General features: G+C 36.3%; 2 protein-coding genes across 2 annotated transcripts; both read right to left on the reverse strand.

Moving 5' to 3' along the window:
• Positions 1 to 23,605: 23,605 nt before the first annotated feature.
• On the reverse strand, positions 23,606 to 27,378 carry LOC116138436. Its single transcript, XM_031424149.1, has 3 exons — positions 26,924 to 27,378; positions 23,790 to 24,313; positions 23,606 to 23,694 (listed from the first exon to the last, which is right to left on the reverse strand). The coding sequence occupies exons 1-2, from the start codon at positions 27,311 to 27,313 to the stop codon at positions 23,819 to 23,821; spliced, it is 885 nt and encodes a 294-aa protein (XP_031280009.1). The 5' UTR covers positions 27,314 to 27,378; the 3' UTR covers positions 23,606 to 23,694; positions 23,790 to 23,818.
• An 11,643-nt stretch (positions 27,379 to 39,021) lies between these two features.
• On the reverse strand, positions 39,022 to 42,833 carry LOC116138523 (protein ACTIVITY OF BC1 COMPLEX KINASE 8, chloroplastic-like). The gene is made up of 10 exons (XM_031424231.1): positions 42,798 to 42,833; positions 42,156 to 42,242; positions 41,982 to 42,071; positions 41,768 to 41,894; positions 41,466 to 41,566; positions 40,435 to 40,603; positions 40,175 to 40,296; positions 39,706 to 39,834; positions 39,532 to 39,630; positions 39,022 to 39,448 (listed from the first exon to the last, which is right to left on the reverse strand). Exons 1-10 carry the CDS (start codon positions 42,810 to 42,812, stop codon positions 39,353 to 39,355), a joined length of 1,035 nt encoding a protein of 344 aa, XP_031280091.1. The 5' UTR covers positions 42,813 to 42,833; the 3' UTR covers positions 39,022 to 39,352.
• Positions 42,834 to 72,089: the final 29,256 nt, after the last annotated feature.

The following is a 72,089-nucleotide window of genomic DNA, read 5'->3' on the forward strand; positions in this document are numbered from 1 at the left end:
GATTGTGTTTAAATTTGCGGATGATTATGTTTTTGTTGAAAATATGTTGAATTTACTCTTAAGTCCAAAAGTGGTAAAAGTTAACTTAAGTGGCCATTTTTTTTTAAATTTTTCATGAATTCATGCATATCACCATTTTAGAAGCATAGAGGTGCTAGTTGAAAGTTTTTGTGAGGTTTTTAAAAATGGTTGTTGAACATGGTTTGTTGAACATGGTTTTAAACATTGAACTATAGTTCTGTTTTGTGCTAGGTTTGTCAAATTGTGGTTAGACACGTTTTGATAAATGCCATGTGTTTTAGTGCTTATGCAAGTCTCCCACATACTTTACATGCCCATGGAGCAAATTTTCATTTATTATCTTGTGTGTGTTAAAAGTGCTTAAATGTTGCTTGATGATTTAGCTTTGATTTGTAGCCTAGTGTGCTCGAGTGGGTATGCTCGAGGGGTGTTCTACACCTAATTCCCTAAAGCTATCTAGCTTGGTAGCGGTTGGCCTAAAGCTCGTTACACAGGTCCTCTAGAAAGCTAATAAGTCATTACATAAATCGTGAGCTTTATAAAATAAAATAATATAGTTGACTTGTAGCCTAGTTGGTTCGAGTGAGGAAGTTCGAGGAGTGTTCTACACTTAGTGCCTATAGTCATCTGGTTTGGGAGTCATTGACCTAAAGCCCGCTACCCGGACCTTCTAGAAAGCTTAAGAAGTTGAGGCAAAAAAAAAAAATATCAACTGATGAATGAAAAAGAAATTATATGTCAAAATTGTGTAGAAAATGAGCATTATGTTGCATGTACATAAGTTGGAGAGTTTTGCATGACATTTTGACATTGTGATTGAATATGAAATGTGTGTTTGAGAAGCATGAATGGAGATAGACAATCTGATAGAAATTTTAGTTCTTTATTTAGGATTATGTTGTTTACTTGGTATGTTCAAATTCTTCACTTTATCTTTTGATGAAAGCCTTGGTTGTTGATGAATATGGTTGTGTATGGTTTGTGAGAATGTTGAAAAAGTTTCTTTTACTTTACTCAAAGAGAGCAAAGAGTAAGTGGGAGGTGTGTTAGAGTCATAAAAGTGACTCTATTTTGATGATAAAAAGACCCTATGTGTGATTAAATGAAATCATATTGAGGCAATTAAGAAATTTATGAATATACACGAAAAATCGCATTCTAATGTTTTCTTATGAATTAACATGTTTGGCATGATTTTGAAAATGGTATGAGTTGATATTAGGTTGTGGTTTATGGATGGGGTTTTTGTCTCATTTATGTTGTTTAGGGTGTAACCGTCATATTTGAGGGGGTTTATTTTGTCACTTTTCAATCATGTAGGGACCAAATAGAAATGTTTCTGCTTGTGTATAAAATGGAGGTGAAGGGTCACATTCCAATAGCAACCGCTCACCCCAATCTACAGTCCACCATCGGCGACTCTCTCTCCCATTTTGACGACGTTCAGCTTCCCCTTGCACCGATATCACTATCCTGCACTCATCGCTGCCATTCACGCGTTTGCGACGGCGTTTCGTTTTCTAGTCGTCATTAGGCCACTTTTTGGTGATCTTCGACAACTCTTTCATCCCTAGTGGCCAATCTACCTTCCCACACTCAGAACACCTTCTCTAAGCTCCGTCAACACCAAAATTGTCGGAATCCTCCATCACCTTTTAGGTTCCACGCCAGTTTTCACTCACTTTTTGGCGACCTTTCATCTTCCCAAGACTTGATTCAAACTCCCCATCACCTAAGCTTTCCATTGGTACCTTCGGATCCATTTCCGTCACCATTTGCCGGAAAACCATCGGAAAACTAACGTATTCCGGCAAGTTGCGAGCTGTCGTATTCCGAGTGTCCATGGGTCTTTCCTCTCCTTGTTCACATCATCTCGCTGTTGGTTACTCTCTTCGCCAGACCAGCTTCATTTCCATCAATCCAACCTCCGTCGACACCACCATGAGCGATTGAGCTCCCGATTGTCGATTACAGTGTAGGTGAGATCGAGATGTACTCCACTGATTCCTATCAGCTCTCGAATAATGGATGAGCCCGATTGCAGGACATTTGGTAGTATTGTGTTGAACTATATTGTTTTCGTCTATGTTTCATGTTTGATTTTGATACTTTAATGTAGTTTAAGCATAATTTGTGTGAATATAGTTGTCATTATGATTAAATGTTTCATAGAATTTACTGAATGATAGACGTTGGTTTGAGATAACTAAATGAGATATTGCTTTTCATTATTTTTGCATCGATGTAATTGAATTGTGTTCGGATTTAATGTCATTTCTATGTTGTTGCATTTATTGTGAGGTGGTAATTGGATAATAGGTGTAACAAAATTTTATTTGTAATGCGTACCAACTAGTGGTATTCTCTTGTAGTGTTTGTCGGCATGCAATGATAGTCTTTAACCACGAACTTGAGTGATCGAGTGAGACAAGATAGATTATACCTATAGTGCCGGAAATCAATTTCATTGGTCTACCTTGCCTTGTAGGTTTAGGGATCGTAGAGTGGGGATGAGATGTGTGAGTTGGTTCTCGTGTTGAACCAAAACCGTAGCGGCAATGTTTTTATTTAAAGTCTTCATTAGTTTTAATTTCAAGCTTTATTACTTGATTTAGTTTGTTTAGTTTAATTAATCAATTTGCCAATTTCATTATCGTTACTCAAATTTGCACTAGGTTGCTAGTAATTGCTCCCTATGGATTCGACCCTGTTCTACTAACTACGAATTTAGGATTAATTTTGTGACCATGACGACTAGCTCGACATAAAGGCAGTTTAGAACAGGAACCAACAAAGTGGGAGCTTAAATTGCCAGCAACAACTCCAATTCATTTTACAACTACCACATCAACAGCCAAAAACTGGTGGGGTGCAAAGTCACAAGGTTCAAGGTCAGAGTAATCAGGCAAACGGCCAGGAAAACATTTGATGGCTGAGAAAGAAGAGGTTCGAAGGTTGCTACCCAAGCAAGCAAACAACCAAGCCCGGTGTGCCAGTATGAACCTGCGCCCAAGGTTGCGCTACACGTCAATCAAATGCTCAAATCGATGTGTGATTTGCCCATATTCGGAAACCTAGGATAAAACCTCTTATTCAAGCAATTATAGCATGTCATCGTATGCTAGCACACTTGGAAAAGCGATCGAAAGGACAAGGAACTAAACTCTATATTTCTTGACCTTATGGAATACAATTGACCTCAGGAACCATCTTCACAAACAACACTCAAATCGAGGTGGCCAGAAACCCTCAAGTGAATAAGCAGCTAAGTCAAGTACAAAAAATACTTGACAACCTTACGGCTCACTAAGACAACACGACCACAAAAGCTGTCAGCTCCCCATTTTTTGAGGATGTGTATGGGCACCCTGTTGCCAGGCTTCAAAGCGTAGATAGAAGTTTGATTGTAAAGGCGATCCTCGAGATCTATCTAGATGCCTTCAACGACTTGTTGGAATTGCATCAGATCTTCAACCTCGCCAAGGTCGTACTTCACAGTCACCTTTATTGAAGACGTGAAGAGAGTGGTAGAAGAGGTTCCCAATGAACTCAGTCTTTTCTTGAGAACAGTTATCGTGCTATACCTCCAAACATTCCAAGGAGGAGGCATTCTGCAAGCCCTTGATTTACCTCAGTAACATCAGGCAAGAGAAAGACAAGACACTAACCTCATATTTAATGAGATTCCAAATCGAGCAAGGCAAAGTTACGAATGCACCAGAGAAATGACTGGACACTCTTTGTTCCCAGAATAAGACAATAACGAGCTATGAAAGATTCAAGGGGAAGACGTGTAAGTCTAGCCCGTTTCTACGAGATGGCCATGAAGTACCAACAGGTAGAAAGCCCGATCTCCGTGCTAAAGTCAAAACCTCGACAAGTGCTCTTACTGAAGATGATGATAGGGTAGGAGAGAATAGAAGGAATGACCAAGATCGGTAGCAGCGAATGGTAACTTCTAAAGAAACAACGAACATAACGAAGGATAGACCACAAGCCTCTTCATCGGTTTGGGTGTATACCCTTTTGGTCATTCTGCTCGAAGAAACCTTGCCGTTTCAAGCGAGGCTAAGTAGTTACCCAGGCTAGGAAAGTTAAAGGGGCAATGTAATAAGAGAGACTTCTAATAAGAGAGACTCCCAACAATACGGATATACCATAGGGATGTCAACCATAACACCAATGAGTGCCACGTCCTGAAAAATGTGATAGAGGACCTTATCAGAAGAGGTCACCTAAGAGTTCGTGGACAAGTCACGAACCCATGATGATTGAGAGGGTCATCATGACGAGTAGTGGCAGAAAAAGTCTGCTATGTCAAGGTAACATGGTCAGAATGATCCATTGGGGACCAAGCATGTAAGGGACATTAGGGTGCTCACCAGTATGCTCAGGGGGCAAGGACAAACCTAGCACCTCAAGTCCTTAGCCTCGAAAATGGCCATTGAAGCAGCCTAAGCAAAAAGCCAATCATAGGCTTCACAAAAGAAGAAGCCTACCTGGTGCACCATTCCCATCGCATAACTTTGGTGATCATGGTGTAGATTGAGAATAGTGAAGTGTACAGGATCATGATAGATAATGGAAGTGCAATCAACATTATCTACATCGAGGCATTCTACAAAATGGGGTTCAGTGAGCGGGATCTAAAATTGTTGTCAGCACGTTGTATATAGGGGTGAGCATGGGTAAAGGGTAGAACAAAACTAGGTGGTTCTAGAAAATTGGAATTGGGATTCATGGGTTGGTTTCGATTCCCGCAGTTCTGGAACCGAGAACCGAAACCGAATCAGATTTGGGTACCTTGTAGGAAACAATTTAGGAATCGAGGTTGGAATGAAATAGCATAAAAAACTAGGGGGTTTATGTAGATTTACTTTCAAAATCAAAATACCCAATTCGATTAATATTGGGGAAATCGATTAGGGAACAATATGGTTTTTTCTTCTCTTCTGTTAAACTTCGTCATTCATCGTCCAGTTTGCCGTCTCTTCTCTTGTCATTCGTCGTTGTGTTTGTTGTCAAGTTGGTCGTCTAGTCTACCATTCTCTCCAAGGAAGGTAATAGCGAGAATCAACATTTTTTTTTTTTATTTAGGGTTTTGTTTGTTGCTGAGAACTTGAGATTGGTTGTGAAATTTTTGTGATTGTTGTTCATCGTTTGTGCCATATTTTCAATCACTCTACGTGTGTGATAAACAATGTAGGATGGGATTGGTTCTTTTAAGTTTCAATATTCCATGAAAAGTATTAACCATCACAATTTTAAAGCTAAAAGTTGTTTGAATTTGAGTTTTGATTGATTTAATTATACACAATAGCTGTTTGATGAAAAAAGGTTTGGTTTTAAGTAATAATCACAAATAGAGATGAGAATATCATTGAGAAAGAGCTCCCAATTCACTTAAAATCCATCCGAGAGTTGAAAAGTGTAGGATTTGGGATTGGTTTCTTCATCATTTTTGTTGATTCGCTATGTATCCCCTATACAAATTGGGTTTCATGTGTTTAATCATTGAAAATCTGGATATGTTTTATAAAAAGATTGTATGTTTTCATAATGGGACTGTGAAAAAAGATCATCAATTATCATCACTTGGAAAAACAAACTCTCTTCACATTACAAAATGTGTAATTATGTAATTGTTTATTTGCGTATTTGTAATTGTTTATGTGAGTTGGAAAACATTGAAGTGTACAAGATCATGATAAAAAAAAAAAAAAAAAAACTCCTACTGAATGTAATTAGAGAAGAAGGCAAGTTTCTGTTCAAGCTTTGTTCTTGGTTGTTGATGTTGGATCAAAGTTCTACTGTTTATTTGGATATGAATATGATAGGAATCCACTCCCAAATTAATAAAAATTGAGCTAGGTAGGGGGCCTTTGATAAGAACTGGGTTGGACAGTGGTCCTTTTATGGATTTGGGTATAACTCTCGTTGGAAAATCGGTTTGCCAAAGGAAGGTACCCGCCTAAGCCCTTATAAACCACATGTCCACTCTTTTTCCCTCTCAATGTGGGATCCTAACAGAATAAATGGTGGGATTTAGATATGTGCTTTTTGTATGTGAAGTCCTTTGAAGATATGAATCAGCATATAAAGTGTTTGATAAAATGAGAGCAAATGCATAATTGATTAAGTAAAAGGATTTCACTAAATGGGGCTGTCTTGACTTGTGTATGAGAAGATAGAGTTCTTCAGTTTAGTGCAGCAAATCCATTTTTGAGTTATACAAAAAGAACTTACTTTGTGCAATTGTGTTAGTTGTGGTTTGTTAGAAATACATGGGAAGTGTACTAATATTTATGATACTTGAACAAAACTGTGAACTTGGACACTAAACAATTTGGTGTAACCGGAAGAGAGTTACAGTTGAGTTTGACCTTGATATTACGCTAGGATAGAAACAAATGTAATAAGAAAAAAAAAGTGTATTTAAGAGTAAGGTTGTGCATTGGATTAATTTTGAAGGGCAAAAATACGTTAATTAACTGTTTTTAATATAAAATTACAGTTTTCCATTTGCCCATTACTGCATGCAATTAATCTACCAATATATTGATGAAATCAAAGAGCATGTAATGTAATGTTTATCTGTTTTGTTGAAGTCAATTATAGCATGCAATAAAATATATGGAATTCGAAGAACATGGCTTAAATATATGCAATAAAATTAAATAAAGACAAGGAGACATTGAAGCACATGGCTCAATGTTCCTTTCATTATTGGTATTGATATGAACACTCAACAAAATATTTGATTATCATTTATAATCTTAATTCAATTAATATTGGCTCAAGCCTCAAGCTGCCTATATATATACATATATAGTTAATTTATATTCATATTTAGTTAATATCAATCTTAATACAATTATGACTCAGGTAGCTTCCTAATATCAATCTTTTATATTCATATTTAGTTAGTTTATTCTCAGATAATTATATTCAATATTTTGAACTTACCAATTGACTTTCTTGTATTTATTTTGAAGAAATTAATGCACGTGACGCAAGCAATTTAGAGCATGGAGCATGAGATATTTTCAATTATTCATATTTGAATGTTGTTAATTGTTATGTTACTTATTTTATATGTTATGTAATTTCATCATTTTAAGTTTGGAGTTTTTAATTTTGAATTTTCGATTTATCAACGGATTATTGTAATTTGTAATGTGAAATTCTTAGTTTCCATAAAGTTGAATTGGAGTTGGAGGGCTTGAAGGCTATATAATGTATTTGTAATTTTATTTTTTGTTAACAGGTCCCATGTGTGTGTGTGTGTGTGTGTGTGTGTGTGTGTGGAGGGACTAGGGGGAGGGGGGGTATTTTTAATTTTGAAGGGTTTTTTTGTCATTTTTAAACTTCTAGGGGGTAAAAATAATTTTTCTAGTTACTCAGAACTGGAATTGGTGTTATATTTTCTAGTTCTGGTTCTAAATCCCAAGAACCGATCGGTTTCGATTCCTTCCATTTCGGGTGGGTTAATGACCTAGTAATCATGGCCATTAATCATGTTAAGGAGAGTGAGCTTGGCCATTAGGAAGTTGACCAGAGGGCTAGACAGACTCGCCCACAGATTGCTCCGCTAGCGACTTAGCAAGCGACTAGAACATCATCCATCCCGGAGACTGCTTAGATGATGGACATGCTGAGGTCACTCGTCGACGCATTACAAGGGTTGCAGCAAGAGGTGGCAAGCATAAAAGAGGTTCGGAATGGGAACTAGCAAAGCTGGGAGCTTAAAACTGCCAATGACAAGCCACAACTCCAGTTGATGGTAGCCAAAAACTGGTGGGGTGCAATGATGCGAGGTTCAAGATCTAAATAACTCAGGCAAAGGGGGGTTTATTTATAAGTTTATAAGGGTTTTTTTTTTTTTTTTTTTTTTTTTTTTTTGTTATTTAAACTTCTAGGGGAAAATGAAATTTCTCAAGTACTCGAACCAAAAAATTGGTGTTATAGGTTATGACTCTAGTTCAAGCTCCTAGGAACCGACTGGTTTTGGTTCCTTCCATTTTGGGCGGGTACTCGGACCCACCCACCCCTAATGACACTTACTAGGTCCAAAAGTGTCATTAATCATGCTAAGGAGTGTGAGCTTGGCCACTAAGAAGTTGACCAAAGGACCAAGTAGACTCGCCCACTAATTGCTCCACTAGTGACTCAGCAAGGGGCTAAAACGTCATCCATCCTTGAGACTGACTAGATGATGGACATGCTGAGGTCACTTGCCAATGCATTACAAGGGTTGTAGCAAGAGGTGGCAGGCCTAAAGTGTTAGAGTCATGAAAGTGACTCTATTTTAATGATAAAAAGACCCTATGTGTGAATAAAATGAAATTATATTGAGGCAATTAAGAAATTTATGAATTTATTCACGAAAAATCGCATTCTAATGTTCTCTTATGAATTTAACATGTTTGGAATGATTTTGGAAATGGTATGAGTTGATATTAGGTTGTGGTTTATGGATTAGGGGTGATTTTGTCTTATCTATGTTGTTTAGGGGGTAAACCGTCATATTTTTAGTGGGTTTATTTTGTCACTTTTCAATCATGCAGGGACTAAATGAAAAGTTTTCACTTTGTGTATAAAAAGGAAGTGCAGTCACATTCCAACAGCGCCGCTCACCCCAATCTAAAGTCCACCATTGGCGACTCTTCCTCTCCCATTTCCAACGACGTTCCAGCTTCCCCTTGCACCGATCATCACCATCCCGCACTCACCGCCGCCATTCATGCGTTTGTTGGCAATGTTTTGTCTTCCAGTCGACTTTGGGCCACTTTTTGGCGATCTTCGATGACTTTTTCACTTCCTTGGTTGCCGATCTACCTTCCCCACACTCAGATACACCTTCCTCTAAGCTCCGTCAATGCCAAAATCGCCAGAATCCACCATCGCCTTTTCAGGTTCCATGCCAATTTTCACTCACTTTCGGTGACTTTTCATCTCCCTAGGACCTGATACGAACTCCCCATCACCTAAACTTTCCATTGGTACCTTCGGATCCAATTTCTGCCACCATTTGCTAGAAGATCCATTAGAAAACTAACGTATTCCGACGAGTTGCGACTGTTCGTATTACGGGCTGTCGATTGGTCGTTTCCACTCCTTCTTCGCATCATCTCGCAGTCGGTTACTTCCTCTTTGCCATGACCAGCTTCGTTTCCATCGCTCCAACCTCCATCGACACCACCATGAGCGGTTGAGCTCCTAGTTGCCTGTTACGGTGTAGGCGAGATCGAGATTGTCTCCACTGCTCTCCTCATCAGCTCTCGACTAGTTAGATGAGCCCGATTGTAGGACATTTGATAGTATTGTGTTTCAAACTATATTTGTTTTCGTTTAATGTTTGATTTTGATAGTTTAATGTAGTTTGAGCATAATTTATGATGAATATAGTTGTCCATTGTGATTAAATGTTTTCGTAGAACTTACTGAATGATAGACGTTGGTTTGAGATAATTAAATGATGAATATTGCTTTTCATTACTTCGCATCGATTGGAATTGAGTTATGTTCAGATTTAATATCTATTCTACTGTTATTGCATTTATTGTGAAGTTGGTTGATTGGATGATACGTGTTAACAAATTGTATTTGTTAATCGCATACAACTAGTGGTATTGTCTTGTAGTATTTGTCGGCATTCAATGATTGTCTTTAACCAATCAAACTTAAGTGACCGAGTGAGACAGGATAGATTATACCTAGAGTGCCGGAAAGCCATTTCATTGGTCTACCTTGCCTTGTAGGTTTAGGGGATCGTAGAGTGTGGATGAGAATTGTGTGAGTTGGTCTCGTGTCGAACCAAAGCCATAGCGGCAACGTTTTTATTAGAAGGTCTTCATTAGTTTTAATTTTAAGCTTTTGTTATTTGCATTTAGTTTGTTTAGTTTAATTAATCAATTTGCCAATTTCATTATCGTTACGCAAATTTACACTAGGTTGCTAGTTATTGCTCCCTGTGGATTCAACCCTACTTACCGCTAACTACGGTATTTATGATTAATTTTCCGACCGTGATGACCGGCTCGAAAACATTTTGGTGCCGTTGCTGGGGAGCAATTTGCTTTCGACTTTGTGCGTTTGGGTAGTCATTAGTTTTTACTCTAGGTTTATCTTAGTTGTTTTTGTTTGTGTTATTTTCTTTGTAGTGATTATTTGTTTGGGTGAATTGTTTTGTTTGGTTGAGTGTTTAATTTTTGTATTCCTTTTAGTTTGTCCCTTTGCATCTTTTGTTAATTATTTTCTTTTTAGGTTGTTTGCATAATTTCATTTTACTTTGTTTTATTTCATTTTCATTTTATTTTCATTGGAATAGTTTTATTTGTGTTTGTTTTTGTTTTGCAAGAAGATTGCAATTGGGAAAACATTGCAGCGTGTTGTTAGCATTAAAGATTTGGCGCGACCCGATTGTCAAATTCTTTTAACTTTATTTTATTTTTCTTATTTTTAGTCCAATTGGGAAAAGGTTAGATGACATTAGTTCTAAGCTAGAGGCGTTGGCCCACTGGTTTGACAAGTTTGTATCTATACAAAGGCAACCCTTCTACACAATTATCTTAGAATAGGGTGAACCAGGATGTTTTTGCCATGCATTCCACTCTTGACCATCCAATTGAGGAACCCGCTCCCGACCATTTTGAGGAGCAAGTGCAGGTTGTACAAGGTTTCTAGAGATGGAACGATCCGTACTCGAACACGTAAAATCCTGGGTGGCGTAACCACCCTAATTTTTCATGGAAGCCATGACCACCTCAGAATGTCCCCAATAATATGCCATACAGGAACAATCCTTCCAACCAACAAGGCAATTATAGGGAACAACCTTCAATCCAATCACCTATCCAACCTAGGATCCCACCTCCTGTTCAGCAGCCCACTCCAGTGCTCGATTCACTAGAATCAATGATGGCTCAAATGCTCCAAACCATGGTGGAGCAAAAAGCTGACATGAATGCTAGCTTCCAAGATTTAGAGAAGAATACCCAACTTCTACATTCTCATTCCCAATCCATTAGTAAGCTAGAAACCCAGATTGGTTAAATAGCCGAAGTAGTCAATATGAGAGAATAAGTCTTCGGCGTGACTGAGAGCTAATTAGGCCTGAGAGGGAAGTAAAAGTCTAGGGTGGAGAAAAGGAAAGTCTAGGTAGAGACAAAGCCAAAAAGAGTGAGAGTAAGCCACTTGTAGAGTCAAGCGTTTAGAGACCGGGTAAGGAGAAAGTTGAGGAGAATGAACCATCCCCTGCATCGTACATACCGAGAGTACCTTTTCCTCAGTGCTTAGAGCTCCCAAATGTTTCCACTACTAGGAAAAGCGCTAGGATGGAGGAAATGGTTGAGTTATTTAAGTAGGTACATATTAACATTCCACTCTTAGATGTCATTAAGCAAGTACTTGCTTATGCCAAATTCCTCAAAGACTTATGCACGCAAAAGAGGCGAATGAAATCTTACACAACCAAGACTGTACATTTACCAAAAAATGTAAGTACAGTTGTCTCAAACTGCCTTCCCCCGAAGTTAAAGGATCTTGGAGGATAGGTAATGTCACGATTGAGAGAGCACTCTTAGACTTAGGGGCGAGCGTGAACTTATTACCTATTTTCGTGTATGAACAGTTTAACTTAGGTGAGCTCAAGTCTACTGAAGTCATACTGTAGTTAGCTGATCGATCGGTCAAAATGCCTAGGGGCCTAATTGAGGACGTGTTAGTTAAGGTTGAGGAGCTATATTTTCTGGTGGATTTTCTTGTCGTAGACATGAAGTATACGAGCAGTGGAAGTATGCCACTGATTATTTTAGGGAGACCTTTTCTAGCAACGGCAAACGCTTGCATTAATTGTAGATCATGAGAGATGGAAGTGTCTTTTGGGAATAGGAAACTGAGACTTAATGTGTTTAATGCTGGTTTAGGGCCTATGCGTAAGGAAGATAACGAGTGTTTCATGGTTGATGCTATTGACAGTCTAGTGGAGGCTCACGCCCCATAGATGTTATGTGATGATGCGATTTACACTCTTATGAATCCGTCTATTGAGGATATATATAGCTTGAGTGTCGTGTCTGAGATTCAGGAGGTTAGTGTGTATATGGATAGGTCACCCACTCTACAGCGTCAACCTTGGAACATCAAGTATGAACCCTTACCACCTTTGTCTAAGACGACACAGACGATGTCAATTGAGTCTCCACCAGTCTTAGAGTTGAAGGCCTTGCCTGATACTCTCAAGTATGTTTTCCTGGGACCCAACAAGACCTTACCTGTGATCATTACTGCCAACTTAGATAGTGAGCAAAAGGAGAGATTAGTGGCGGTCTTGATAGCACATAAGGAAGCAATCTGTTGGTTGGTAGCCGATTTGTGAGGGATTAGCTTTTCTTTGTGCAGGCATCGTATATTTTATAAAAAGAATGCTAAACCGATGCATGAATCTTAAAGAAGGTAAAACCCGAACATGAAGGATGTGGTGAAGAAAGAGGTGATTAAATGGCTTAATACGGGTATCATCTACCCCATATCCAACAACCAATGGGTGAGTCCGACCCATGTTGTACCTAAAAAGAGTGGCCTCACCGTTGTTGAAAATGAAAGAGGTGAGCGAATTCCTACCAATACTCCTACAGGATGGAGAGTTTGCATTGATTATAGGAAGCTCAATCTAGCCACTAGGAAGGATCATTTCTCGCTCCTATTTATTGACCAAATCTTAGAAAAACTTGCAGGACAGGCTTTCTATTGTTTTCTGGATGGCTATTCTGGATATAACCAAGTACCAGTTGCCCCCAAAGACCAGGAAAAGACCATGTTCACATGTCCTTTTTGTACGTTTGCCTTTCGTCATATGCCCTTCGGGTTATGCAATGCACCGGCAACATTTCAAAGGTGCATGTTATCGATATTTTCTGACATGGTGGGTCAATTCCTTGAAGTCTTCATGGATGATTTTTCTGTGTTTGGTACATGTTTTGATGATTATCTCGAAAAACTTGAGTTGGTGTTGAAACGATGTAAAGAAACAAATCTTGTTCTTAGTTGGGAGAAGAGCCATTTCATGGTTCAAGAGGGAATTGTCTTAGGTCATGTAGTTTCAAGAATGGGATAACAGTGGATAAGGCAAAAGTGGAGTTGATTTCTCAACTGCCACCACCTTTGTCGGTCAAACAAATAAGATCTTTCCTAGGCTGTGCAAGATTTTATAGGTGTTTCATCCAGAATTTTAGCAAGATCTCTAAGCCTTTGTGTGATTTGCTTGCTAAAGATGTGCTATTTGTTTTTTATGATTCTTGTATGATTGCCTTTACCATTTTGAAAGAAGCATTGACCACAACACCCATCATACAACCTTCTGATTGGAATCTACCTTTTGAAATGATGTGTGACGCGTCGAACTATGCCATTGGTGCAGTCCTTGGCCAACAGGTGAATAAAAGGCTCGTTGTGATCTACTACGCAAGCAAGACCCTCTCCGATGCTCAATGCAATTACACCACTACCGAGAAGGAATTGCTTGTAGTAGTGCTCTCCCTTGATAAGTTTCGGACCTTACATTCTTGGGTCTAGGATAGTTGTCTTTACAGACTACGTTGCAGTTAGGTATTTGTTAGACAAGAAAGACACTAAACCTAGACTAGTTCGATGAATTCTGTTGTTGCAAGAGTTTGATCTAGAAATCAAAGATAAAAAAGGTAGTGATACTTGTCTTGACTTTTTACAGAGTATGTCCTTGGTCAATGTTTGAATGACTCTTTCCCGAATGAGCAACTATTCGCAATATCCCAATCCAAAGCACCTTGGTATGCCCATATAGTCAATTACCTGGTCGTAGGACAATTACCATTAGGGTGGACCAAAACTTAGAAAGATCATTTCTTTGCAACCATCAAACATTATTTTTGGGAAGACTCGACCTTTTCAGGGTGTGTGCTGATCAGATTGTTAAGGAGATGTGTTCCCAACCACGAGTTCAGTAGTGTATTTGCATTTTGTCATTCTTATGCTTGTGGTGGTCATTACAGCGGCAAGAGGACTGCTTTAAAGATCCTCCAGTGTGGTTTTTATTGGCCCACTCTTTCTTGTGATGCATTCTTTTATTATCGTGCTTGTACTTCATGTCAGAAAGTAAGGAATATTGGTAGACGAGATATGATGCCCTTTAATCCTATTTTGATTGTGGAAGCGTTTGATGTGTGGGGTATTGATTTCATGGGTCTATTTCCCTCATCTTTTGGCTTTGAATATATCTTGCTTGTAGTGGATTATGTGTCTAAGTGGGTAGAAGCCATTGCCACTAGGACCAATGATCACAGGGTGGTCGTCAACTTTGTTCAATCGCACATATTTAGTCGTTTCGGTCACCCGCGTGCCATCATCAGTGATGGTGGTTCGTATTTCACCAATAGGCACTTTGGCTCACTACTGAAAAAGTATTCAATCACCCATCGAGTTGCCACACCTTATCACCCTCGAACTAGTGGATAAGTGGAACATGCTAATAGGGAAATGAAGACTATCTTAGAGAAAATGGTATGGCTCGATCGTAAGGATTGGTCAGTGCATCTGAATGATGCACTTTGGGCCTATCGAGCCGCATATCGTACCCCTATTGGCATGTCCCCTTATCGGTTAATTTTTGGGAAAGCATGTCATTTACCTGTAAAACTTGAACATAGAGCACATTGGGCCACAAGGAAATTCAATTTTGACATGACCATGGCCGGTAACCATAGGAAACTCCAACTCTCGGAGTTAGATGAGCTAAGACACAAAGCTTATGAGAACTCTTGCATCTCTAAAGAGAAGACTAAGGCTTTTCACGATAAACACATTGTTAGGAAGTCATTCTCTCCTAATCAAAAAGTGTGGCTCTTTAACTCTAAGTTTCATCTCTTTTTGGGGAAGCTTCGGTCACAATGGGATGACCCTTTTATTGTTCTTAATGTTTTCCCTCACGAAACTGTTGAAATCCAAAATCCAAAACCCAAAAAGGGGACAAGTTTTTAAGGTGAATGGCCAAAGACTTAAACCTTATATCGATGGCATTAATGATGGAGAGGTGATTGAGGAGTGTTCTTTGTTAGAACCATATTAGCCATTTCAGTGCACTAAGTCTGGCTGAAGACTTTAAACTTAGCGCTTGTGGGAGGCAACCCACCTTTGTAAATATGTTTTTATTGCTTTTATGTTTTTGTTGTTTTTGTCTTTGCAGGAATTGCCATGTTTGGAAACACATTAACTAGTTGAAGGCTATGTTTACGCATGCTCCACAAACTCCGGTGGTGACAACCTACCATTGTTCCTCAGGTTGTATCTGTCCACCTTATATGCTGTTATTGTTAGATTTTTTTCTCAAATATGCTGGACGATTTTAATGTTATTGATCATATTTCCATTTAAGATCATTTGACGCTAAGTTGGGGAGAATGTTTGTAGTTGTGGGTCACTGAGGACAATGACATTTTAAGTTGGGTAGTGTTGATTGATTTTTATTTTTGTAGAGTATGTTGTTGATCATATTTTTGTGGAGTGTTGTTGATGATTCTTTTGTGGAGATTGTGTGTTGAATGGATTGTGTTTAAATTTTTGCGGCATGATTATGTTTTTTGTTGAAAATATGTTGAATTTTACTCTTGTAAGTCCAAAAGTGGTAAAAGTTAACTTAAGTGAGCCATTTTTTTTTAAATTTTTCATGAATTCATGCATAATCACCATTTTAGAAGCAATAGAGGTGCTAGTTGAAAGTTTTTGTGAGGTTTTTAAAAATGGTTTGTTGAACATGGTTTGTTGAACATGGTTTTAAACATTGAACTATTAGTTCTGTTTTGTGCTAGGTTTGTCCATAATTGTGGTTAGACACCGTTTTGTATAAATGCCATGTGTTTTAGTGCTTATGCAAGTCTCCCACATACTTTACATGCCCATGGAGCAAATTTTCATTTATTATCTTGTGTGTGTTAAAAGTGCTTAAATGTTGCTTGATGATTTAGCTTTGATTTGTAGCCTAGTTGGCTCGAGTGAGTATGCTCGAGGGGTGTTCTACACCTAATTCCCTAAAGCTATCTAGCTTGGTAGCGGTTGGCCTAAAGCTCGTTACACAGGTCCTCTAGAAAGCTTAATAAGTCATTACATAAATCGTGAGCTTTATAAAGAATAAAATAATATAAGTCTTGACTTGTAGCCTAGTTGGTTCGAGTGAGTAAGTTCGAGGAGTGTTCTACACTTAGTGCCTTATAGTCATCTGGTTTGGGAGTCATTGACCTAAAGCCCGCTACACGGACCTTCTAGAAAGCTTAAGAAGTTGAGGCAAAAAAAAAAAATATCAACTGATGAATGAAAAAGAAATTATATGTCAAAATCTTGTGTAGAAAATGAGCATTATGTTGCATGTACATAAGTTGGAGAGTTTTGCATGACATTTTGACATTGTGATATGAATATGAAATGTGTGTTTGAGAAGCATGAATGGAGATAGACAAATCTTGATAGAAATTTTAGTTCTTTATTTAGGATTATGTTGTTTACTTGGTATGTTCAAATTCTTCACTTTATCTTTTGATGAATGCCTTGGTTGTTGATGAATATGGTTGTGTATGGTTTGTGAGAATGTTGAAAAAGTTTCTTTTACTTTACTCAAAGACGAGCAAAGAGTAAGTTGGAGAGTGTGTTAGAGTCATAAAAGTGACTCTATTTTGATGATAAAAAGACCCTATGTGTGATTAAAATGAAATCATATTGAGGCAATTAAGAAATTTATGAATTTATACACGAAAAATCGCATTCTAATGTTTTCTTATGAATTTAACATGTTTGGCATGATTTTGAAAATGGTATGAGTTGATATTAGGTTGTGGTTTATGGATTATGGGTGATTTTGTCTCATTTATGTTGTTTAGGGTGTAAACCGTCATATTTTGAGGGGGTTTATTTTGTCACTTTTCAATCATGTAGGGACCAAATAGAAATGTTTCTGCTTTGTGTATAAAATGGAGGTGAAGGGTCACATTCCAATAGCACCGCTCACCCCAATCTACAGTCCACCATCGGCGACTCTTCCTCTCCCATTTCTGACGACGTTCCAGCTTCCCCTTGCACCGATCATCACTATCCTGCACTCATCGCTGCCATTCACGCGTTTGCTGACGGCGTTTCGTTTTCTAGTCGTCATTAGGCCACTTTTTGGTGATCTTCGACAACTCTTTCACTTCCCTAGTGGCCAATCTACCTTCCCCACACTCAGATACACCTTCCTCTAAGCTCCGTCAACACCAAAATTGTCGGAATCCTCCATCACCTTTTTAGGTTCCACGCCAGTTTTCACTCACTTTTTGGCGACCTTTCATCTTCCCAAGACTTGATTCAAACTCCCCATCACCTAAGCTTTCCATTGGTACCTTCGGATCCCATTTCCGTCACCATTTGCCGGAAAACCCATCGGAAAACTAACGTATTCCGGCAAGTTGCGACTGTTCGTATTCCGAGCTGTCCATTGGTCGTTTCCTCTCCTTGTTCACATCATCTCGCTGTTGGTTACTTCCTCTTCGCCATGACCAGCTTCATTTCCATCACTCCAACCTCCGTCGACACCACCATGAGCGATTGAGCTCCCGATTGTCGATTACAGTGTAGGTGAGATCGAGATTGTACTCCACTGATCTCCTCATCAGCTCTCGACTAATTGGATGAGCCCGATTGCAGGACATTTGGTAGTATTGTGTTTCGAACTATATTTGTTTTCGTCTCATGTTTCATGTTTGATTTTGATACTTTAATGTAGTTTAAGCATAATTTGTGATGAATATAGTTGTCCATTATGATTAAATGTTTTCATAGAATTTACTGAATGATAGACGTTGGTTTGAGATAACTAAATGATGAATATTGCTTTTCATTATTTTTGCATCGATTGTAATTGAATTGTGTTCGGATTTAATGTCATTTCTATTGTTGTTGCATTTATTGTGAAGTTGGTTAATTGGATAATAGGTGTTAACAAATTTTATTTGTTAATCGCGTACCAACTAGTGGTATTCTCTTGTAGTGTTTGTCGGCATGCAATGATAGTCTTTAACCAATCGAACTTGAGTGATCGAGTGAGACAAGATAGATTATACCTATAGTGCCGGAAATCAATTTCATTGGTCTACCTTGCCTTGTAGGTTTAGGGGATCGTAGAGTGTGGATGAGAATTGTGTGAGTTGGTCTCGTGTTGAACCAAAACCGTAGCGGCAATGTTTTTATTATAAAGTCTTCATTAGTTTTAATTTCAAGCTTTTATTACTTGCATTTAGTTTGTTTAGTTTAATTAATCAATTTGCCAATTTCATTATCGTTACTCAAATTTGCACTAGGTTGCTAGTAATTGCTCCCTATGGATTCGACCCTGCTTACTACTAACTACGATATTTAGGATTAATTTTGTGACCATGACGACTAGCTCGACATAAAGGCAGTTTAGAACAGGAACCAACAAAGCTGGGAGCTTAAAATTGCCAGCAACAACTCCAATTCATTTTACAACTACCACCATCAACAGCCAAAAACTGGTGGGGTGCAAAGACACAACGTTCAAGGTCAGAGTAACTCGGGCAAACGGCCAGGAAAACATTCGATGGCTGAGAAAGAAGAGTGTTCGAAGGTTGCTCACCCCAAGCAAGCAAACAACCAAGCCCGGTGTGCCAGTATGAACCTGCGCCCAAGGTGCGCTACACATCAATCAAATGCTCAAAACCGATGTCCCAATTTGCTCCCACATTCGGAAACCTAGGATAAAACCTATTATTCAAACAATTATAGCATGGCATCGTATGCTAGCACGCTTGGGAAAAGCGATCGAAAAGGACAAGTAACTGAACTCTATACTTTCCTGACCTCATGGAATACAATTGACCTCAGGAACCATCTTAACACACAACACTCAAATCGAGGCCTGGCCAGAAACCCTCAAGTGAATAAGCAGCTAAGTCAAGTACAAAAAATACTTGACAACCTTACGGCTCACTAAGACAACACGACCACAAAAGCTGTCAGCTCCCCATTTTTTGAGGATGTGTATCGGGCACCCCTGTTGCCAGGCTTCAAATCGCTAGATAGCAAGTTTGATTGTAAAGGCGATCCTCGAGATCATCTAGATGCCTTCAACGACTTGTTGGAATTGCATCAGATCTTCAACCTCGCCAAGTGTCGTTACTTCACAGTCACCTTTATTGAAGACGTGAAGAGATGGTAGAAGAGGTTCCCAATGAACTCAGTCTTTTCTTGAGAACAGTTCATCGTGCTATACCTCCAACAATTCCAAGGGAGGAGGCATTCTGCAATGCCCTTGATTTACCTCAGTAACATCAGGCAAGAGAAAGACAAGACACTAACCTCATATTTAATGAGATTCCAAATCAAGCAAGGCAAAGTTACGAACGCACTAGAGGAATTAATCTAGACACTCTTTGTTGCCAGAATAAGACACATACTGAGCTATGGAAAGATTTACAAGGGGAAGACCGTGTAAGTCTAGCCCGTTTCTACGAGATGGCCATGAAGTACCAACAGGTAGAAAGCTCAATATCCGTGCTAAATGTCGAAACCTTGACAAGTGCTCTTGCTGAAGATGATGATAGGGCAAGAAAGAAGAGAAGGAATGACTAGGATCGAGGTAGCAGGGATATGTGTAACTTCCTAAAGAAATAGCGAACAGAACCAAGGATCGACCACGAGCCTTTTCATCAGTTTGGTGTGTATGCCCATTTGGTCATTCTGCTCGAAGAAACCCTTGCAGTTTCAGGCGAGGCTAAGCAATTGCCCAGGCTAGGAAAGTTAAAGGGGCAATGTAATAAGAGAGAATCCTAATAAGAGAGACTCCCAACAATACTGGATATACCATAGGGATGTCAACCATAACACCAATGAGTGCCAAGTCCTGAAAAACACGATAGAGGACCTTATCAGAAGAGGTCACCTTAAGAAGTTCGTGAACAAGTCACAAACCCACGATGATTGAGAGGGTCATCATGAAGAGTAGTGGCAGAAAAAGTCTGCTCATGTCAAGGTTAACATGGTTAGAATGATCCATGGGGGACTAAGCATCATAAGGGATATTAGGCGTGCTTGCACAAAGTATGCTCATGGGGCAAGGATAGACCCAGCACCTCGGGTCCTTAGCCTCGAAAATATGCCATTGAAGCAGCCTAAGGCAGAAAGCCCAATCATAGGCTTCACGAAAAAAGAAGCCTACTTGGTGCACCATCCCTATCACATAACTTTGGTGATCATGGTGTAGATTGATAATAGTGAAGTGTACAGGATCATGATAGATAATGGAAGTGCAATCAACATTATCTACATCAAGGCATTCTGCAAAATGGGGTTCAGCGAGCAGGATCTAAAATTGTTGTCAGCACCATTGTATATAGGGGTGAGCATGGGTAAAGGGTAGAACCAAAACTAGGTGGTTCTAGAAAATTGGAATTGGGAATTCATGGGTCTGGTTTCGATTCCCGCAGTTCTGGAACCGAGAACCGAAACCGAAATCAAGATTTGGGTACCTTGTTAGGAAACAATTTAGGAATCGAGGTTGGAATGAAATAGCATAAAAAACTAGGGGGTCTTATGTAGATTTACATTTCAAAATCAAAATACCCAATTCGATTAATATTTGGGGAAAATCGATTTAGGGAAAACAATATGTCGTTTTCTTCTTCTCTTCTGTTAAACTTCGTCATTCATCGTCCAGTTTGCCGTTCTCTTCTCTTGTCATTCGTCGTTTGTCGTTTGTTGTCAAGTTGGTCGTCTAGTCTACCATTCTCTCCAAGGAAGGTAATAGCGAGAATTCAACATTTTTTTTTTTTTTTATTTAGGGTTTTGTTGTGTTGCTGAGAACTTGAGATTGGTTGTGAAATTTTTGTGATTGTTGTTCATCGTTTGTGCCATATTTTCAATCACTCTACGTGTGTGATAAACAATGTAGGATCTGGGATTGGTTTCTTTTAAGTTTCAATATTCCATGAAAAAGTATTAACCATCACAATTTTAAAGACTAAAAGTTGTTTGAATTTGACGTTTTGATTGATTTAATTAATACACAATAGCTGTTTGATGAAAAAAGGTTGTTGGTTTAAAGTAATAATCACAAATAGAGATGAAAATATCATTGAGAAAGAGCTCCCAATTCACTTAAAATCCATCCGAGAGTTGAAAAGTGTAGGATTTGGGATTGGTTTCTTCATCATTGTTTGTTGATTCGCTATGTATCCCCTATACAAATTGGGTTTCATGTGTTTAATCATTGAAAATCTGGATATGTTTTTTATAAAAAGATTGTATGTTTTCATAATGGGACTGTGAAAAAAGATCATCAATTATCATCACTTGGAAAAACAAACTCTCTTCACATTACAAAATGTGTAATTATGTAATTGTTTATTTGCGTATTTGTAATTGTTTATGTGAGTTGGAAACATTGAAGTGTACAAGATCATGATAGATAATGGAATTGTGAAAGATCAGCAATGATCATCACTTGGAAAAACAAACTCTCTTCACATTACAAAATGTGTAATTATGTAATTGTGTATGTGAATTGGGAACATTGTACCAGTTTGTAGTTTTGCAAGCTACCCATTTGAAGTAAACTGCAAATTGCCCAGCAACTTGGAAGTCACTAGAGATAGAGCCAAAGGTTTGCTATGAAGAATTTGGGAGCTACAAAACAAATCCTTGGTATGAGGATTACTAGAGATAGAGACAAAGGTTTATTGAAGCTGTCACAAGAAGAATATGTAAAGAAAGTACTCAACAGGTTCAACATGGGTGGAGCAAAGCTAGTAAGTACCCCTTTGGCAAGTCACTTTAAACTATCCAAAGATCAGTCACCTATAATGGAGGATGAGTGAGACTACATGGCCAAGGTACCCTATGCATTAGTGATTAGTAGTCTTATGTATGTCATGGTGTGTACAAGGTCAGACATAGCACATGCAGTGGGAGTTGTGAGTAGGTACACGAGCAATCTAGGAAAACAACATTGGGAAGCAGTGAAGTGGATTCTTGGATATTTGAGAGGTACTACATATTCAACATTATGTTTTAGAAAGTTAGAATTAGAGCTACAAGGTTATGTGGATGCTGATATAGCTGGATACATTGATAACAACAAGAGTACCTACATTAGGTGGTAAAATAGTCAGTTGGGTTTCAAAATTACATTGTTGCCCACTCTACTATAGAGGCATAGTTTGTTGTTGTAACAGAAGCTAGTAAAGAGCTCATATGATTGCAACGATTCCTATAAAAAATAGGTTATGTTGAGCCCTCACGTGTTTTGATGTGCCAAAACTAATAAAAAAGAGTGATTAATAGATTAACAATGTGCAATGATATGAAATAAGTCATAACCAAAACAAGCAGATTTTCCAGGAGGAAGGACCATTCAGGCATATGGGACGCCCATCTCATCTAGATTTTTTGGAAAATAATCTCCCTTCAAGTCGTTCCATTTAGGAACGACGCCATTCCTCATGCCTGTTCACGGTTCTATTCAAAATGAAGCAAAAATCTTTTTCAAGCAAAATCACTAGAATTGGAATGACCAATCTGCACGACTGTCCCAGCTAGCCGTTCCAAATATATCAAGTCTGATTCAAAAAGGCTAGCACACATCTGCAATTTGAACATCATTTGTGATGTAGGAAGGAACAACCTTCCATATAAAGTCTTATAATTTAATTTAGGAAGCATTGCTTCAATGCTGTGGCTATTGCAAATCACAACTCTTTACATTATCAAAATGAAAAGGATAGCTTTGAAGGGTAACAAACAATGATTGAGATTTCTTTCTGCCAATTCCTTTAAATAGAGGCATTACTTTTGCGCAATTCGCAATTAAGATCAATTTTTAGAAAAGCTTTTATTTCATTAACCAGAAAATATTCTAGTTAATATATTTACACAAATTTCTTTTTAATTTTTTCTTCACCTTATCAACCAAAATAAGTACAGGGCTAGAAAAAGATGAAAAAAAATAACATAAGGATCAGATATGTTACCCAAACAATTGACATTTCTTGTATGTGCATATTCGTCTCAGAGCAGCAAAAGAATTTTACCTCCAACAAAACCTGCAGTGTTTTTTTTTTTTATTAACATGTGCTTCTGTCTCATTGGTAATAGAATAACAACTAAAACAATCGATATTAATTTGAAAGTGAAGAATTGAAGAATACGGTTGATTGATTAACAAAGCATGAAAGGAAAAAGGATTAATGTTAACGTTTATCACTTATCAGATCAAAGCATTCAAGAAATTCAGTTTTAGCAATTTATTCCATAAATGAAGCAATAAGTGCCTTAAAATGCAAAAATGTCAGAGAGAATAAAATAGATCTCTGAAATAGACTATTACCAGTATAGTTTTTGGTTTTTTGGTGCATCCCTGCATAATGGCAAAAATTTATCATTCTTTGGAAACTCTGAAGGGAAAACAATGAAGTTATAGAAAAGAGAGGACTAGAAATTTACTTGATTAATTTCCCGAAAGACTAAAATTAATTGAAATAAAAAATATAGTGGGCATAGCTATGAATTACTTGTCTTAATGAACATGTTTGGGTTCCTGAAAGCCTCCAAGCAGTTTTGGGAAATTCAGAAAATAAGAAGAAGGTAAAAGTTCATGCTCTGAATTAGAGATGTAAGAAATTAGTAACTAACTATAAAGAAAAGTCAAACACAATAAGAAAGACTGATAGATAAATTTGAAGAGAAGCATCAACCTGTTGAAGAAGAAGAATATCTTCTGAACTCATCTATAAGCAGGAATGTTACCAAGAACCGTCCTCCGGAGATTTTTCCATTTCATGTCATCACTAAGCAAGTAAAGTTCTTCATCGGATCTAAGAGTCAGATTTTGGAGAGAGGGAAGAAATTTTACAGCTTGCTCCACTTCATTAAGTCTTGGACATGGCAAAATTTTAAAATCCACTAGAGAAGTGAGGTTTTGCATCATTTCCACTGGTAGCGATTCTAGATCGAGAATTCTTAAAATAAGCATGGACTTTAAATTGGAGAGAGGGGCAGAAAAGCTTGAGGAAGTTGATGCTCCCACTCTGTTCATCAACATCATCGTCTGTTCCAACGGTTTCGAGCTAGTCTGACGCAATTTTAGTTCTTCCAGGGATGGATACAGCGGCATGAACGTCAACATGGGGCAAGTCTGGGCATCTAATTTGGAAAGAGACGAAAACGAAGGAAATTCTGCTCCATTATCCATATCTCTCCTCCACCATCCCTTTAATTTCTGACAAGAATAGAGTTTGAGTTCCTGTTAGAGTTTATGTGCTGGAGATAACTAAGAAAAGAATGAGAGCATAATGCAAATGAAGAAAAGTGCCTGAATTTTCTTAAGTTCAAAATGAGTTTACACTTCAACTAATAAAGCAGATTTTACACTATTACACCAACCATGCAGACATAAAGTAACTTGATTTAATCTGAATCTATTGACTTAATACCAACTAAACAACAACTATGGAACACATCCCATATAATCTGGGACACATATCAAGCATTACAAAAAAGTATAACTTTGCAGTGTTACAAATGGACCCCTGGCAGATTGCCTTTCAGTTTTACCGCCAAAAACATATTTGAAACATCAGTTGAACTGCTGCATTTCCAGCCAAGTATCAACCTTCAACAGTTCCTTAAGTGATGGGAAGAACGTTGAACAATTGTTACTTGTTTTCTCTAAAATGTACTCAAGACAATCTAGATATGCAAGGGACAAACTCTTCAAATGAGGTAATTGATCCAACGGTGGGATATTTTGGCATCTCCTACAATGTTTTATACTAATTGAAGTTAGATTTCTAAGGGAGGAAAGCCAATTAGACAATTTCACACCCATAAATGAACTTATATTAATTTTTTTCAGATTTGGGTGTGGCTTTAGACCTTCTAACACCACTTCATCAATCCCTTGAACCTCTTCACCATCACTTCTCCCCCAATCCAATATTAGAGACCGAAGAAACTGCTTCCCTTCTAAGTTGGCCAACTTTCCATTTTCTTCGTATTTTAAATTTTTAATTCTTAGTTTTCCTCTCATGTTGTTCAACCCTTTCAATTCCTCAATCTCACCATGTTTATTTTTTCATTGACTCACTACAAATAGTGATAGAGTCTGAAGATTAGTCAAACACCCTAATCCATACGGCAGTCCAGTTAAAGAATCACATTTTTTATTTATAAGATGCCTAAGGTTCAGCATCTTTCTAATATCTCTGGATAGTTCCTTAAGCTTGTAACAATAAGAGAGATCTAATGTTTCCAAATTCCAAAGCCTTGGCAAAGAATTAGAAAGTATTTCAACGCGCATACAAGAAAGATTGAGATACCGTAAATGCTTCAATTCACTGATTAAACTCTTCAGTTCACCATTTGAACAGAACAACTTCTGAAACCTTAACTCTCCAAAGTCCAATGTTCGCAAATATCTATAACTTGATAAAATTTCATAGCCATCATCCAAGTCAAATCGCCAATTTGATTGATAAAATAAAAGTAAACTTCTTATATTTCTAGCCCTATACAATGCAACCGGAGACTTCCATAATCGTTTTACTTCACCACAATCAAGTGATACATGACGACAACTTACATCCACACTTTCAATCGAGTCAATAGTTTCCACAATGCATTCAGTTCCTACAACCGATTTTGCAAGATCACGCATAAGACCATGCATCTTACATGTGATTACATTTCCCCATTCATCATACTCTGGATCTTGGAAAAATGACCTCAAAAGTAAAGCCTTAAAATACTTATTACCAACATCTTCTGGACATTCCTTGTTTGATCCTTGAAGAAACCCTTGTGCCATCCAAAGACAAATTAGTTTTTGCTTATTTATCTTATAATCTATAGGAAACAATGCACAATAAGCAAAACATTGTTTTAAGTGTGAGGGAGATGATCATAACTAAGCTTGAGTGAAGGTAAAATACACTTTCTTTTTCAATCACATTTGACATTTCATTATTCTCAAAACGCAACCAATCATCTTTTTTATTACTACCATAAAGTAAGCGTCCTATAGTCATTATAACTAGAGGAACCCCTCCACACTTTGCTACAATCTTCTTTCCAATATCTACTAGTTCTGAATCTTTTGGCTCGTCTATCCCATGTTCAAAGGCTACTTTTGTAAACAAAGACCAAGACTTGTTTTCGTCTAGTACTTTCAAGGGATAGACATAAGATTTAAGTTTGTTAGCAACCTGCTCATTACGTGTAGTCACTAGAATCTTACTTCCTCTTTCACCATCCATTAACAAATTTTTTAATTCATTCCATGTATTAGGATTTTCATTCCATATATCATCTAGAACTAGTAAATATTTTTTTCCCATTAATTTCATTGCGTAGGTATTCTTGCAATTGATCCATTTCAAATCCTTCAATTTTCTTACCAGCTACAGATTTTAGGATCTTTTCCACAATTATTTTCACATTAAAGGTATTAGATACGTACACCCACATCCTTAATTGAAAATAGTTTATGATATGCTCATCATTGTATAAAAGTTGAGTAAGTGCAGTCTTTCCTAATCCTCCAAACCCACATATGGAAATGATTGAAATATTCTCATCCGTGTTTGAGTCCAATAGAAGTTGTATAACTTTTTTTTTTTTTATCGTCATTTCTTCCTGTAACCTGTTTTGCACGTATGAATGAGTGTGTTTCCCTTTCTATGTTCATGACTCTTTTTTCCTCAAGACTCTCCTTAAGGTCGAAGTTCCTATCAATATTAATCGCATCTAGTTTCTCCTTAATAGCCTTAATCTTATGAGCCATTTTAATACTATATGCAATCTGATTAGATTTGGAGAAGAAGATGCATACCTCTTTTATCAATTTATTTCCAGTCATTACCTCTCGCCGTTGAAGTTCAATAGAGAAATCGTCTAGCAAATCACCTGCCTCATAAAATGCACCTTTGAGCCTCTGAATCCAATCTATCACCACGTGGTTCATTTTGCTGTGTTGCTCCTCAGCATCGAGAAGAACAAGTTTGATAGTGTTGATAGTGTTGTTGAGTTTTCGAATCTCATCATTAACACCCCATGCCAATTTGCCTTCTTGGACAGCCAAGGACCCTAACTCTTTCAAGATTTTCCCGGCAATGCTAAATACTATTCCTTCTGCCATTTGTTCTTGGTTGTTGTAACACAAATTGATTGTAAAAATGTGAAGAAGGTAGCTGTAAAATTGATCGTGCGACATCTTACTCATATTTATAGACAAAAGTAAAAACAATCTTGAAATATGGAAAAGATACTTGAGTTAATGATGGAAAACCCAAGCTCAAAGAAAAGTAATTGCTTTTCTTGAACAATAGTTCGAAATACATACTTGCCGTAATGAAAGAAAAAATTGATTTTACATGGTTTCCTTCTTTTTCTTGCGTAACGATTTTGCTTTAATTTGATACTACTGGTAATTAGTTCCTGATATTGTCGTATTATATATCTGTTTTCCTGAAACTTTTGTTATTTTTGATAATAAAAACGCCCAGAAATTTAATTTATTAATTAATAATCGAACATAAATATATATTGAAGTTTAACATATCAGTACCTTATTTGCGTAATCCAAAAGCTTTAACAGTTAAGTCATACGCATTTATTTTTATCTCGTATACGTCCAGAAAGTTGGTGATAAGTAAGGTGGACAGTGCTTTTTTCTGTCTATCTTTTTATTTATTTTTTATTTTTTATTTTTATATATATACAACGGAAGAATCAAATAAAGCAAAAGTGAAAGTGAAAGATGAACTTTGAAATAGAAAATAAAAAGAAAAAGCATGAGATCTCTCTATTCACATGCCTTCCAAATAATTTCAGATTTTCTCATCATGCTGTGGAGTACGAACACCTTCAATTTCTAAATGAATATATTTTAAAATAAGGTCAGAGAGCACTTTTAATTATTTCAATCCCGTTGTAATTGATTTTTAATTATAATTTCATGACTAAATTATTCAAAAACAAGAAAACCATTTTCACTATAAATAGGAGACTGCCTTCTTTATTAGTTCCATTTTGAAAATATAAAATTCAAAATTTCAAGAAAAATTTGCAAACTCACATCAAAAATAATTTAATTTGCTTAAATTGACATTTAAGAAAGGTTAATACTATAGGAAGGAACAAACTAATTTCTTGACAAATTGCATTCTTAATTAGTATTTCCATATGTTTAGGAATAACATTTTATTAGATCAAATTTAATTTTTTTTTTTAAATTCATTTATCTAATTTTGGAAAGCGTTTAGATGATTTTCATAATCTTAAAGACCTGTCATATAAATTTCAGAACTGATGAGACTTGTTGGTATTTAATTTAAGTAATAATACACATCTCATATTTATATCTCATCTTTTGCATAACAAATGATCTTGCATTTCATTTGTTATCTTATCATTATTCAAATTAGACTAAATAATTGATGTTATATATATTATTTGTGATCTTAAAATTAGAATACATAGTATTATTATTACTTTATTCAACATTAAAAGAGATCTAAAAACCTTTTCCCTTAGTGCATATTCCAAAATAAATGTTATTTTATTTTTCAAGTTACAAAATTTAGTTAAAGTGTAAGCTAATAATCTTTGCACTAGCAAGACACACTTTCATAATTCAATTAAACTATGAAAAAATATCTTCACATAAGGCAAGTTAATTGGAATTGAAATCCGAAATCACAATTATCATATATCCAATAGCTTGATAAAAGTATTTTCATAAATGTTTTGCAATATGTTTATATATGTATAAGTAAATTGGATCTTGAAATCCTGATTCACAATAATCATATATTCAATACTTTTATAAAAGGTATTTTCGTAAATATTTTGCAATGTGTTTGATACGTGTAAGTAATTGGATGTTTTGAATTTGGAATAATATTAAGCATACACCGGGTGAGATTTTGAAAAAAAAAAAAAAAAGAATTAAAATTATATTATATTTTATATATTTATTAATCTAAATTAATAGTTTATTATATGATATTCAACCTAACTTTGTAAGAAAAATCTTTTAATTCTAGTGAATATTTTTAATTTTAAGTTAATATTTTTGGGAGATTATCATTTAAGTACAATATTTTGCAAAAATATAAAAAAGGACACAAGTTTCAAATTTATCAATTTAAAGATATTTAACTATGAGAGCCGGTTAAATGTAAAAGGGTGAAAAGTCAAAATATATGGTTTCTAAGAACATGACATTGTAAAACCTATACAAAACCGAAAACAACCCTTATAATGAAATAAAACTTGGAAATTCACTAGCTTCTTGTTGTTAACCAATGGGTTCGACGAGGTCAAAATTTTGATCTATTTTAAAGTGCTTCTTCTTCCTTTTTATCCTATAACTAGTAGAGCAAAACCCATTACCAGCAGTAAGAGAGAGGTGGGTTTAATACAAATACCTAGCAAAACATAATATAAAATAGCACACAACACCAACAAAGTTACGGACACCGAATATTTTCCACCGAAAATGTGAACCGGCCTACGTGTACCCAGGCGCCTGATTTTTCTATCAATTTTTTTCTAGTGAACGGTCGTCCATCAAATATGGACGACCGTTTACTCACATGGACTCCTGTCCATATTATATGGACGGGGGTCCATGTAAGACGGACGGGCGTCTCCATTTAAAGGACGTCCGTCCATAAATAAAATACAATAATTTTTTTTTATAAACATTAGGGACGGCCGTTCATCCGTTATGAACGAGCGCTCGCAAATAAGTGACATCTGTCCTTAACCAAAATATGAAAATAAAAAAAAATAAAAAACTTTGGGGACGGCCGTCCATAAATTTTGGACGGTTGTCCCTTACGTTTGGACGGGCGTCCATTCCTAATGGACTCCCGTCCCTTATGTTTGGACGGGCGTCCATTAGGAATGGACGCCTGTCCATACTTTTAAAAAAAAATAAAAAATCTAAACAAAACTCTTCTTCTTCGTCTTCATTTCCCATGTCCTCTCTTTTTCTTCGTCTTCGTTCCCCATCTCCAAAGTCCAAAAGCTTTTTCACAGATCCTCAAGACAGATATTGAAAGTCGAATAAATATAAGTTTTAGAGGTAGAGTTAATAAAAATAGAATGAAAAGGTTACTACAATATTTGAATTTCTGCCTCCTCTTATCTCTTTTCAAAGCAAGAAAATGCAGAACTTGAAGCGACCATAAATCTATCATTGCTGCAGGAACTAGGAAAAACCATTTGCGAGGAAGCCAGTTGACTGATGCCACAGGCATATAATGATACAAGTGCTTTCCTCCGTCCAGCTTCTAGGAGTAACTATATGACAATTATCATAAACCACCAGAGAATGGTTTTCTAATGATTGTGGCCAGTACTAACTTAAGATCCACCATTAGTATGGCCTGTACCTCATCGGCCGCCTGAATCTGGGAACCCTCCTGCGAATGTGGAGAAATAAGTGAATTCAGAACATGAACAGCCACAGAAACTAATAAATTTGATTTATATTTTTTGCAGCATGAAACAAGAAATATAAAGGCAAAGCTAGCAGTTTCCAAGCCATCAATCAAAAACTAAATTAAAAAAAAAAAAAAAAAAAAATTTAATCTATTGCACTTCCAGCGGGTATTCAAAATGTTGCTCGAATGAAGCAAATATACAATTCATGACACGTACATGCACTAGTTTCTAAATGTGAAGCAGGAAGAAAACGTAAAAGTATAAAGGATCCCTCCAAAGCCCAAAAGCTTTTTCACAGATCCTCAAGATAGATATTGAAAGTGGTTCAGTCTCTGCCCAGAAAGCTTGACTCTTCTGTTGAATGGGAACCCGTCAGAGAAGCGAACCAAGTGAAGCCCAAGACGCATTACGGTCATTTTTTGAGAGCCAATGGGGGCTTGCCGCCTTGGAGAAACTCTTGTCACTCATGATATTACTCATGGAACAGCAACTTACTTGGAGTTTCTGATAAAGCTGTCCGTGCTCTCCCTGTTTTGCTTTTGTAGTTTTCTGGGCTTTGGAGCCTTTGGATTTGGCACGCCGACCTCATAAAACAAAGACGAAGAAGAAGAGAGGAGATGGGGAATGAAGACGAAGAAGAAAGTTTTATTTAGAATTTTTTTTTTAAAAAAAAAAAGTATGGACGTCCTTCCAAATGTAAGGGACAGCCGTCCAAAATTTATGGACGGCCCTCCCCAAAGTTTTTATTTTTTTATTTTCATATTTTGGTTAAGGAGGAGCGTCCCTTTTTTTAGGGCGCCCATCCAAAATGATGGACGGCCGTCCCTAATGTTTATAAAAAAATTTTATTGTATTTTATTTATGGACGGACCTCATTTAAATGGGGACGCCCGTCCATCGTATATGGACCCCCGTCCATATAATATGGACGGGAGTCTATGTGAGTGAACGGTCGTCCATATTTGATGGACGACCATTCACTAGAAAAAAATTGATAGAAAAATCAGGCGCCTGGGTACACATAGGCCGGTACACATTTTCGGTGCAAAATATTCGGTGTCCGTAGCTTTGTTGCACACAACACATCCACCCATCATGCCGCAAGGACTTTAACCTGTCAAATCAAATTAACAACAACCACCTTCGATTAAAAACTTATAGGTTAGGTCGATCAATAACAATTTTACTCACCATTCAATTTCAAAGTTACAAATAGGCAAAACTTATTATCCATGAATGAAGTATTAATTTAGAAATCAAGACTCCTGGGGGTGTGTTTGGTAGAACATTTTGAGTAATATTTTTATAAAAGTTGAGTTGGGTTATTATTATGAGGATATGATTTGAATTTGAAAATGTGTTTAGTAAATTTTTGGAAAACATTTTCTGAAAATATTTAGATTATTTTTTAATCCTCTATATTTGTTAATTTAGCTAAACACCCCCTACAATAAAACATTGAAAATGAACAAAAACAGCCTCACCCACTTATTAAATGCCAGCAGTCGGCCACCATCGCCGGAGGGTGGCCATAAGTCATTGGAATGGGGTATGACTGGTTGGATCTGGCCGATCGTGTGCTAATCTGGCCTTTTTCGGCCAGATCCATGGTGAATCTAGTCGGAAAAGACCAAATCTATGGCTGTCAATCCTAGATCTACGGCCAAAGATCCGGTCGTTGACAGCCAGATTTAGTCGTCAACAATGGCCATATCTTGGCTATCGTTGACGACCAGATGTGGCCAGATCTGGCTGTCAACGGCCCAATCTTTGGCCGTAGATCTGGCATTTTCCGGCTATATCCACCATGGATTTGGCCAGAAAAGGTCAGATCAACCCACAACCGCCACATCCAGCTGATCATGTGCCATCTGACAGATTCCGACCACCTTTCGACGGTGGTAGTTGACTGCCGGGAATATATGGGTGTGTGGATGAGGGTGTTTTTGTCAATTTATAAACTTTTATTGTTAGGGGTGTTTAGTTAAATTAACAAACCTAGGAGATTAAAAAATCTAAATATTTTGAGTTGAATATAATAGGATTGGATTTTGTAAAATACTAAAACAAATATGTATTTTGGGTAGGATAGAAAATATTGAAACAAACACAGGCCTAGTTTTTCTCATATTGTATCTTTAGTAGTTGTATAAGGTAGACTAGGATTCCTCTAATTATTTGTTTTTTATTTTGTATCTAGATAATTACAGCTATTATTTTGGATCCTAAACTTTAGGATCTAAGGCTTGTATATTGGTTATTTATGCCTACCGATTGTGAAAAAAGATATTGAAGCCTTCTCCTTAACATCTCTTGTTTCTTGCTATGAATAATACTACACCAACAACCATCTCTCACAAACTTTCTCTCACAACCCTGACATGGTAGCTCGCAATTGGTCAGTTCACAACAGGTCCCACTAATTAATTACAAGCTGTCACGTCAAGGTTGTGAGAGAAAGTTTGTGAGAAATAGTTGTTGGTGTAGTATTACTCTTCTTGCCATTCTTTTGTTTTCTACTTTGTATCAGAGCACGACCCATATCGCCCGTATCATATCATCATAACTACAACACTTGAACACATAAACCATTCACCCTAAATCAAAAATATTGCAGCAACACAAAACTACAACACCTGAAATCGCAGCACAAATCTGTAGCACTCGAAGTCGCAACCCATTGCATCCACCCAAATCGCAAAGATAACCATCCTTTGATTTCATTGACAAATCCCTTATCATTTCCAGCTATAAGTATATCATCAACATATAATGATAATGGCTCCGTTTGGTTCACAATTGGGTGTTTTTGGGAAAAGTTTTCTGAAAAAAGTAAAAAAAAAAAGTTGAATTAGGCGGGTATTACGATGTAGGATTTATAAATTAATAAAATACCCCCTATATTTGTTTATTTACAAAACACCTCCTATAATAAAATCTTAAAAGTTAACAAAAACACCCCCAACTCAATGTCAAATACGGACCGCCGGCCCCCACCGCCGGAGGGTGGCCGGGTTCACCGTATTAGCGCATGACCGCTGGATCTTGCCGGTCGTCGCCGACTGGCCTTTGCCGGCCAGATCACGGTGGATCTGGCCGGCAAAGGCCAGATCTACGGCCAGATCTGGCCGTATTTTCTCGTCAACGACGACCAACAAACGATCGTCGTGATGGCCGTCGTATATAACCTTGCAGCCAAAGATCTGGCCGTCACAGCCGATTTTGGCCTTAATCTGGCCTTTTCCGGCCAGATCCCCCGTGGATCTGACCGGAAAGGCTAGATCGGCGCACTACAGCCAGATTCAGCCGGTAGTGCCCATCCTAACAGATTCCGGCCATTTTCCGGCAGTGTTGGCCGGAATCTGGTAAATATGAATTACTGAGGTTTTTGTAATTTTTAAATAAATATTTAGGGTATTTAATTAAATTATCAAATTTAAGGGGTTTAAAAAGTTGAATAATATTGGGAGTGTATTCCCAAAATCAAAGTTTTTGGGTATTTTACTGTTTAACTTTTTTGGGAATACTAAAAGTAGTATTCCCAATTGGCAACCAACGGAGCCAATATAACAAATTTGTTATTGGATCTCTTTGTATATACAATGATCTTCATTTATCACTTTGAAATCATACGACATTATCGCATTATGAAATCGAATATACCACTGTCTTGAGACTGCTTGAGGCCATAAATTGACTTTAAAAGTCTACACACTTGTGTTCTTGACCTTCTCTAATAAAACCATGGTTGGTCCATATAGATTTCTTCTTGTAATTCTCCATTGAGAAAAGCAGTCTTTACATTCATTTGATGCAATTCAAGATCCATACTCGCAACTACTAGAATAAGTCGGATGGAGGTAAACCGCACAACAGGTAAAAAGTTTCTTTATAATCTATTCCTTCTTGTTGTGTATACCCCTTCGTGACTAAGCGAGCTTGTTTCTTTCAATACTGCCATCAGCTTTACGCTTGATTTTGAGAACCCACTTGTCCCAATGGCTTTGCGTCCTTTCGGTAAATCAACCAATTCCCATACTTGGTTTGATTTCATAGACTCCAATTCTTCTTCCATTGCTTTCATCCATTTTTCCTTAGAAGAGCAATTGAAAGCCTCATTTACATTCCTTGGCTCTTCGTCATCTTGTGATATACTAGAAAAATTTCCCCTTCAATCTCAAATCTCGACGTGAACTTGTTTCCTGTTTGATCGACGTATTGGAGATTGTTGTGTTACCCACTTGGACCAGCTATCATAGTTGATCACCAATAGGAATGATGGAGGATCTGAAACTGATTCATCAACTTCCATATTGCTCCCCCGGGATGTATATATCAACACTGATTGTCGTCAACAATTGCCTTGGTCTTGTGTTTCATATAGAAACAAGTCTTTACCTATCTCGCCCTTCTTAGGAAAATTGGTTTCTAAGATTTGACATCTCGTAATTCAAACTCAGTGATGCTACCATTTTCTTGTTCTCCTATGAAGACTTATCCCTTGAATGTTCTGAATTCTTATGAAAATACATTTCCTTCCCCTTAACCTAATTTTCCATATTTATGAGAAGATCATGAACAGGCAGCACATCCACATGGTTTTAAGAACTCAAATCAGTTTCCGATTTGTCCATAACTCATATGGTGTAGTAGTAATAGATTTGGATGGTACTCGATTGAGAATATATGTGGCAGTCAATAAGGCATCACCCCAAAAGGTGATGGCAAGTTTGCTTGTGCCATCATAGACCTCACCATCTCAAGTAGGTTCTGTTTCTTCGTTCTGCAACCCCATTTTGTTGCGGAGTTCTTGGAATAGTTATTGACGTTCTATTCCCATTTCACACAAAAATTTCTGAACTGATCAGATAAATATTCACGACCTCGATCGGTTCACAAAACTTTTATCTTTTTATCTAATTGATTCTCAACTAAGTTTTTAAACTTCTGAAAGCATTCTAAAGCTTCTGATTTTTGAGAAATCAAGAAAACATAACCATATCGAGTGAAACATCTATAAATGTGATGAATAAAAAAACCCCATGTCTAGCCCTCACATTCTTGGACCACATATGTCAGAATGAATTAGTTGCAATGGAACTCAGCTCTTATCGTTTTTTCAAATGGTTTTCATCTGTTTTTCCAGCTAGGCAATGTTCACAAGTGGTCAGTCTACTTTTGTTAAGGATCCTAACAGCCTTCTCTTGCTAGGATATTATTCGTTATTGGCCAATATGGCCAAGCCTTGCATGCCATACATTCACATCATCATTTTAGAAGATGTAATAAAGAAAAACAAACATTACTATTATTATAAGCAACATCAAATACTATAAAACCATCAGAAAATAACCACAACCATAGTATGTTGTGTCAAAAAATAAATGGACACCAGTACTGAAAAAATTTAAATTAAAACCAAATTTAACAAGTTCTAACACGGAATCAAATTTCGACAAATATCGGTGCATATACACGTCATGTATATAGATTCGACCTCCACGCATGATCAATTTGCATGTGCCGATCCCTTTAACTTCCACTTTTGAATTGTTACCTACATATACCATTTTGTTTCCCGTGGTATTCGTCGAAACTCCACGAAAGCACACTCCTGTCTATCGCTATGTGGTCTGTTGCTGCTGAATCTACATCCACAAAGGATGAGACTCAGTTAGAAAAACAGAATTGGAAACATTTATATAACTTACTTGTGCAAACAAGTAATTTACCTTATTCGGCTCGCTACAATCGCGAGCAAAATGTCCCTTGTTACCATAATTATAACATTTCACCCTTGCCATATTTCTCTTTCGCAGAATGCTTTCCTTTTCCGTGTTTGAAGAACTTTCTCTTCTTCCCTTGAGCCTTATCAGTATTGCCTTTTCTTTAGGATCCACCTCGGAATTACGTTTAAATCCCTTCCCACCATGTGAACTAGAACCAGCCATATACACATCAGTATTTCCTTACTCGCATTAAGGCGATCTTCTTCCAATTCCAAATGGCGTATGGTATCTTCTAAATTTCTGATGCCTCATTATGGGTAAGTGTATTTTCATATGTTCCCAATTTTGAGGCAATGATCTTATGACAGCTTGAACCTGTTGTTCATCAGTTAAGACATGACCTGCATCTCTCAACTCCTTATCATGTTTGACAAATGCCATAAATGTACTCTCATTATGTTCAGGCTTCTTTTTATATTGGTCAAACTTGATAGTGAGTGACGGAGTTTGGTAATAGACGTACCCACACAACTTTGTAGCAAGTGCGGACCACATGTCCTTTGCTAATTCGTATCTCGGTACTTTTTCATGAGATCATTGTCCATGCTACTCACAAAAGTATGCGAGCAGTGGAATTCTTCTTCTTCCATATGTCATAACTCACAGTCTCGTCTATGTTGAGTCGTGACTTCTTCTTCAGGCTCTTCCATATTGTAGTAGAGCTTCAAAACCTCTTGTTCTTCCAAAACTATTGATTTTCATACTCCATATCTCAAATTGTCGCTGTTAAATTTTTCTCCTTGTTAAGTTCGACGACATGTTCTTAGATGCAGAGCCATTTCTAAAACAAATTAAACGTTGGATAATGCATGTTATTCAATGCTCGGAACATACATGTTCATTAGTAATTATACCAATAATAATTGTATATTAGATTTGGAATCAAAGTTAACAATTCACCAATCATCATCCAAAATTCCAATTTCCAATTATCATAGATTAATAATTGCAATTCTAAAATATATTTAGACACAATTATATAAATATAATCAACATCAATTTACATAATTTTTAAATTTTAATAATAAATTAATCCATTATATAAATAGAATTCAACATGTAATGAAATTAAAACAAACATTTCAAAAAAAATTAAGTGTACAGCCATTCCTAAAACTGAGAAGGATCTGATAATCCTTATCCTAAGGTCTTTATCTAACTTTAATTAACCCTAGGCAGGGAAACTCCCAGTTTCTTGTGATGTCCTTTACAAGTGGACACTCCTATTGATGCACCAACTGTCTTTTTCACACCCCAATCTGTGTACTCCTTGATATAGTTGTTGACTGAACGTCTATAATTTTTATTGTCATCTTTAAAGTTATGAACTTTCAGCTTGGTCCAAACCATATCAGGAGACCAAAGATTAGGGTAACCAAGAGTCTCTCTTAGAACTTGGTATTTCGACTCATCTTCCTTTAATCCCCCTATCCAACCATGTTCCTGAATCATTTCATTCAAATGAATGAAATGATTTACGAGTTGCACCAACTCATCCTCTATGTCTTTTAAAATCAATGTGTGAGTTTGTAGAGTTTTAATCATGTTCATAACCCTTTCCCTTTGAGCGGGTGTTCTACCAACCATTGCACGTCTATAACGTAACATTTTTCTGTAACAAATACAAAAAAAAACTATTTATTTATCAAATAAAGGTTGACTATATTTGATAAATAATATATATACGTGTTTATGGTTCAATAAAAAAATTAGACTCATAACAACATACCAAGTATTCATTTTTATTCCTTACAGCAAAAGAAAAAAAAAATTTAGAATACTTCACGCACCTCCACGCGCCGCCCAAAAGAGGCCACGCGCCATCACGTGCCGGCAGGAGCTTCCACACGCCCCCACGCGCCGACCAGAAGAGGCCACGCGCCACCACGCACTTGCGGGGTACTCCACGTGCTCACACAATTTCGGGTTGGGTCGACCCGTTCCACATTCAACCGGGTCAATCCTGACCCGAGTTTGGCCCGTTAACCTTGTTGACTTTTACGAGTCGGGTGTTGACCGAGTTTGACTAACTCGTTTGACTTTACGGGTCGTGTTTGACTCATTATCGGGTTTGACTAACCCGTTTTTTCATATGGGTCGGGTCAACTTGACCCAATTTTTATTTTGGTTATGGGTTGGGTCGGATAGGAATATATTGGCTTTGTGAATATAGTTAACACAAAAACAAAATTAGCCCAGTGGTTAGGGTATTGGACTTCAACCATGGAGACTTGTGTTCAAGTCTCACCACCCATGCCTATTTGAATTTTTTTCAAAAAAAAAGTCAAACAGGAAAAACGACATGTCATTCATCAGTTAGGATCGAAAATGACATGTCGGTTCTTGTCATCTTACAACCTCTGTCTGGGTCTGCAACTGGGTACCCGACCCGGAAATCAACCCATACGAAACCCGAAACTTCAAAGAGGCATAACTAAGTCATTTTAACTCATTTTTTTATGATTCAAAAACCATTTTCTTCATAATTTCATAAGGAATTTAATGGTCTAATTATCATTACCAAAATGACAACTTTTTACGTACAAAATTTGAAAAATTCAGAACTGCATTTAACAAACCAATAACATGCTTCAACATTAACAGTATGAATTTAAAACAATATGAACCACGGCTCTGATACCAATGTTGGAAATAACATAGAATAACATATATCCTAAAATAATCCCAAGATCATAGTCACCATTGCAATCACATTTGTATATAAATGAACTACAATGAATTTACACAGCATAAATACCTCTTTTCCTTATCTCTGAAGCAATAAAGTTAATATGGAAGAAAACCACAAAGTGAATTTCTCTTTTCCAAATTCTAGAGAGAGAGCGTCTTTTCCTTTGCATTTTTGTGTGTGTTGTAGTGAGTAACCTTTTTCTAAAAGAAAAAACCTTCCTTTTATATAGGAACGGTTCGTGAGAAACTGCCTTTGGCAGTTTCCACTTCTCACACCCCTTCATCATGGGTGTATTTATCCAATAGAGATAAAAATGCACATTTGTCTAACACAAGGTAAGGAATGGAGGCCTCATTGCCATACCTCTAAGAAGAGTAAGGACTTTTGAAAACATTACAAATTCACCAGGAAAGGCGTCGAACTGGAACCAAAGTGTATAACCATATTAAAAATATGAATGTCTTAGACAAAAATACAGAAAAAAAAGGTGATGAAATGCCTTACAGGATTAAAGCGTTTAATTTCTTTTGGGCTAAATTTCATCTTTTCCTGTATAAACTTCATGCTTTTTATCTTTTGCTCAGCAACAATTTTCATGGTATCCTGTACACAGGGAGATTAATGAGAGGTAAAGAAATTTTAAGTTGAGAATACAATTTGAGAGTAGTGCAAACTTACTTCAGCTTCATCTGTTGGTGTGGAATCACGGAAAAATAAAGTTGTAACCTCCATAGCCTGCTCAGGCAGGTCTAGACACAGCTTGAGTCCCACTTCTGCCATGGCAGACAGAAGAGCTGCATGGTCCCCCTTTGACAGATAATAATATACAATTATTTCTTAATACGGAATGAGAAATAGTTTGAAGAGATGTCAAAACCACAGAGACATGAACAATAAATAATTGGTGAAATAGTAACATTATGGTGAATACTTAACAATCATGAACGATCCGTTCAATCGAAGGTTGAGAGAAAGTAAAAGATTACTGACAAAGTAGAAACGGACACAACTCTTTCATGCCAGAGTAATTAGCTCATAGACACTCACACAATCAATACATTGAGTCAGCAGATGATTCCTGTAATTTCTACAATTCTTAAAAATATTTACTCTAAGATGAGAAAAATGACGAAAAGTTAACCCAAACCTCAGCAGCTGCTAACAACATTTTTGCTAGTCCTTGTCTCATAGAGCATGAAACTTTCTTTGTGAGCCCAAAGTCGAGTAAAATTGGACGATGAGGAGCCTCCTTGCTAACAAGGAAATTTCCTGCATCAAAACATCCAAGAAAGCTTTGGAATCGGTAGAGGAATTGATTGTTGCACTAAACATTATGACTCGTTCCAAAGGCCAAACAAACTTTCAAGACAACAGGGGTAAAAAGAAGATACGACTGAAAACAAGTACCAGGATGAGGGTCCCCATTGAAAAATCCATCAATATAAATTTGGTGGGCATATGCACGTGTAATTTCTTCTACAATCTTCTGCTTGTCAACACCAAAAGCTTCCAGAGATTCATAGTCATTTATACGTATTCCATCCATATACTCTAAAATGAGGACGGCTTCTGTTGACTGTCAATTTGAAAAAAGAAAGATGCACATTCAAGTATTTGAAACAAAAAAAGCAGTGTTCTTAATTCTAAGAAATTTAAGTACCAAAGTAAACAGTAGATCAAAGTCCAGAGTTAGTAACAATTAGGTAACCTACCAATCCAATAATTTATAAAAAAATAAAATTAATAGTTATAGCCAAAGGATTAGCCCATTTGTTAAAAGAGTATGCCTGAAATATAACGGTTTTATATTAAGTAATAAAACTTGAACTTGTTTCTTCGGGACAAAACTTTTCTGTTTCACTAGATATTTACTCAGATTTTCGTGATAACTTATCAAGTTATGATAACACAAGAGTAACATTAAATATTCCAGGTTTCCTATCCTTCATATTTAAAGATAGCTCTAATAGGGGTGTTCAAAACCAGTTAACAAATTTTGTGAACCGAACCGGTTTTCTGGTTCAAGAATTTTCCTGAACCGAAACCAAACCGGTTAAGGGGAAAATCTGTTTTTCAATTAACCAAAAAACCGGTTAACCGGTTTTGAACCGGTTTTAATTTAATATTTAATATTTATATATTTTTTTAATTTAATATTTTTATAATAAACCGGATTTTTTTTATTTGATATTTGAATTTAATATTTTTATAATAAACCTGTTTATAAAACCGGTTTCGGTTAACCAATTCTCATATTCTCGTAAACTGGTAACCGAACCGGAAAATCAGTTATTGTATTTCTTTGAACCGAAACCAAACCAGTTTTTCGGATAACCAAAAAACTGGTTCAGTTTGATGAACACCCCTAGCTCTGAGTCACCTAAACTTCAGATTGCAGACTAAACACATTAAGTTTATAATAATAGTGAAAATCATGCCTGAATAACTTCCGGAAGAAGAACATCCACTTTATTGACTGGCTTGTTATCTTCGCATATGTTTTTGCAGCCAAGATTTCTAAACACAGTTCTGGTATTTTCTAGAAACACAACAAGAATCAATAAGAAAAATTATTAAGCACCAATAAGAAAAATAATTGATGAAATTAAAGCATACATCCACACAACGGAAGTGCAAAATCCGTGATTTTTTTTCCTGTCATTTCAAATTCCACCATTGAACCAAACATCTTATCAAAACTTATGACAAAGCAGTTCATTCAAGTAAAAACTAATCATACCAGCTTCAAGATTGAAGTCAAGTTCTTTTGGAGCTTCTCGGCACCATTCATCTAAAATAGGATTGAAGTCATACAGCGGTTCTGCCCAAGCTATCAAGTCAACAATCGATTTTGCATCCTTCAAGTCCTATAAAATTATAGGATACCAAATAAGAATTTAATGACTGCATGTTTTTCTTAGCATACATTATTTGTAAACAAAAGAATGTAAAACCTCTAAGATAATTTTCTTGATGCCCTGATGTTGAACTTTGACAACCACATCCTGCTCATCACTCAGCTTGGCATGGTGGACTTGTGCAATCTACATAGCTTAAAACATGAGAATCCCGGAATGTACTTACTATTCCAATAGCTCATACTATCAACTATAGTTCGAGGATCTTACTGATGCTGTTGCCAAAGGATTTTTGTCAAAATACTTGAAGAGATCTTCCATTGATTTACCCAATTCTTTCTCTATGGTCTGACAAACCTGTGCAACCAAAACTTACCACTTAGATATTCTGAATATGTAGGAAAAATACGCACATACACTACGGGAGTATTGGCGGTGGCCACATTTCGCCACCATATCCTAAGTCCTTCCAACATTTGCTAGATGCTACCGTGCTAGACAGCAAAAAGGCATTTCTCCTTTCTTCCTTCTCTTTCTTTCTCTCCCTCCTTTCTTTTTCTTGTGTCTACCCCTCATTTTTCTATTTCTCCTCCACCTTCTTTTCCCCTCCTTTCAGATCTGGCATAGTGCCAATCCTTATCATCTAAGTCAAAACTCGATTGGATTTTATCAAACACCTTATTTGCACCTTGGTGTTGCTTCTTTTCACGACTGGAGGCAACGTCTCGCCCCACCGTGGTTGGCGCACGAGTAAAGGAAACGTCTTGCCCCACCGTTGCTGGTGCACAGTTGCTCTGCCGTTGGGAGAGATGGTTACGGTGAAGAAAGGGGGATCCTGGGTGGTGGTTCCAAGGTGGGTAGAGAGAAAGAAAGTTTAAAAAGGAAAGGAGGAAAAAAGAGAGAATAGATCACCTTATACTTGCGCATTTAACAAGTGTTGGACAGAATTAGGATTTTAGGGGGTGATCAACTAGGTTCTAAAACATCAAAGGATGAATGATTAAAAAGGCCATAATTATCCAGAAAGTTAAACTTTGTAAAATTACAGGGGCATAATTGACTTTTACTCGTAACTATGGTTGTAAATTTGAGCCCTATATCTTTAATTAGACAATAGTACGTACCTTTTACTTTAACAGAAGAAGCGTAAAAGAGTATTTAATTTAATTTTTTATAATTAATGCTCATTAATTAATAATATATCAATTGATTTTTTTTGTTGTAGGTTGCCTCTCACAGCTTGGAATACTAAAATTGTTGTTCTGTCAATTTACAATTTAACAAATTTAAACATGATAATGTTTAACCTTCTATTTTTCATACCAATGGGTGGATTCTATCATTTCGTGAAACTTACAAGTTGTACTAGTTATCTCTTATTTTAATCAATTAAAGTATAATGTTTTCAAGTTTTAATTTATTCAATTTAGAGACACTTAATAGTCAACTGATATTACACTTAACAGAAAATAAGAATAAATAAGTAATTATTATTGCAAATTTAAACAGAACAAACTCATAAAACTTTATAAAATGAAATGGTGACAAGTCAACTTCCATTTATCTTCTAATTATATACAAAGGTAAAAGAAGAAATCACCTCATGTAAAGGACGAGGAGGAAGAGAGTCTTGCAACGATTTGAGAAGAGTTATGTACTCTGGTGGAAGCACATCAGCACGTCCGGATAAGTATTGTCCAAGTTTCACCCATAAGCCATTCAACTCTTTTATTAGTTTCACAATTCGTTTACCATTGCGATTATGAGCTTTCTCCCATAAACCAGGTCTTTTTGATTTTTTAGTCCATTTCGCTTTTGTTTGTACAGCCTTTTGTAAAAATTAACACCATATAAGTCAATAAAATTTCCATCCACTTCACATCAAAATAGTAAACAATAACAAAGAAATTAACTTTAATTACCTTATAGTCTAAGATAACTTTGAAAGCCAACATGTATACTTTCATGCGTCTTATGTAAATGTTTCCCCACTCCATCTGAAATAGCAAACAGTTATACGGCCTTTTAACATTTATACGAAATCAGATACACTAAGGGTCTGCTTGAAAGTTTTATGGTAGCGGTTATGAGGGTAAACCATCGTAGCGGTTTTGAGGGTAAACCATCGTAGCGGTTTTGAGGGTAAACCACCGTAGCGGTTTTGAGAGGTTTTTAGTAACGGTTTTTAAAACACCCAACCTGTGTTTGGGAGTTTATTTTCCAACGGTTCTGACAGTTTTTTTAAATGATAAATTTACATAAATACCCATAAAGTTAAAACACTCTCTCTTTTGCTTAATTAACTTTGAAGTCATAAATTTGACTTGCATGTTTTTAGCTACTCAGTCTTGTGAAAAAGTTGTCTTTACAAAGTTGTACTTATGTTTCTTATTTAACACCTGGTTTTGGGTTTACTTTCATTATCATTAGTCTGTGTCCAAATTTAAGTGAGTTTTGGGTTATCCGATTTAGTAAGAGTTGAAGACACTATAATTATCAAATTGGAATGCTGGACATAGTTTTGACTCCTGTGAAGAATAATAGCAAGCAAATAAAATTTGAAAAGAAAGGAAAGATTGTAAATTAATTTAAATGGGAGAAACAGATTGCGATCAAATACTGGACACGGTTTGCTTGAGAGGCGTTGAAAATGGTAGTTTTTAAATAGCTGGTGAATTGATAACTTTTTCTTTTCAGATTTTGAGAAGATGTAATAGTCAATACTTATTATTATTGAAAGGATTTTTTGAGAAACAAACTACACTGGTTTGGTTGATGCCTAATACATTATTAGAAACCAAAATGCCTAGTTTGGTTGACGCCTAATTTGCTGAAAGTGAGAAGAATCTAATACAAACACAAACAAGTTGTGTGCAGCAAAGGGATTTGTGTGTAGCAAATTAAAACCATTCACTCACTTCGTGTGCAGCAGCAAGAGATTTGTGTGTTAGAGAGAAGTCAACAGCAACGAGAGATTTGTGTGTAGCAAAGGGAGTGGAAATGAGTTTTTTTGGGATAAAAGTTTTAAACCAGCCAAAACACCTCAATTTGGGGTATTTTATAAACCCCTCAAAAATACACTACACTGGTTTTTAGGGGGTTTTTAAACCAGTCAAAACCAGTCTATTAAAAATCTAGCAAGTGGGAGTTTTTAAACACCTCAAAACCAGTCTAATTAAAAACCCCCCAAAACCAATGAAAAAAAAACTCCCAAGCAGACTCTAAACATTTTATTCTTAAGAGAATAGTAACAATGCCATATTATTTAGTTTCATGTAGGCAATAATTATGATGCTCATACACTAACACGACACCAACTGAGATTTAAAAGGGATGTAGCGTTATTGAAACCAAGGGACTCAGATTTGATAGAAAGAAAATTACCTCAAGTTTCTGAAGTTAGTTGATCAAATTGAAACTATTTTGATATCTGTGTCGTTTTACAAAAGAACTTCCAATTGTATAGTTCAGTGTTCAACACCTCTTATATAGCTTCATTTCAGGAAGAAAAAAAGGAGGTCCAATAGTCGGCGAAGACGTGTCAAGATCTGATTGAAGAGTTGATTTAGGAATGATACTTAGATTGGAGATATGTGAGGCGTGGAATAGAAGGCAGAGAATATGGACTTTAAATTAAATGATTCCAATGGGGTGGCTTAAAGCAACCATTAATACTGTTGTAGGATAATTACTAAAGTACTTTCTGTCTGTTTAAGATAACATCCGCTCTCTGAACGTTCTTTCAGTGTCAAATCATCAAGAGACATTCTTACCTTGTTGTTTTAGTTCCTTCTAGATGTTTTTATTGTACAGTATATTCATTTAATTAGGTTAATATACAGTAAACTAATAAATTTATATACAGGGTTAAAGTAACTTACGTTACACCCCCCGAAACATCAAAAACTCTCTTAGAACCCAAAAATTGGCCTTTTTTTTTTTTTTTTTGTGTTATTTTATTTATTTGAATAAATTTTGTTATTTTTTTGAGTTTTTAAATCTTAAAAAGTTTTATAAAAACATTTTGTTGTTTAAATTTTAAAAAGTTTTGGCCACCTGACTTTTCTCAAATTTTTGTTTTTTTTTAATCAATTTTTTTTTATAGAAATTCTATTTTCAAATTTTATTTTCAACTTTTAACTTTTTTCATATTTTTTAGTCCATTTTAAATTTTAAGATTATTTTTATTTTATTTTTTTACATTTTCTAAGTAATTTTTCCTATTTTTATTCAAAATAAACTTACATAAATTTGTATAAAGTTTTAAAATATTTAAAAAAAGCTTTAGGGAAAATTTAATTCAGACATTTCAGAGGTCAACAACAGTCGACACACAAAAGCTTTGTAGTTGAAAAGCTTCAGGGGCAATTTAGACATTTTGTAGGTCAAACATAGTTAACATAATAACATCCAATTTAATAGCCAAAATAGACGACGTGGGGTATATACTATAATTTCTGTAGTTTCTGGGGTCTAAGAAACTTTCTAATGTTTCAGGAGGTGTACATGGTATTAGATATATATATATATATATAGTTGTTTAATTTTCGTTCACAAGAAATTCTCCTTTCATTTGGCTTAGGCTTCCATGGCCTTCTTCTCAGCTCTCTCGAATGTCATGCACCTAGACTTTGCAAAGCAACCACAAAATCAAAGAGAGTCAGTTGGGTGCCATTAGCGAAACCCTTAAAAACTCAAGTCTGATTCGTACTTTCCCCTAGTCCAAAGCTCAACTTCAAACTACTTCCTTGGACTACAGACTTTCGTTTTGACCTTTGACAAAAACTTAAAAGGAAGTGATAACAAAAACTGAAAAGATGTTTCTTTCGAAAAAGGAAGTGTATATCGTTACCTCAAATTCTATTAGTGAGCTTTAATTTGTAGCCCACCTCTCTTCCAGCCCGACTCCTTTTTCTCCGTTTCTTTTTCTTTCCCTCTGCCCAAAATCGCTGCCAAGCCAACCGCTCTCTATTCCGTGCACATTTTTCTTATTTATGTTTTTTATGAATTTATGGATTTGTGGAGTTTGTGGGTTTGTGGATGTGTGGATTTTCTTGATTAATGGAGGTTTTGTGAAGATGGGAGAGACAATGATAGATGGGGGTGGAGGATTGGCTGATGGGTGCATGGTGGAGGTGGGGTGCGGTTTGGTTAAGGTGTTGAGGTGATCAGACCTTGAGATGAGCAAAGGAGGAAGAAGAGAGGTCAGCGATGCGTGAGAAAGAAATGGTAGGCATAGATCTGACTGCGTTGATTTGGCCGGAATCACACTCGGCAAAGTGCGATACGGCCTGTATCGCACCTGGCCGGGTGCGATTCCGGCCGAATCGCATCTTCTCTGGTCGATTCGGGCCAATTGGTGTGATTTTGTTGGTGTGAAGTGAATGTGAAAGAGGATATGAATATGAGAGAAGAGGAGGAGCTAACAAAAGACCTTTGTGAATATTTTCACTGGGTTTGGAGCTGGTGAAAGTGAAGAAGAAGAAGAAAATACAATGAGAAGAGAGGTGGCTAAGGAGAAAGAAGAAAAGAGAAGAAGAAGAAAAGAGAAGGGTATTTTCGTCTTTACACGGTTTATACCATGTCAGAGAACGGATTTTCATAAAGGAACATAAAGATGGGTGGAAAAGTGACGTTTTGAAACTTGACGGGTGGGCAAGTTCTTTTCGCCAAAGCTTGGGTGGGGAAATGTTATTCTCCCTTCTTAAAATCCTAGGTTCTTTCAGAGAATAAAAATGGGATGAGTGCGTACAATTTCTTTTTTTTTTTTTTAATTTAATATAAAAGTATTATTTTGGTCCTTGTAACAAGTTTTTGAATTTAGCTAAAACACCCAGTTTCTGAAACTCACCTTTGGCCCCATAATGTATCTTCCTAATACTCACTGACCCCGTTTCTCATTCATCATAATGTTTTGGCCCCCAAAATAATTTTTCTAGCTCCGCCCTTGATTTGGACCATCATTTAAACATGTGTATAAACTACATTAATCTATATGCTCCATAATTACACTGAAGTGTTACTACACTTACCAAATTATCAAAAAGTCATTGGTCTATTTAATTTTTTTTTATTAATCTTTAATATTCTCAAACTCTTGTTATTATACATCCTCATACACAACATTATATTTTAATCATACAACATTACTTATCAATGCAAGAGACTAAAATAACATAAAATATTAACTGTTCGTTTTGGTTTAACTGCACTATATATATGCACACAAAGATGTAAAACCGTTGTAACTGTTTCAACTTCCAAGCAAATGTCCATTCCCCACCTTTTTTTGGACAGAACAGACAAAACCTTTTGTTTTTCTTTTGACATTTCCGGACTGATGAAAGTAATTTTTAGAAATTGGATGTGGAAAAATAAACACAAAAAACTTTCTGATTATACAAACGAAAGACAAACAAAATGGATAAAAAAGAGGAAGATAAAAATACAAAAGAAAAGAAAAAGTACGGATAAAAATAGCATAAGCCTGGGATACCATTTTATTTGCTCAAGTAATAAGAGGTTATGTGTTAGTAACTCAATCAATTCGTAGAAAATATATTAACCTTCATTGATAATAGCTAAAAATTTCACTTGCATGCTATATATATATGTGTGTGTGTGTGTGTGTTATTTAAAAGAGTATTATTCTATATAAACTAATGTGGTATTATGCTTTGACTTTTAGTTAGAATTTTTTTTTTTTAATTTTTTTATGATCAGGGTGTCCATGCACACTTCAACTAATCCTAGGATCTATTGAACACCCTAGAAGCTCAATGTTCTAAGGTAAGTCACACATGTGGTAGGTGGCTGTAAAGTGGTTTGAACCCAAAAAGTCAATTAAGGGTGCAAGCATTCTTAACCGCCATGCCAACTTCTTAGGGTTTTTTAGTTAGAACACTTGTTAATGATGTTGGTTTTCGTCGAAATAATATGAAGAAATGAATATCTTCATACTTTATCAAATAATTGGATGAAGTATTTTTTTGTTCTTGAGAATATTGTATCCCATTTGAATGTTACATGCATCATTTCAGACATTTATAATCTTTGTTAACTCATAAAGCTTTAATTGATCTTTTTGTGTTGTCTAATTGATGTATGGGAAGTGATCTTTAGCCCCCACACATTTTGTCATTAGCCCCCATCCTCAATTCAAAAAGGGTAAAAAATGTAATTTTAATATATCTATTTAGTTAAGATCTCTAAACCATGATACTCCTCGAAAAAAAAAAAAAAAACTCAACTCTGTATTTCTTATGTGAAAATAAATATTGATATTTAGAATAAAAAGTCAATGTGTTTAGTTTGAATAGTAAAATTTTATAGCAAAATTAACGTTTGATCTATCAAAATAAAGAAAAAATTTAGAGAAAATCTCGGGCTTGGGGAATTACAATTTCAAGCATGATAAGAATTTAAATTATCCAAATTATAAAACTTTAAAATATTTTTGTTTTAAAAGTTTCAGATAACAACCATCCAAAATCCTTAAAAGTTTGAATAAAATACACAACGTTTTAATATAATTTATGGGTAAGATCAACAGGGTAAAAATAGAGTGATTGGAAGAATGAACGAATAAAAGTAATTGATTAGGAGGAAGTGAGGAAGTGTTGAAAGCATTGTCTTCAAGTGGGCAAGGCACCATGGGAGGAAGTGAGCAAGTTTTAAAACCCTAGTCTTTAAGTAGGCAAGGCATAGGGTTGTAAATGACCCAAGCCAAGCCGAACATCACATGCTTGAGCTCAGCTCGTGAAAAATATACAGAGCTCGAGCTTGAGCTAAGGGAAGTATGTCGAACACCATGTGCTTGAGCTTGAGTATTTGGCTACAAGTCGAAGACTCTTGTAATAATAAACAGAGGAGGATTCCTGACAAATTTTTTTTTTTTTTTATATTTATACTACAATTTTATCCTTTAATTGAGAGTTAAAAATCCAATAAATGAGGTCGAAAAATCACTTCCCCTTTATGTAATATATGCATGTAATAATAGCAAGGAACAAAAAGAATTTTAGGTCTCCTAATGGACAAATTTCGAAGGGCTAGGAAAAAGGTCCAACCTTAATGTTTTGGGCCAGGTCCTACCAATAGGCCACTGATAAGAGTGTTGTTGTTATGTTCCACTTAAACCCTCTCTAAATCGGGGAATTTTATTAAAAGGCCAAATCAAGTTCAAATTTAATTAAAAAGCCATGTAGTTTGAAAGTGTTAAGTAAATAGCCTTATTATTGATTAAGATTAATTAAACATGATTAGTGGTTAATTAAGATTAATGAAGTATTGTGTAATCTTTTAAAAATTATAACATGTCCCCAAAGAGCCGAAATTCTTGCAAACAAACCTAAACACCTTCTTCTTCTTCCTCCCACCATTAACGCATCCCTTGTAATACCCAAGAAGTCAAAGGTATGTTCCTAACTCAAAGTAGTCATTTAGAAGTTAATTTTATGTTAAAAAGCATAAAATCTAAGTAAGGGCAAAATAGTCGATTCATTTGGAACGGTATGAATCAATTATCCATAGAAAGGCTTAGGGGCAAAATGGTCATTTTGCCTATGGATAAGCATTGAAAAAGTCAAGGATGAGTAGGTTTAATTGCATTTAATGGCATTAATTGAGTAATAATTATGTCTAGTGTGACATGACCAAAATGCCCTTATATGAAGAATTAAGGACTTATGAGTTATACAATTAAAATAATTGGGCCAATAGTATAATTTTGGAAAATAAATGAAATATTTTCCTATAAATGAGATGAAATTCGTTCAAGCCAAGGGAGAGAGCATTTTTTCAACATTTCTTCCATTTTCTCTCAAATCTTCCATGAAACAAGCTTTCTTTCTCTAGGTTTTCAAGGAGTTTTGCATAATTTTTCAAGGAGAACAAGATAGGAGCCTTGGATCTTCAATTTGAAGGGTTTAAGGTAAGGATTAAAAACTTTAGTTTTGATGTGATTTGAAGATTTGAAGTAGATGTTAAGGTATAATGGTTTATATGTAGGATTAAGGTGTAAAAGAAGACAAAGGCAAGGGATTGTTGGAGGCATTCTTTAAAAATGTAAGGAAGAACCTCCCATGACTTTAGGGATTATGCTAGGGTTTGTAGATTTTTATGAAACCTTAAATTAAGGCTTTAAGGCAGAGAATTAGTTGATGGCAAGTGTAGTTGAACTCATTTATTCTACTTATTGTCTTGAATTCATTATACATGAAGTTATTGCTATTTGTGTTTTATGAGTTGTTATGTTTGATTGAAGAAAATGAATTGTGGATGCTGATGATGGCAAAACTTGTAGTATTGCAGGCCACATGGTGTTGAATGGTTGCTATTTGAAGTGTTGAGGTATTGTTTGCATTAGCTTACAATGTTATAACAATAATAGATGATTATGGGAATGAGATTTTACACTTACTTTAAGATGTTAAAGACTATTAAGGGGAGGTTTATTTGATCCATAAGTTGACCTATTGGTTAATTGTCAATAGGAATTGATGTGGCATAGTTAATATGAAAAATTCGGATTTAGTAAGCTTAGGGGTTATGATAAACATGCTTCAGTATTTCGACCATAACTTGAGTTATAAAAATTGAAAGGAGATGATTCTTGAAGCATTAGAAATTTAAGACACGGACTTATAACTTTTATGTTTATGCCAAGAGCCAATTCGTTTGAGAAATGGATGGAAAATGGCCTGAAGTATAAACTGGTTATTAAAGTTTAAGATTTAACATGATCAATTTTTATGATTATGAATTGATTATTAACGTATTACTGTAATTATGCCATGTACTAAGGTTTACCCATTAGTTAGATGATCTTTGAAAGATATACATGGTCATGATGTTAATGCATGATTAATGTTATGAAATGGCATGAAGATGCAATGTAATACATGTTTTAAGAGATGTATGTAAGCAAGAGGTAATGTAAATGGATTGATAATCCATAGATGAATTAAAAGTATTAAGCTCACCAAAATATGTATTTACATGCCATAAGATGTTAGAGATCATATAGACATGATGCATTTACATGCCATAAGATGTTAGAGATCCATATAGACATGATTGGAAACGCGTAAGCATATACTTGTATACCGGTTGAGGAAAGATGAATATATGCTTTAGATGTTAAATAACACGTAAGCACGCCTCTCGATGATAGGAGCTCTAGATGAATTTGAGGCTAGATGATATGAAGTGGCTACACATTAAATGCTTCATATGTACTTGTGTAATTTCCGGATAAATTCTTAAAGTTTCTAAATTATAAGTTTGGATCCTGCGTAATATTTTATATGCATGTTTTGGATATTATTATTATTATCCTTGCATAGATTTTTTCTAAATACAACTCGTTCTTCAGAGATATATCCCACGGATTCTCATTGAGGGATATTCAGAGGATACCTGATTGGAGGGGTGTTTTACATCCCTCCCCTGGTTGTTGTTTCTTCTAAGCTTCGTCTACATCTTCTTCTTCCTCTGCCATTAACACTTTCTTTTTCCTCTGCCATTAACACCTTCTTCTTCCTCTGCCATTAACATCTTCTCAGCCAAAGATCCGCCTCTTTCTCCTCCTGACATTTTTCTAGGTATGTGTATCTCCTCTTTGCATTTTATATTTCTATTTACAAAGATTTAATGATGGATTGGGTTTGAGTTATGATTTCGATTTAACGGTTTAGGTTCTTGGGTTGTGTTTGATGTAATGCAAGTTGAAAGGAGTGAGATTTGTTGATGATTTTCTTGCATTGTGGGTAGTTGGGGGTGGTAGCACCGATTATAGGTGAAGATGACTGAAAACGTATTCTGTGGCTAATGGATCGCTTAAGCAATCTGGTATAAGTCTGGTATATAGTAGCAGATCGCTTAAGTGATCTGCTATAAGTCTGGTATATGGCAACAAATCGCCTAAGCGATCAGATATATGGCAGCAGATCGCTTAAGCGATCAGGCTTATTTATACTAGATTGCTTAAGCGATATACTGGATCACTTAAGCGATACACCAGATCACTTAAACGACTCTATAGATGTTTTTTTTTTAATCTATCAACCCTTAATATATCGGTTAATAATTTATTTTCTTGCATTATAGGGACTTGACTATTATTAGACATGGGACAAGTTGTTTTAGGTGTTGAATATTTTGGTGAGTGGCTAGATGATGTTTCGTTTACTTGTTCACTAGTTTCTCTTGGCTATATGTCAATATTTTGTGGTGCATTAAACTGATTTTATATCCTTGTATTTCCAGCTATGACATCAAGAAGAATGATGAAATCGATAGAGTTGCCAAGGCCAACTGTTGAAGACTTATTAGTGAATCATAAAACAATTTTAATGGTTTTGATAAGTACTTTATGAGATTACCTTTTTCGTCTCATAGATTTGTTATGAATACTTTGTTGTTTTCAATTTTTTATGTTGACAATTGGATATCTTTTTATTTAAAGTTTTGAATAGATGATAGTAAGGATGCTTCTAGTTACTTAATTGTTGCTCTTATTTTGCTATGAAATTCATTCAATATTGAGTTGTTATTGTGCTACTAAATTAATTCAATATTGAGATGTTATTATGCATATAAATTCATTCAATATTGAGATGTTATCAATATAGGGTCGCTTAAGCGACCGATGACATTGCTTAAGCTAATTTTCTTGAATTTGAGAAGGAAATGTCAAGTACAAATAAAATTAGCCTTGGTCGCTTAAGCGATCATGACTTATCTATACAAGATCGCTGATCTCGCTTAAGCGATCTTGAATTTGAGAAGGAATAGTCAAGTATGAAGAAAATTGGCCTTGGTCGCTTAAGCGACGTCGGCTATCGCTTAAGCAATCACGGCTTATCTGTAAAGGATCGTTTAAGCAAGAACTGAAATCGCTTACGTGATCTTGAATTTGAGAAGGAATAGTCAAATACAAAGAAAATTGGCCTTGGTCGCTTAAGCGATCACGACTTATCTATATAGGATCGCTTAAGCGAGAGCTGACATCGCTTAAGCGATCAAGGGTAATTTGCTTTTATACTTAGAATAATCTTTCTCAAATACACAATCGCTTAAGTGATGTCAACTCTCGCTTAAGTGATCTAGTATAGATAAGTCGTGATCGCTTAAGCGATAGCTTACGTCGTTTAAGCAACCAAGGCCAATTTGCTTCTTTTCTCTTCAATCTTTTGATATTGTGAACGTTTGGGTGAGAAATTATATTTCATAATATGGAATGAGTGAGAAATTATATTCTTCTCAAATATATATTTGTGAAATGAGGTACGTTTTTACTAACGTGTCACACTAGTGTGCTATGACATTTCTCCATGTATCATAGGGTTGTTAGTCACATATCGTAGCTATTATATTTTGATGTTGTGAACATCAGAGGTTTAAATTAATGGTAATAATCTTCTTAAATGGCCTTAATATGTGTTGATGAAATTAGGTTGCCAAATAATCCTCCATAAATGGCCTTAATATGTGTTAATAACTGATGTCGCTTAAGCGATCAAGGCTAATTTACTTCTTTTCTTCTGAATCTTGTGATGTTGTGAACGTCCCATGTTAATATTAACATTACTTAATATGGGGTTGTCAAATAATCCATATAAAAAACAAGATTGCTTAAGTGATGCATCTCTCATTTAAGAGATCCAGTATATATAAGCCTTGATCGCTTAAGCGATAGCCCACATCGTTTAAGCTACCAAGGCTAATTTGTGTTTAAATAACCCTCAAGTACACAATCACTTCAACGATGCAGTTATCGCTTAAGCAATCCAGTGTATAAAAGCCTTGGTTGCTTAAGCGATAGCCTACATCACTTAAGCGACCAAGGCTAATTTGTGTTTAAATAATTCTCAAGTACACGATCGCTTAAGCGATGCCAACTCTTGCTTAAACAATCCAACATAGATAAACCTTGATCGCTTAAGCGATAGCTCACATCGCTTAAGCGATCAAGGCTAATTTGTGTCTAAATAATCCTTAAGTATACGATCGCTTAAGCGATCCAGCATGTATAAGCCTTGATCATTTAAGCGATCCAGCATATATAAGCCTTGATCACTTAAGCGATAGCCCACATCGCTTAAGTGACCAAGGCTAATTTGTGTCTAAATAATCCTCAAGTACACGATCAGTTAAGCGATGTTAGCTCTCGCTTAAGCGATCCAGTATAGATAAGCCTTGATTGTTTAAGTGATAGCCCACATTGCTTAAGCGACCAAGGCTAATTTGTGTCAGTAATCCCCAAGTACACAATCGCTTAAGCGATGCAGCTCTCGCTTAAGCGATCCAGCATATATAAGCCTTGATTGCTTAAGCGATAGCTCACATCGCTTAAGCGACCAAGGCTAATTTGTGTCTAAATAATCCTTAAGTACATGATCGCCTAAGCGATGTCAACTCTCGCTTAAGTGATCCAACGTAGATAAGCCTTGATCGCTTAAGCGATAGCCCACATCGCTTAAGCGACCAAGGCTAATTTGTGTCTAAATAATCCTCAAGTACACGATCACTTAAGCGTTGCAGCTCTCGCTTAAGCGACTAGTATATATAAGCCTTGATCGCTTAAGCGATAGCCAACACATCAAGGCTAATTTGTGTCTATATAATCCTTAAGTACACGATCGCATAAGTGATGTCAGCTCTTGCTTAAGCGATCTAGTATAGATAAGCCTTGATCGATTAAGCGATAGCCTTTATCGCTTAAGCGACCAAGACTAACTTGATAATCTCATAAAGTACTCATCAAAACCATTAAAATTGTCTTCTGATTCACTAATAAAAATTGTTTTTTGATTCACTAATAAGTGTTCAACAAATTAAGAAAAAAACTGATAAAAGAGCAACCTTAAATTTTGTCAACCAAGATCCTCACTCACCAAACAATCAATTAAGAGAAAAATTGAGGAAATTATATTTATTAACAAGAAGCAAATACAATAAAGAAATCCCAAAATAACAACCTACCAAAACATGCATTTTGTCTTAACTAAATACACTTTCAGTCCCTACTCTAAAGATTCAATGGATCCTGTCAACCATTTCTAACTAAATACACTTTCTGCTGCTCAAAAAACACAGCCAAATCTATTCCATGCTTTTGTATCTCCAATAGCTTCATATGCCTTCCTTTCTTCCTCGCTTCAAAGTTTTTGAACCATTAATAGACAAATCGCCAGACCTGCAGAAAAAGCAATGTCAAATTCTCATAATAGAGAAAAAAAGACATGAACCATGAGGCTTGGAAGGAGTATGCAACTAACTCTTGTTTGCTTGACAGGTTCTTGTTTCTTGCTAGCATTACATGCAATAATCAACCTTGGAAAATTGAATTATGTATTTCTACAATGGCCCTGCACAATCAACCAAAGATGTTAACAAATGACTAAAATAAAGAGGAAGAAAATCTACTGTTGTTTGCTTGACAAATTCTTGTTTCTTGCTAGCATAATGTACAAGAGAGATGATAAAGGGCAAGCCTTGCAGGGCTAGCTGTGCGTGGACAGCCCTGTAATATGTATGGCAAGCCCCCAGTCCCCCTATTATGCTCTCTTTGCCAACAAAAGTCATCCAACCTACCATAAACAATCTCCCTAGGGCCTCCCTTTGCTTCCTCGGTCCTCTAGAAGCCCAAAACATCCACTCTTCCGATGCTTTCCAACTGCTCGACAAAATGCAACAATGACCTTAACAACAAACACCAACCAAATATCCATAAATTGGCACCAACAACCAATAATTTCATAAAATATATAGATTATTACCTGTTCTTCCTCTTCTTCCACCTCCTCGCTGGAATTGGCACTAGCGTCCTCTTTTTCATTTTCAATTTTGAATCTTGTCATCCCTTCTTCTGCCTACACGGTGTCTTCTATAGCGCCGTCTCCTTTACCGGCGGGGTATCCTTTGCCGGTGGAGCAACTTCAGTCATCGAAAGTTGCTCAACCGCAACCTCTTTTTCTTCATTTTTGGTAGACCCAGTAGTGCCTACAATTTGGGGAGTGAATGAGTTTTTTTTGGTTTCTTTGAGGATCTCAGCCATTGTAACTTAACCGGGAATGGTAAGGAATGACAAAAATGCAAAGAGCAAAGAAATTGAGAAATGGCAAAAAATTGGAAGAAAAAACGAGAGAGAGGAAGGTGTTTAAATCATGTTTTGAGAAAGAGAAACTGAGAGGAATGTGTTTTGTCTTTCAAATTTAAACCAACTTCTCTTTATTATACTTTAACCCATAAATGTTTAAATCTTTTCACCCTAACCCTTTTTGCTGCTTTAATTATGCTTAAGTGTGCCAGGTCAGATTTTTAAACCAAAAAAACAAAAATCAAAAACCTTTTCAAGGTTATATTCTCAATTCGAAACTTGGGAAGGCATATTAGTTAAATTTCCTCCTCTAAATCCCATCTGTCATTTTTTAAAATTATAAATATATTTTACTTCCCAAATTACTGAACAAACCCCACCATTAATCTAACCATCAACGTATCAAACGTTTTTACTAAATGGATCTTAGGTTACTGGACATTATCTCCAAATCTTAATAAATAAATAAATAAATAAATAAAAAGTATATCAGCATGGATGGACCCATATATTGATGAGTGGGGTGTGATGACCCCACAACTTCTCATTCTCTCTCTCTTGCTCTCCTTTTATACTCACACAAAAATTTTATAGATTTTTTTTATTGAGGTGTTTGGGTCAACTTACGTACACCTTAACTAATCTCCCGAGACCCTATAACTACCAGTTGGGTAAGAGCTCTAGTGACTATCCTTATTAGTAACCGAGGAAGGACTCAAACTTAGACATCTTGAGTAATACACCTAAGAGTCCTTATCAAATCACTTGACCACCCAGAGGTAGTTAAATTTAATAGATTTTCATATGACAATAGGACTCACTAGCAATTTAAGGGATTCTGGAATGAAGAAAATACCAAATAGTCGCACTATGAATGGAACAACAACTGAAAATTTGAGCAAGTAGCTAAATCAAATAGTTCATAATAGGGCTAGAAGAAATTACCAATTAGAGCCAGAACGCGTCAGGAAACGATAGTTCTAAGAAACAACAATAATGATATTCCACAAGTGAGCATCAACTGTAAACAATGTTTTAAAACCCGGCCTGACCTAGTTGGTTTAACCGATTCGATCAAGAATCAGCCACTAAGCCAGGCTGGATAGGGTGAAAAACTGGTGATATGAATTCACCTAGTAGGACCCATGGTTGGACCAATGTCACTGTAGCAACCCGCTGGTCCAACCAATTTTGGAGCAAAACCGGGTAAAACTATTCCCTAATAGTGAAATTTAATACTAAATCCCTAATTTGAGTTTTATCATTGGATCATGATTTTCAACTCTCTAATTTAGGGTTCATTCTTTGTTAAAGTGAAGAAGAAGAAGTGGCTAGTCTGATTTAGACCTCGTTTGGCTAGATTGCGGTTGCCAAGGCTTTCTTAGCCGTCAAGTGAAGTAAGGGGGAGGGGAAGGAAGAAGAAAGAGAAGAGAAGACGAAAAAAAAGAGGAAGGAAGAAGAAAGAAAAGAGGAGACGAAGAGGAAGAGGAAGGAAGAAGAAAGAGAAGAGGAGAAAAAAAGGTTACAGTAGAGAGAGGGGAAAGTGATCGAAAAAAGAAGAAAGTGATGAGGAGAGATAAAAATAAATAATAAAAAGTTTCAGGGATGCGTTTGCTTTATTTTAAACTTAAATTTTAGGGTTGTGGTTGTTGGATTTCAAACTTATAGGAATTGATGTAATTGTTTAGGAATGTGGCTATTGTACACTGGTCAAACTGTTTGGTCCAACCAGTTAGACTAGTTATTTTGACTAGTGTACAATAGATAGACTGGTCAACCTGGGAACCGGCCTCTTGACTGGGTCAAAGAGTGGTTTGGTTTTTAAAACATTGACGGTAAACTTAACAATATTTGTGCATAATCAATGAGTTGGGGCTATACTTAGCATCTCCACCTAATACTAAAATGCAAAGATCTTACCAAATTAGCTGAAGTTAGTGCACCTCGAGAATTGTTAGGAGTAATTTCTGCAACATATACAGGTGCCTGTTTAAAACAAGAGTGCAAGAACTATCTCATGACTCAATTATGTATATAAATTAATCAACAATAAAATGCAGTGTTTATTACTGTTACCACATAACCAATTAGGTCAATTCCAATTCCCAATGATGCTCTTCCAATATCTAGGGACCAGACATCCTTGAACAACCATTTAATTGATCAAACCCATCAAAAGATCAAACAACGATTCAAATTCTTTAAGTTATATTTGAAACTGTTGTATAAATTTTAGGAAAATCAAAATATCTCTAAATAAGTTACCTTAGCAAAGGCTATAGCCAGCCAACCAAATGATAAATTGATGGCTTTTATGAGTATATTTTTTTCTTACATCTTTCCAAGGTGTTTTCTTGTTTCTTTTTGCTCATATACTTCTTCATTACTTCCTTAAAGTTAGTCCCACTGTTATAAAAATTACGAATGTCAAATTTTGAATGCTTTTGTGTATATGTGTGTGTGCATATTTGCATGTACTTAATGTTTATCATAATATGCTTAATTACTATGGTTTTGAAGGTTTGGGACCGTGAAAAGCTTGTCATCATACCTTATCATTATATATTCACAAGTGATGAACGTGCAAACCGTAATGTGGATATCTTGAGGGACTTCTGCATGGAGCAAAATATCAAGTACTTTTATGATATTAAAGATCTTGATAACTTTAAGGTATAGCTCTACCATCCTTTTCGGTTTATTTCCAATTTCTATCAAAGAACTTAACACCTCTTACTCCTTGTTTGAGAGTGGGTGAAAAGTTTACTTCATAAATTTGCAGGGTAACCCTAATTATAAAGGTGTATGCCATGTTGCACTTGCCCAAGAAGGTCATTACAGGCCTGGAGAGGTGTAGTTTTATTAGAGAAATCAATTAGTTATTTATACTCTTGTCTATTATGCCATATTTTTCAAAAACTGCTTTTAAGATCTTCATTACTGTGTTTAGGTTTTGTTAGGTACAGATTCTCACACCTGTACTGCTAGTGCATTTGGCCAATTAGCTATTGGCATAGGCAACACTGATGCAGGTTTTGTATTCGGCACAGGGAAGCTATTGCTCAAGGTTTGTTCCTTCTTACCGTTTCTACTATAGGAAAACCAATATAATATCCAAAAATAGTTGTTGAATACTGATGGATTGAACCTTTCTTTAATAGAATAGTACGGGAAACTCTATTAAAAATAGTTAAGATATTTGTGTATATAAACATATTTTAGTTTTATATTGCCTGCTATTGTATTTGCTGAGGGCAATCTTGTTGGATTATTCAGTTTTTGTATATAGTTGTATTATTACTACTGCTGTTAAAGTAGTTAAAGTGTAATTAGTTAGTTTGTTAGAGTAATTAGTTAGTTGACTGAACTATAGTTAACCAATGAACTATGGTTAACTGAATGTAATAAATTGGTGTACTGTACTCAACTTTTCACTTGAGTTGAATAAGAAACTTTACTCTACTTTTTTGAAACCTCATCTCTGATAAAAAACAAACATGGTATCAAAGCTCTTCATCAAGCTACGAAATCACCATCTCTTTTCAAGAATTTAGCTAATGTTGAAAGAAGAGATCGTATAGTTGAGGATTGGTTTTTAGTTCAATAGTTGCTCAAGTTAGGTTAGTCTTCTGCAAATCAATCAAAGATTTGACGATTGCTCAATAAAAGTGAGTTCTCTATAAATCGTTGAAAGAAATGATTTAGAGCACGTGAAATGGCAACAGATCCAAGCTCACCTCTTTACATCAAACCTTCCAACACTCCTGGTTCAGTTTTGATCTCTGAACAACTCACTGGAATGGAGAACTACGAAATATGGAGTAAAGCTATGATTGTGTCTTTAAGAGCGAAGAATAAACTAGGATTTGTGGATGGTTCTTGTGAGAAAGCAAGCTTCAATCAATCGTTACATGCACAATGGGAGCGATGTAACTCCTTAGTGTTAGCATGAATTTTTAACACGGTCTTAAAGGATATATTCAATAGTATCATGTATTCGAGTAGTGCTCATCAAATGTGGCAGGATTTGAAGGAACAGTATAACAAATTTAATGGTACAAGAGTTTTTGGAATTCACAGAGAAATTGTGAATTTGGTGCAAGGAAACAACTCGGTTGCAGTGTATTACAACAAACTCAAAACCTTATGGGATGAATTAAGCTCGTTAGTTAGTTTGCCAGCACCAGATAGTGAATAAACTAAAGCTTATTTAGTACATTTGAATCAACAAAAGCTACTACAGTTCTTGATTGGGCTAAAATGACTCATACAGTTTAGTAAGAATTCAAATTTTTTTGATGGCTCCTTTACCCTCGGTGAAACAGGCATACTCGATAGTTAGTCAAGATGAGAGTCAAAAGATCCTCACTGGTTTCAATCATAGCACAGAAGTCACTACTGTGTTATACTCGCAGGGAAACCAGAAGAATCAAACTCAGAACACAAAATATAAGGGAAAAAAAACCCTATTTAGAGTGTGATTATTGTCATGCTCCAAGACACAAGAAGGAAAATTGCTATAAGCTACATGGATATCTAGCGGATTTTCAATTCACTAGAGGAAAATCGGGGATGAAGACTAAGGTTAATCAAGCCCAATCTAACCAGGAATCTGTTCCATAGACTCAAACCGTGAATCTAGAATCTGGAGCTAATCTTGGAAATATGTTGACACCGGAACAATATGCATAGTTGTTACAATTGCTGGGCAAAAAGAACATCTCGACACCATTTGCAAACTTAGGTAAAACCACATCTTTATACTTCAATTTTAATAATGAAGACTGGATATTAGATTCAGGGGCCACAGATCATATGACCCATAATTTTCAGAGTCTTGAATTTACTATTGCTAGCCAATCACCCATAGTAAACTATGTAGGACTTCCTAATGGTACAAAAACCCCCATTAAACATGTTGGTTCTATGAAATTGCAAGAAAACTTGTGCCTTGATAAAGTTTTGTTCTTACCAGATTTTAAATATGATCTACTGTCAGTGTCTAAATTAACTTCATCACGTAGATGTTCTGTTACATTTTATCCTAATTTTTGTGTTATTCAGGATCTATGGAGTGGCAAACTGAAGGGGATTGGTAAGCAATGCCAAGGGTTATACCATTTTGTTCCTAGTTCACAAATAAAATTTTATAGTATTGTTTTAGGAATAAAAGAAGTTGCTTGTAAGCATTCTTCTGATTTAGGACTTGAAACAATTGTCAGTAAACAATCAAATGTACCTACTGCTTCTTCAATAAAGAAACCCTATTTTTCATCAGCTTTATCTACTACCTTGCATATTAAAGATACTATCATTTGGCACAAAAGATTAGGACATGCACCACTTTCAGTTCTCAAAAGGATATATTATACTTTACTTGAACAACATGATTTCCTTTGTGATGTTTGTCCCTTAGCTAAACAAACTAGATTGCCATTTGCATCAAGTGATACAAATTCCCTACATGCTTTTGAGTTATTGCATTTAGATGTTTGGGGGCCCTATAGGATACCTACACAAGGAAATGCCAGGTTTTTCCTTACTGTGGTGGATGATTTCTCTAGGATTACTTGGTTATTTCTGATGCAACATAAGTAAGATGTTTTCCAAACATTAAAAGACTTTATTCACATGATCCAAACTCAATTCAACCGAACACGTAAATGTATAAGGACTGACAATGGGTCAGAATTCTTTAATCATCAATGTCAAGAGTTGTCGGCTAGTTTAGGCATCATACAACAAAGTACCTGTATATACACTCCACAACAGAATGGAGTGGTAGAGAGAAAGCATAGACAAATACTAAACATAGCTAGAGCTTATAAATTTCAGTCTAGTATCCCAAATTATTTGTGGGGTTATGCTGTTAAGGCTGCAGTGTACATCATTAATAGGTTACCTACAAAAGTCTTAGATGGTCTATCACCATATGAAAAATTCTATGGAGCTGCACCTAAATTGAATCATTTAAGGGTCTTTGGCTACTTGGCATATGCTACCAATTTGATTCTTCATGATAAGTTTGCTCCAAGATCCATACCTTGTGTTTTCCTTGGTTATTCTCCCACAAAAAAAAGGGCTATATCTTATATGATTTACACACTAAATCCATATGCATTAATAGAGATGTAGTCTTCCATGAGCACATCTTTCCTTTCACTTGGCATCCTTCTAATAAATCTATTTTCTTGGATTCCTTTATGGCACAAGATTTTGATAATTCTGATCCTATTTTAAATACCTATCCTGACAATGCAAGTATCTTGCAAGACACAGAACCAACAGATTCTTTGCCATCATCCCATCTTGATGTATTACCTTCACATAATGATTCTGTCACTGATTCATCTGCTCAACTTAGAAGATCTAGTAGGACAACTAGACCACTTATTTGGACCACAGATTTTGTTTGTCCAACTTTACCTCAGTCCAATTTGACAATTGCCACTCCATATCCTATACACAACTATATATCCTATAAACACTTGTCCCACACTTACCAAAAATGCCTATCTAGTATTTCAGCACTTACAAAACCTACTTCCTTTACCCAAGCATCCACATATCCCCATTGGATTGCTGCAATGCAATAGGAAATTCAGGCCTTGGAAAGAAATGGGACTTGGTCCTTAGTTCCCTTGCTTCATGGCAAAGTACCAGTCGGTTGTAAATGGGTATATAAATTGAAGTATAAGGCAGATGACACTCTAGAAAGGTATAAGGCAAGACTAGTTGCCAAGGACTTTACATAACAAGCTGTGATTGACTATGATGATACTTTTTCTCTTGTGGTTAAGATTTTTACTGTTAGGCTTGTGTTGGCTATTGCTTCCATGAGAAATTGGCCACTTTATCACATGGATGTTGACAATGCATTTCTTCAAAGAGATCTACAAGAGGAAATATACATGCACATACCTCAAGGATTTCCTAAACAACATGATACCTTTTTGGTTTGTAGGCTACACAAGTCTTTGTATGGCTTGAAGTAAGCCTTTAGAGCTTGGAATACCAAGCTCACTACTACTTTAATGAGAGAAGGATTTCAACAATCACCATCAGATCATTCCTTCTTCTTTAAGAAGGTTATTGGTCATATTGTCATTTACTCATTTATGTTGATGACTTAGTCCTTACTGGTAGTGATTCTTCACTTATCCAAGCTACAAAAGATCTACTGCATTCCCAATTTAAGTTGAAAGATTTGGGTGCTCTTAGATATTTTTTAGGATTTGAGGTTGCAAGATCTTCCAAGGAGATTAGCTTATGTCAAAGGAAATATGCTTTGGAGTTCGTTGCTGAGTCAGGACTGGCGGTTGCCAAACCTTCTTTGGTTCCACTTGATCCAAATCTCAAATTCACTATTGCAGGCCTACAGGATTCTATCTTGCCAGATCCATCAATATACCAAAAGCTCATTGGTAAGTTGCTTTATTTATGTTTGACCAGACCTAACCTTATTTTTTCAGTGAACCTTTTTAGTCAGTTTATGCATCAGCCTAAGGAGTCTCATCTTCAGGCTACTCTAAAGGTTGTGAGGTATGTTAAACACTCTCCTAGCTTGGGTTTATTCTTTCCTACTCATGGTTCACTTCAGCTACAGGCCTTTTGTGATTCGGATTGGGCTTCTTGCCTTATGACTCGCAAATCTATTACTGGATTCTGTATTTTTTTTTTGGAGGTTCCTTGTTGTCATGGAAATAAAAAAGGCAGGCTACTGCTTCTCGATCCTCTTCTGAAGTAGAATATCGAGCTATGGCCACCACTGTTTGTGAAATTATTTGGTTGACATAGCTCTTAAATAACATAGCTCTTCCACTTCAGCTGCCAATTCCACTCTGCTGTGATAATAAATCTGCCATTCATATTGCTTCCAATCAGATATTTCATGAGGGTATGAAGCATATCGATATTGACTGCCACATTGTGCGTACCAAGATCAAAGAAGGGTTGATTGTTCCTACTCATGAACAACCTGTAGATCTGTTTACTAAGGCTCTTTCTGGCCTTATTCATCGAAATTTACTATCCAAGTTGGGAGTGATTGACATTCCTCACCCACCAACTTGTTTAGGGGAGGGGGGGGGGGGGGGGGGTGTTTGGTGGATTATTCAATTTTGTATATAGTTGTATTGTTACTGCTGTTGTTAAAGTAGTTAAAGTGTAATTAGTTATTTCGTTAGAGTAATTAGTTAGTTGACTGAACTATAGTTACCAATGAACTATGGTTAACTGAATGTAATAAATTGATGTATTACTCGATTTTCACTTGAGTTGAATAAGAAACTTTACTCTTCTTCTTTGAAACCTCATTTCTAATAAACGAACAAGTCTTTGAATGTTTTTTTTTTTTTTTTTTTTTACTTTAATTTGTTAAAAGAGGGGGAGGGGGGGGGGGGGGTGGTGTTTGGCGGTTTGGGATTTGTTTGGTTTGGGTGTTGTGTTTCTTATTTATACTTCCTTTTTTTTTTTTTTTTTTTTTTTTTTTTTTTAACTTGGTTCTAATCCTTTTTGGACCCTGGAATGGACTGCAGTTTGTTACTTGGATGAGAATCCTTTTTGGACCTTGGAATGGACTGCAAAGAATTTCTATTTAATGTTTGGTTTTTTTCACGAGGAAATTTAACTCTTCGGACATCCCAAGTTTGCAGTTAAACAAATGACCCTAAAAATATTTTTGATTTTTTTTTTTAAATTTAGAAAAGCTGAAGTGGCACACTTAGGATTCATTAAACACGTAAAATGGGTTAAACTGAAAAGATTTAAACATATGTGGGTAAGATCATAACTAACGAAAGTTTGTTTAAATTTTGAAATTTGAAAATGAGCCCCCACCCTTCAAAATCACTTAATCAAGCCATATATCCAAAAAACGATCGACGAACACTATTTGTTTCTCTAAGATTTTCGGTGACTATAATGCCTTAATTCCAACAAATTTTTGATCCTAAAGCTTCCTTAACAAAACCATGGCTGACATTCACAAACAGGAGGAAAACCCAACCATACTCCGAATCCTAGACTCCGGCGGTGCCAACAATTCAAAGGCTATCGAAGAAGACGCTTCGGTGGATCATCCGATGAGTGAAAGTGGTCTAGAGGCAGAGGAGACGATGACGGCACAAGAATAGACAGAAGAATCAGAAAATGGTTTTGAAGAGGAGGACGCCGACGAGAATTCAGGCGAGGAGGAGGACACCGGTGAAGAAAGGGTACGTTTTTTATTTGTTTTTTTTTAATTGGATGAGAAAATTGATTGATTTGTGCGATTTTGGGGGAGATGTAGTTGGTTTGCGTTTTGTCGAGTAGTTGGTGGGCATTGGTGGAGTGGCTTTGTTTGAGTTCCAAAGATAGGGGAAGGCAAGGGAGGCCGTATGGAGGTTGTTTGTGGGAGTTTGTTGGGTTGGGGATGGTAGGAGGTGGCGGAATAAGGGGGCTAGAGGGTTGCCCTGCATATTGGCAAGGCTGGCCATTCACAGCGCGTGCAACCAGCCCTATAGTTCTTGCATTTGCAAGGCTAGCTATGATTGTTGTGTTAGAAGTGTTAAATTGTAGGGTTTTTAATTCATATGTTGGTGGGGTTTTAGCTTTGGTGATTATTTGGATGTGTTTTTCTTTTTTTTTTTTTTTTTTTTAGTTGTCGGGATAATGGTCTTAATTGTGGTGATCCTTAAATTAATGATCTTATGAATTTGTATGCTATGAATGAATGTGTAACGGTGGTGCAGGTGTTATGTTAATGTTGTTATGTGTGATACTAATGTTTGTTGGTTGTGCTTGAAGTGTAAAATGAAAGTTTTTTAATTCATACGTTGGTGAGGTTTTAATTGAGTGATTGTTTAGATTATTAGTTTGTAACAATGAATGAATGGATTTTGTTGATGATGGTGGTGGATGTAATATTATTAAGTGGAAGACCAAGTTTGTTTGTTGTGTTAGAAGTGTTAAATGCTTGCTTTTCAATTGATGCTTCGGTTGAGTTTTAGTTTAGTGATGTTTTAGATGTGTTTTATGTTCATTTACATTGTATGATGCTCCTTTTTTTTTTTTTCTCATCCACTTGAAAAGATTAGTTGAAATGTTTATTGTATGATACTTTTCTTTGTTTACAAAGTATCCCCCAAATTGGCATCCTATTAGTTGTTTTGGTTTTTTTTTTTTTTTTTTTTTTTTTTTTTTGTTTTTTTAAGTTTATATCGATTGTGCAGATTTTCGAAGCGTAAATTATAAAGACTATGGGTGGGGTTGTAAGTGATAAGGTACCATACTTCCCGTAAGGGTGACAGTTAGGTCAAGTTGACAAGTTTTTACGAGAATAATTGATATTTTACGGGAACAAAGAAGGGTTTAGAATGATTCAAAGAGAGTTGTTTTGTCATTTTGTGAATCGAAGAAAATTGGAAAAAGGTGTTCTGGGACAGGGAGTGCATTATATGTTGCTGCACTCAGTAAAAGCAAAAAAAAAAAAAAAAAAAAAAAAAGAAATGTGGTTTGTGGTGGATAGAAAGCCACTACGTTTTGGGATGATGGAATATGCCCTGAAGACAAGCTTAAGATGTGGGGAATTTCTGGATGTGGTAGAGGAAAAGAGAATAAAGAAAAGTAGGGCAGCTGATAACTTGGCTAGAAAGGTTTTGGGGGGAAAGACGTCTATTACGAGACGCGATTTAGAGGAGAAGTTAGAAGAAGGTCGGTATACCTCTTTAGAAAGGTTCAAGATGTGCCTAGTATGGTTCGTGCATTCGATCATAATGGCTTCTGACTCAACAAAAGCCATTAATATGGATTGGGTGAAGTTTGCAAGCAACATTGACTTCTTTAATGCTTATCCGTGGGGATGGGTAACATTTCAGCTAACCATGGACTCCTTGCAAGGAAAAGACATGGCGTAAAAGCAGCGCCAATGTATCAAGAAGAATAGACTAAGCACGTACAATTTGTTTGGCTTCCCATGAGCAATGCAGGTAAATATTAATAGCTTTTTGTTATATTTTTTTTGTACTATATGTGTTTTAATTATGATATGGATTGTTTTTTACAATGTAGGCTTGGATGTATGAGGCCGTCCCTGTCTTGGCTAAGGCGAGACTGTAATTTCTTAGGATGTTACGGTGGCACATCAAGCAGTATACCCATTGGGATTATGACAAAATAGATATGGAAATTCAAACAGCTCGAGTAAGATTAAAGGATTAAGCTTTTGAATATGCACTTGCTTTTAAATGTGGCTTAAATTTGATTGATTTTTTTTCTTACTATAGGGAGTCGTCTATCCCTTCCTCAGCACTACTAGGGGTGAAGCGAGAAAAGAGTATGTTACATCCTTCAAAGCATTGAAGGAGGAAGCAGATGAAGGGATATACTACCTAATGCGGGACCTAGAAGGGGTCACGCATGTGAGTGCAGTTGTAGGCCACTACTTGAGAATGTTGTTGATGCTAAGGATGATGAAAATCCAATTGGCAAGAGGAATGAGGAGGAGGAAGATGAAGAGGTTTGTACGCCTCCACCCAATTAGAAATCTGGTACAACAAGTATCGCTTTGTCGAGGCGTCGGGGTCAGGAGAATAAGGTGGTTGACCTCATGAACGGTCTGTTTGAGAGTTTTACAACAACTGTTTATAAGAGGTTTGAGAAGATGGAAGAGTGGAGGAGAAAGTTGATAAGATGGCAGAAAAAGTTGGTAGGGTGGAGGAGGAAGTTGGTGGAGTATTGAAAGTGGTTGAAGTGCAACCTGAGCTGAAAAGAGAAAGCCGAAAGAGTAAGTTTGTCAAATCTCCTTACATCGTGGTAACGTATGGAAAGAAGAGGAAAATGAAGAAAAAAATTGAGGAAGTCCATGAAAGTAGAGAAGCAAAAATGGAGGAGGTTAAAGAGGTTGTTGGAAGAAGTGGGGAAGTGATAATAGAGGAGGGTGAGGGGGGATGCGAAGGAAGTGGGGATGTGCAAATAGAGGAAGGGGGAGGAAGTGGGCAAGCGAAAACGGAAGAGTTTAAGGTCGATTTGTATAGGCCAATAGAGGAGGAAAAGAAAAAAATCTTCTATGCTTATTATAATGAATCTAGAAGTGATGCCCATGTGAAGTGCAAGACTAGGGATTATCCTCGGGAGTGGTTTGAAAAGATGTTGACGATGGGCAGGTGGCTTGACGACTCGGTGAGCTATTTTCCCTTATTTTTGTTTATGTTTTCCATGAGGTATTGTATACTTATCATGTTGTTTTTATTTGATGTAGCACATCAATGAGGTATTGACACTCATGAGGCTATGACAGAGCAGTAATAGTGATATATTGTATCACGATTGTGCCATCACCGATGTAGCCTTTGGTCAAATGCTAGTAATGACATATGACACTTTAATGAAAAAGGCCATTGGTGGAGGTGCAGTAAGAGGAGGCAAGCAAAAAAGATTGGCCATAGATGACTTCGACGGCGTCCCTTATGATTTTCAGTTTAATAACAAGATCATGTAGTATGTAAGAAGGGAAAGGCCTAAACATGGCCACTGTTGGACAAAGGTTAAAAGAGTATACTGCATCATCAACATCAAGGATATGCACTGGATAACTGTTGTCGCGCTTCTAGAGGAGGGTTTGCTAAAGATCCTTGACTGTAACCCAATATTTGTCGAGAGAGGCAGTTGAAGATGAAGTTGGAGCCACTATGCGTATTGTTCCTACAGTTGTTGCATGACAGCGGGATGTTTCAGCACTTCGGTGACGAAGTACGAACGGGAAAGTGGCCACTCAAGCGCCTTCTCGTCTCGACAAATGACTCAAGCTAAATTTTGTATAAAACTTACATAATACAATTGTTCTATAAGTTGATTCTAATGCTAATGTCTTCCTCCTATTGTAGTGCTGACTGTAGGGCATATGCACTGAAATTTATTGAGTTCAACATGACCAACACTTTGATGGACGGCTTGAATGATGAAACAATGAGCAACTGTCAGGAGCGCTGGGCTGTTGAGTGCTTCCATGGGCATATGGATCCCTTTTGATTGACCAGAACCCAATCCAAGTCATTGTCGATGCTGTCATCAAAAGGTATGGAAGTTGGACTTAGAATTTTGTAGTTTATGTGATGCTGTCTTATTAGGTTGTCTTGAATAATTGGATTGTCTTGAATTGGATCAACTGGTGTTGTTAGGCATCAGGTTGTTGATACTTGGGTTATGGTGCTGATGTTAAAGGTGTGTCGGATAATTTTGGAGGATGGATAAGTGGCTGAAGAGAATGATGGAGAGATGGGATGGAGGCTGCCAGCCCTGCATTTGTTTTTGGTGTATATAGGAGATTTATTTGTTGTACATAATGTTGTCATTGAATGTAATTGACAAATTTCAGATTAATACAAAAGCAATTCAGTATTTCTCTCCCTCTTTTGAGTTTGAGTTTATTTAGTATTCTTGTTACATGGCATTGATGTGTTGACGTAATTAGGTTGTCAAATTCAGGAGAAAATATGGAATTAATATGTGTTGGTGATTTTAGTTTGTCAAAATTCAGGAGAAAAGCTAGAAAAAATAAGTATTGCCCATGATCGCTTAAGTGATATATAAGCGACTACATATATTGCTTAAGCGACAAAGGGTTTTCCATAAAGGATCGCTTAAGCGAGATAATAAATCGCTTAAGCGATCGTGCATTTAGATGGATGTTTATATTGTCTCAGACTTGATCGTTTAAGCGATTTTTAATCACTTAAGTGTTAGAGTCATGAAAGTGACTCTATTTTGGTGATAAAAAGACCGTATGTGTGATTAAAATAAAATCATATTCAGATAATTAAAGAATTTATGAATTTATTCACGAAAATTACTTCCTAATATTTTTCTTATGAATTTAACATGTTTGGAATGATTTGAGAAAAGGTATGAGTTGATATTAGGTTGTGGTTTATGGATTAGGGCTGATTTTGTCTCATTTATACTGTTTAGGGGATAAATTGTCATATTTATAAGGGTTGATTTTGTCACTTTTCAATCATGCAGGGACCAAAGTGATAGTTTCCACTTTGTGTATAAAAAGAACGCGAATGGTCGTAAAACGGGGAGGCTGTTCATCCAGTTTTTACGGTGACCTTCGACGACTTTCGACAACCTCCGGCAGCCTTTCGGCTTCCCCATCCATCGATCATCATCCCGTCGACACCATTGCAAATCACGCCATTTTCTGGTGACTCTTTGCATTCTAGCCGTGGCTGGACATTTTTCGGTGCCCTCTGACAACATTTCACCTCCCTGGTGGCCGATCTTCCTTCCCCACACTCAGATCTATCTATTCCAAGCTTCAACTGTCGCCAAAAACGTCGGAATCCACCATCACCATCGCCACATCTCTTCACCTTCTAGCTGCGATCTCTGCCATTTTTGGTGACCTTTCATCTCGTCGAGACCTGATCTGAACTCCCCATCACCTTAGCTTTCCATTGGTACGTTTGGATATTATTTCTGCCACCATTTGCCGAAAGACCCGCCGGAATACGTTAGTTTTCGCTCTTTCTTCGCATCTTATGGTTGTCGGTTACTTCCTCTCCGCGATGATCAGCTTTGTTTCCACCGCTTCAGCCTCCATCGACACCACCATGAACAACTAAGTTCCCGGTTGTCGGTTACGGCGTAGGTGAGATCGAGATTGACTCCACTGCTTTCCTCATCAGCTCTCGACTAGTTGGATGAGCTCGATTGTAAGACATTGGTAGTATTGTGTTTCGAATTATATTTGTTTTCATTTCATGTTTGATTTCGATATTTTAATATGTTTGAGCATAATTTGTGATGAATATTGTTGTCCATTGTGATTAAATGTTTTCATAGAACTTACTAAATGATAGACGTTGGTTTGAGATAATTAAATGATGAATATTGCTTTTCATTACTTCGCGTCGATTGTAATTGAGTTGTGTTCGGATGTAATATCATTTCTACTGTTGTTGCGTTTATTGTGAAGTGGGTTGATTGGATGATATGTATTGACAAATTGTATTTGTTAATCACGTACCAACTAGTGGTATTGTCTTATAGTGTTTGTGGCCATCAATGATAGTCTTTAACCGATCGAACTTGAGTGATCGGGTGAGACATGATAGATT

The sequence above is a fragment of the Pistacia vera genome, unplaced genomic scaffold (assembly GCF_008641045.1).
Source record: "Pistacia vera cultivar Batoury unplaced genomic scaffold, PisVer_v2 Contig341, whole genome shotgun sequence".
Classification (NCBI taxonomy): Eukaryota; Viridiplantae; Streptophyta; class Magnoliopsida; order Sapindales; family Anacardiaceae; genus Pistacia; species Pistacia vera.

What these genes read in the sequence shown, in the direction of transcription:
- LOC116138436 (XM_031424149.1), bottom strand. Translation starts at nt 27,313, where the DNA reads ATGAGTAAGATGTCGCACGATCAATTTTACAGCTACCTTCTTCACATT. An exon ending in GAAATAAATTGATAAAAGAG is followed by an intron (nt 24,314 to 26,923) that starts GTATGCATCTTC and finishes TATTCTTGTCAG; the next exon opens with AAATTAAAGGGATGGTGGAG.
- LOC116138523 (XM_031424231.1), bottom strand. An exon ending in CAATGGGGACCCTCATCCTG is followed by an intron (nt 40,297 to 40,434) that starts GTACTTGTTTTC and finishes GTTTTGATGCAG; the next exon opens with GAAATTTCCTTGTTAGCAAG. An exon ending in CACCAACAGATGAAGCTGAA is followed by an intron (nt 39,631 to 39,705) that starts GTAAGTTTGCAC and finishes CCCTGTGTACAG; the next exon opens with GATACCATGAAAATTGTTGC.